The 72,089-nt window shown below is 37.1% G+C and overlaps 2 protein-coding genes across 3 annotated transcripts; one reads left to right on the top strand and one right to left on the bottom strand.

The window, feature by feature from the left end:
- Positions 1-17,221: 17,221 nt before the first annotated feature.
- LOC109006004 lies at positions 17,222-46,568 on the bottom strand. 2 transcript variants are annotated; one of them, XM_018985143.2, is made up of 11 exons: positions 46,199-46,568; positions 46,008-46,051; positions 44,385-44,465; positions 40,446-40,553; positions 28,493-28,584; positions 28,025-28,099; positions 27,880-27,949; positions 27,177-27,278; positions 19,079-19,187; positions 18,799-18,861; positions 17,243-17,553 (listed from the first exon to the last, which is right to left on the bottom strand). In XM_018985143.2, exons 1-11 carry the CDS (start codon positions 46,425-46,427, stop codon positions 17,453-17,455), a joined length of 1,074 nt encoding a protein of 357 aa, XP_018840688.1. In that variant the 5' UTR covers positions 46,428-46,568; the 3' UTR covers positions 17,243-17,452. The 2 variants fall into 2 exon arrangements, with proteins under 2 accessions (XP_035540791.1, XP_018840688.1); XM_035684898.1 differs by having other exon boundaries at positions 17,222-17,553; positions 27,880-28,099; positions 46,199-46,468.
- A 13,186-nt stretch (positions 46,569-59,754) lies between these two features.
- LOC109005749 (protein FAR1-RELATED SEQUENCE 4-like) lies at positions 59,755-60,867 on the top strand. The gene is made up of 2 exons (XM_018984798.1): positions 59,755-59,956; positions 60,167-60,867. Exons 1-2 carry the CDS (start codon positions 59,755-59,757, stop codon positions 60,865-60,867), a joined length of 903 nt encoding a protein of 300 aa, XP_018840343.1.
- The last annotated feature ends 11,222 nt before the right edge of the window (positions 60,868-72,089 follow it).

The following is a 72,089-nucleotide window of genomic DNA, read 5'->3' as shown; positions in this document are numbered from 1 at the left end:
TCTTACATGCGCATGCCTCTCTTACACCCACCATACCCTTCCGCTTACACATTGTACCTTCTTGGCCGGTCACCACTTGTGGTTTGAGACCCCAAACCCCAAAGGCAATCAAGACGCACATTGCCTCGATTGGCTCTATGCCTATTCGTTTTTGCCCCTTTATTCCCACTTGTCTTGAACAATTTTTAGAAGCAACCATCACACCCTCCATGTAACTTTCTTACACATACATACCTCTCTCTCTTACGCATTGTACCACCTTTGATCAGCTCTCTTTAGTTTGAAATTGAAGCCCCCAAAATCGAGACACTCAATGACCCTCCATCCCATCGGTTTGCAATTTTTTTTTTTTTTTACCCTTGAGCTAGTCCCAATTGCAAGCAACCACCCACACCCTACATGTACCTCTCTTATACACACACACACACACACATTGCTCTTCACCTACACTATTAGAGTTGAGAAAAAATCTAAAAATCTGACTTCGCTCCGACTCTGACAAAACAGATATGAGATAATTATTATAAAATAATATACTTATACTATAATATGTATAGACTAATGATAGTTTAGTATATGTAATATCATAGTATTATTACTATACATAATCAAATATAGAAATAAGTTAGATACTAGTATTTAAGTCTAGTATATTAAGTTAATAACACATATATTAATTTACTAAAGTATAATAACATACAATTAGACACTAGAAATAAGTCTAATGTAATAACATGTAATACTATAGTATAATAATATATAATTAGACACTAAAAATAATATGTAATACTATAGTATGATAACATGTAATTAGACACTATAATATAATTATAATATAAAATTAAGTTAAATATTAGTATGAAATTAAATTAGTAGTAATAATTTAGTTTTAGTTTTTAATTTTTTGGAAAAATTAAAATTTGAAAGTCCACAAAAAATTGTTTTTTTAAAATGGGCTATATGTGAAGCTAAAAAAAAGTCCAAAGCTAAAAATCCAAATCCCACTCCACTTAGACAATTCCAAGTTGGAGTCGGAGTCTGATTAGAGCTTACACAAGTCAGAGTCGGAATCAAAGTTCAGATTTGAACTCCGACTAAGTTGGTACTCACCCCTATACACCATGTACCACCCAAAACCAACGCCATTAGATTTAGACTTGAACCTCAAACTAGTCCATCGGGTGCAAGGGTTTCACCCAAATCGACTGCCTCCATTCACTACACAACATGACTCCATCCACAAGCAATGCTATCCATGAATGAGTACCCCCATGACCTGCCTTGATCTCCCATGTCAACCCCCAAAAGTTTCCCCACAATCAAACAAACCGCCCACTCCCATCCCTACCCAATCGGCTAAGTCAAAGCACCCAACTACCATATTTTTTGCGCACTTCAATAGACAACCCTCACATCACCTCCATGTCATGCCACGATTCGTCCAAGATACCCCTCCCCTTACTCCCTTCTTGTTTCCCATGTAAATTGAGCCCTTATGCACTTGCACACAAGTTCACACATCTCACTTAGCATTTTGAGCAAACCAATAGTGAGAGAAGCAAGGAAAAGCTAGGCATTTCCTCTTGGTGATTGGCTGCTTGGTAAGATCATTCTCCTCAACATCGCCTCTCCTATTTTGTGTTACTCTAAGTTAGGGACTTGATGGATCGGGCGTTTGAATATTTTACTAAAGATTAAACGGTAGAATCCTAATGGTGTTGGAGTTGATGGATTCGTCTAGCATGTCTTGCTTGACTAGGAGTTTCGTTTTGAAATGCCACAAAGTCTTAGGTTTATTTTTTATGATTTCTGTTTTCAGTGAAGATAGTGACATGTATGACGTATCAACCATTGGTTTGAGTTTGTATCAGAAGTGTTTTAATTCAAAATATTGCATGCACTAGTTAGGGTTAGTAAAACTGAAAACTAACATGAGTTCCTTTGGAGGATTTGATACTGTAGAGTTATAATGTCTTGGTTTGGTGAATGGATCTTGAAAACCCTTGTTAGTAGGAGTTAGATCTATGTATAGAGTTTTGTTTTGAGCCATTAAATAGGGTTTGAGTTGAGTCTTTAATGAATCTTACAAACGTATGATCTTTATGCAAGCTTTGAGGTTCTTGCCTAGTGCTTGTTTTAATCGTGAAGTTGGTTATGATATGTTTTAAAATAATGCTATGACCTAGCTAAGGCATAACTATCATGTGTATGGATGAGCTATTTCAAGAAAGTTGCATGCTACATAAGGATTTGGTCATATTATTCTAGACTAGAGAACACGCATGTTTCCTTTTAAGGTTTTGAGTGTGATCTGAATCCTAACTCTTGGATATCATGAAATTGTTGCTTGATGTTGTGTAGTATCATCTAGAAATAAGTTATTCACATGTTAGAAGTATAGATGTATGATTCTTTGATGTCCTTAATGTCAATTTGCAAGTGAAAAGCAAAAAACACCATGTTAGGGTTTCAAATTGTGTAATTGTGTTTGTGATTATGTTAATTGCATCATGTGATGAATATATGACCTTTATGAATGCAAATTTAATGTCTTTACATTATAATAAGTTGGGATTAGGATATGTTTAGGTGTTAAATTTCAGGTTTAAGCCTTTAATAGTATGTAACTGAGACAAAAAATCACACTAAGTGAGATTTGAAGTTTAGGGGTCTTGGCCATGAGAGGTTTCTCATAGTGGATGAGTTATGCCTTAAATATAAGTTCATAAATGGATTTAGAATAGAAAATACATGAGGTTTGTGAAGTTTGGGGCTCATTTTCAATTATTGAAAGTTTAGAGGCCTATTTACAAATTTCTAAGAGTTGAGGAAAATTTTGCAAATAGTGCAATAAAAGCAATAAATTCTGATTTTTCTTGGTTAAATGAGATATTAGAATATTAGAATATCTCTCATTTCAGCCCGCTCTACTTATATACGCAAGTATTTCTTTAAGTTAGCTTTTAACTTACTCTCAGTGCCTGATAAATGCTAGATAGTAAACTTCATGCAAGTGAATCGTGTTTTATCTATTTTCTTGTAATATTTGCAATGATTATGTTGCGCCTTGATGTCACATGTCATAAGCATGAGTACCTATGACAAAGCACTAACATGTTTCGTAAAGCATGCAAGTCTATCACGTTTATTTTGAGTCAACCATGAAATGTTAAGTTTAATCATGACTCCAAATATTAGGATGAGAGATTATCCTAGTGGAACTCTCTTGCCACTCTGGAGTGAATAAAATGGAGTAGAATCCCCTGTATTGATGAAGAACAGTCAAGAGACTTCAAATGGGATCAAAAGGTTTCTAGAGGGAAGTCAAAAAGACATCTAATGCTGGTGGGTGTCGCCCATGACTCGTGGCAAAGAATTACCATGAGGTAAGACTCCAATGACATACTCACAATTGGTGGACAGACCTTTGTTATGATGCAGTAACCAGCAAAAGCACATGGCTTATGGGGAACCGTGGAGCTTCCATTATTTGTGAAAGCAAGATTAAGAATGAATGAAATTTGTTTATGAAAGCAAGCATGTTATGATGTATGAAAACTTTGATGTCGAAAAATTATGTTTTGTAAAACAAGTCCATGCCAGTCATGCATACATGTCATGTTTATTATGACACATGCTTTATAAACTTATGGTAACTTAGACGTATAACTTGCTGGGATTGAAAAATCTCTATGTAGTAGTTCTAACTATTATTTCCATTATTCCCACCTAGAAAGATAGAAGCCATGACTGGTCCACATGGAGCACATCATCCCCAATTGGACGAGGTCAAATAGGGTGGGAACGAGCTTGGAGGAGCTCCTGGAGATTATAATCTAGTTTCTAAATGTCATTCTGACATTGATAGGCGAGTTGTGCAAGTGGCTAGGTGCATAAGGATTATGTGATGTCTGTAATTAAGGAGTTCTTATTCCAGTGTTGTGTCTCTTTTGTGTAAAAGACATGTGGTAAACTTGTCTAAATATTAATATTATCAAAGTTAATTCAATGCGGTTATTATATATTACTAGAAGCATACGAGGTGCATTGCATACTATCTATCATGAATGGGAGTACATAACTTTTTGTTGCATGTCTCGACAGTTCGATCACCTTCAAATCCCAAGCGAAAGTTGGGGTGCCATACAAACTAACACCCACACATTATGAAAAATGGTTTCCATCAATTCAAAATCCACAACATTATGAAAACAGTTTCCATAAAGTCTATACCATTATCATTCCAAACAAACACCTGCTCACCAACATTTGTAACATTATGAAGCAATCATGTCCAGGTGCCTCGACCAGCTACTCTTACACACTCAATTATCAAGTATTACATGAAACAACACAAACACATTTGACCCACATACAGCCACAAACACACTCAATTATCAATTATGTCCCCATGATGGAAAATTATGCAGTATGTAAAACGATAGAAATTTAGTAAATTGGGAACCATGTTTGCAAGTAACACTCAATAGAAAGGAACAAATTTGTATCTATGGTTACAAATCATAGATTGAAATGGGAGAACATAGAACATATGGGCTTAGTTGGTAGGAACGTGTCTTCGGACCTGTTGCGGCTGACGTATGGGTGTTACAGCGTTTATGGGCAAAGTTGGGGACAACGATGCAAGGTTTGCAGAGATTTGTAGTGGTGGGTTTCCTCGGTTTGGGCATTTTGAATTTATAGGCGGCTTTCCTCCACAACAGACAAACCGATGACCCCCATTAGAGATTGCAAGAATTCCCACAAACCCATGCGAAGCCACTGTTCTTGCAAAGGGTAAAGGAATCAAGCAAGAATGGCCTGTAACACCCACTCTCCAATAAAGACATTTTATAAATTTTTTTTTGGGAGCAAGTGTGCTACTACTAAAATTGAACTTAAGAACTTTTCTTTTTTAATAATGCGCCAGATGCAAAAGATTCTATAAATAAAATGAAACTTAATAAATACTTAAAATCCAAAATAGAGTCTGCGGAAGCACTTATTAAAGAAAATATGAAAGTCTCATGTGCTTATCAAAATAATTTATTTAAACTTTAAACCATAGAAATAATCATAGCATAATCTGTCTAGGCCTCTGCCTCGCCTCCCGGGGTCAAGTCCTGTCCTGCAGTTTCGTCCTCATAAATTTCATCACCTGGGATAGTTTAAAAAACATAAAAAGCAAACTAAAATGAGTAATCAGCAACACATCATACAGTAAACATAATAAACATAAGGTTTTTTAAAAAAATGTGCATATTCTTAAATACATATATAAATAACATAAACATGAACATTAAATTATATTTCACTTATCATAGGCTGTTACCCACAGTTGACCCCTGTGAGTTAGGGTTAGTGAATCTAAGTAGATTCCGATTCATCCCGTGGTCGCAGATTGTGGAATCCATACATAAGGAAGACATACTGGGTGCACTACCAGCATGCACGACCTGGCAATGCAATATGCCCATAACATAGGTACCGTCTTCATATCATAACATAGGCCGTTATATATCTTATCATAATCATACTTACATACTTGTCATTTCATAGATTTCAAAAGAAATCGCATACATACTTGTTCATATCATAGATTTCAAAAAAAATCACATACATACTTGTCATATCATATCATAGATTTCAAATGAAACTACATTCTTTCATAAATGTCGTGATACATGTTTCCTCACATAAATTCATGACTTTTCATAAATAATGTTATGCATAACTCTCACATAAAATCATGCATGACTTTCCATAACTATTTTAATGCATAAAGTATCACATAAGATCATCAATTTTCATAAACCTTCACATAAAATCATGACTCTCATAAATCTTTTGATGCATAACTCCTTTCATAAAATCATGAGTTTTCATAAATAATTTAATGCATAATTCTTCATGTAAAATCATGGATTTTCATAATTTTATCATGTCTTGGGTACGTAAAAAGGGGCTTCCAATGCAGGGCGTACATGCATAATATTTTTATAAAAAACATGTCGTTTACCATACATACGTGTAAGGGTATGATCATGCTACTTACCTTATAGCGCTAATTCACTATTTTCGGCACGTAATCGATCGCCTAGAAAAATAAATATGTAATTTGCATAAATTTCTAATTAAACCCATGACTTTATTTAAAAACCTAAACTACTAAAATAGTCTATAATTCCTAAACCTAGATTCTTCCTAACACTAAAATATTCTCACCTGTTAATCCTAAATAGGCATGGGTATTTTTGGGAAAACAACATAATGAGCATGGGCATTTTGGGAAAACAATATAAAGGGGCAAGGGCATTTTGGGAAAGTTCAATATAAAACACAAAATAAAAGGAAGAAAATAGTTTACAGAAGAAGACTAGCTTGTGCGATGCTCACCAAGAGAGAGGCTGAGTGCAACGAAGGGTCACGGTGGCAGGCTGGTTTCACGGTGGCTAGGAGTGGTCAGCGTGCTGCTTGGCTTCTCTGGGCAGGGTGGTGCGACGCCAAGAGAATGAGGGAGGGAATTCTGTTAAGCCGAAAACAACCGAGAGAGAGAGGAGGGTGGCGACGGTCGTGGGCTTACTGGGATGGAGTGGGTGCCACGGGGTTGAGCTGTCGGCAGTTTCTGGCACCGTGGGTGGTTTCATCTTCCTTGAGGTGGCGTGAAGGAACTGTTGCAAGGTGTGGGCCATGGCTCTTGGTTTGGCCTGCTATGGAGGTGTTGTGGTGGTGTTAGGGGATCTGTCGTGGGGAAGGAATCGTGGCAGTTTTCGGTGGCTCCACTGCGGGTTCAAGGCTGGGCTACGGTGTATGTTGGGTGGTTTTCGTGTGGGATTGATGCGTGGAGGAGCCATGCTCTGTTTCGGTGTGTGAAAACAGGGCGGTTGGTGCTATTTACGTGGGTTGCAGGACGTCTCTATTTTCCGTGTGCTGATTGCTACGTGTAGGAAGGATCATGGCTCTTGGTGCACTATCGTGTGTGTGTTGTGCGGTGTCCTCGTGGTTGAGCTACGGTGAGGGTTGGTTGTGTGTTTGTTGCGACTGGTTGGTTTCATGATGGTTACGACTGGTGGTTTCATGGCTTCTACATGGGATGTGGACTGACCAGGTGCTGCGGCATGGTCTTCATGGGGTTGGGGAGCAAACGTGGTATTGTTGAATAGACGTGAGATGGCTCTCGGTGTAGTTTGTGGAAGATGGACGTGGGTTGTGCAGTTTCTATGTGCATGAGAGAAAAAACATGTGTATATATAGAGGTGATGATAAAACCCTAGAGAAAGGAAAGGGAGAGACGTGCATGTCATGGAGTTTATAGAGGAAATCAGTTAGGGGATTTATTACGAAGAGGGATCGAGAAAACCAATAGTGTTTGGAGTCTAACACTAAGGAGTTTGGAGTATAATAATAATGATAATAATAATAATAACAATAATAATAATGATGGAGCCTCAATTTAAAAAAAATAAAAATATATATATATATATCCGATAAATTCTCTAATGGGCTTTAACTCGTTTATTGAGTTTAAAATTATTCGTAATTTATCCCCAAAAAAAATATAGGATCGGGTTGTTACATGGCACGACTGAACTTGTTTGCAAGGTAAAGCCGAAGATTCGCATGACAAACAAACAAATTACACCAAGTGCAGGTGGCCTTGTCGATGATGGACGCTCTCAAATACTTTATGGGGAACTGAAACCTCATCAGGGGTAGCTTCCCTTTTCGCATGCAGGGTGAGTTTTACACCAAAACCACAATTCAAAAGACCTCTTACTGAGAATCTAAACAAGACTGACCGACATTGTCCTTGAAGGGAATGGTCAGCATTGTCATTGGAGGGGTTCAGGTCAGCTCGACATTGACACGTATGAGGTTGAGGTAGGGAATGGGAAGTACGTGATGTGTTTTTCAACGTTGTGGAATGGAGGAGCTGGAACAGAATGCCATGTATTCACCACTGACGAAGGGCAATTTTCTTGCTCAGCTTTGCATTGTTGGTCTAAGAGAAGTCAGTGTATGGTCTTCTCAATGGATAGTTTTGAGATAAAGTAGAAACTGCCTAACGAGAGCATCTCTGCTTAAACACATTTGAATAGGTGAGTTGCTTTTTAACCATACCAAAGCATTTGAGATGGTTTTTGTTTCGTCTCAACACCCAAAAGAGACCTTACTCTCTCCTCGCATTCTGTGAAAGGAATTGAGAACCAAACCCCATATACCTTAGTGATAAGAGAACACTAGATGCGACTTTTTTATTTATTTATTTAAATCTTATTTTCCCTACTAATTATATTTTAATTTATAGATACATCTATTTTTAAATTTTGATCTTGGACTAGGAACATAATATGTGAGAATCATATAAAATGTTGTAGACTTATTATAGTTGTCATCTACGAGCCATCCATTTTGAAATCAAGTCAAATTTAGGGACCAGATGAGGGTTGAAGACATTTTCCATTTGGATTCTTAGAAAGATAGATAAGAAAATCGTTGTCATCTTGCATGGTGAGTGCTCCACTCCACGTACAAAACCATTGTGAAATGGAGGGTGGCTGCTTAATGAATCCACCCAACTATCCAAATGTAAAAGCCCTCTAAACCTTCCTGTACCAAAATCTTCCCCAAAAAAATCCAGAGACTTGCCACTCGCAGCACGTTTGGTGCTTCAGCTACGCTTTGGAATTGAGCTACCCAAGCAGACCAGCCCTTCCCGAGAAGAGCCAAAAGCGAAGGAGTTTCAGTAAGTAAGAATAAGATTAATGATTTGTGAAACATACTATTGACAACATTAATCCGCCTAGCAAGAAAGAAGACTCTAGTTTCATCTCTGAATTACTTGATCAAGACGGTGCAATCGATTGAAGACAAAAAATCAGCAACAATATTCGCCTCTCTAAACACCAATTTAAATTGAACACCAAGCTCTCTAACCAGACATTTCGCTTCCTCCCAAAAATCCCACAGATACCGATAATTACACGCACCTGAAACAAATCATCCCACTACAACACTCGAATCCAACTCTACCACAAAATCCCTAAACCCAAGTTGCTTACACATTCGAAGGCCATCAATTACAACTCGACATTCCACAATAGTATTTGTGGCTTGCCCATAGCAATGAGCAAACCCACCCAAAACACGACCAACATCATCCCTAACAACTCCACCTCCGTCGGACATCCCAAGATTACCACAAGAACCCCTGTCAACATTTAGCTTTACCATCCCTGCCTCCGGCAACGCCCACAAAATAAATCTAGGCGTTCTACTCATCAAAGGCACCACAGGATAATTTAAATCTACTAACACCTCACCATCATGGGGACCTATTTTTTTCAACTTCCTCACTCGGCCAAAGGATTCTAAAATAAAACCTTTTACTATTCGAATAACAATCTTCCAATCAAAACTCAACCCCTCCATAAGAGCCACACAGCGAGATCTCCAAAAAGCCCAAGAAATAAAAATAGGAATAACACCACGTAGCCACCGCATTTGTGAAGACTGAGAGGCATGACACCACCATAAATTCATTAACCCAACCCAAACCCGTGTATCAGGTAAATGAATTCCGAAAATTGCTGCAAAATAATTCCAAACCTTCCTTGGCCCCTCGTCCTCACATAGAATATGATCCACAGACTCAACTTGGGAAGATAGACAACAATTGCATTTCAAAACCTTTGGGATACCAAGTTTCTTAATTACCTCATCCACCAGAATAGCACTACGACGTGCACGCCAACAAAAGAAAGACATCTTTTTAGGTACCGAAGTTTGCCACAATCATTTCTTCCAAAGACAAATATTACCATGAATTCTCACAATATTCCTAGCTGATTTAGTATTAAAAACACCATCTATAGAGTGTTTCCATACCAAAACATCCTGTCCCTCATGAATGCGAACTTGTGAAGTCAATATTTTGTTCACAGTTTCCTCATCCACCATCTGACGTAGCATCTGAGTATTACAATCTGCCCCTTCAAATATTTCTCAGATCAGCAATCCTCTATCCCCCACCACCAATTGCCGATCAGCTATAGTCCCATCGCCCAGCCAGTTATCAAACCAAAAACTCATAGAGCCATCACATACCAACCATCTTGAATTATTTAATATGAAGGAAGAGCCTAAATGACCCCACACCAAAACCGAGACCCCCTTGGACATGCAACCACCGAACTAATATGAGAGCTACTCACATATTTAGTCCGAAAAAAATCTGACCAAAGGGACCCACCCTTCAATAATTTTCACGCAAACTTCATAAATAATGAACTTTCTATCTCGGACAAATCACGAATACCAAGTCCCCCCTCCTCTATTGGGAAACAGATATTCCGCCATGAGATCCATTTACGCTTTTTAGAATCATCACTAGAGCCCCAAAGGAAATTAGAAAAAATTGTTTTCAGCTTTCCAAAAATTCCTTTAGGCAGATTCATCACCGACAATAAATGAATGGGTATACTACTAAGAACATGCTTGATAAGAATAATTTTACCACCAAAGGATAACAATTTACTCTTCCAACCGGCCAACTTTTTTTGCACCCGCACCAACAAAGGCTCAAACAATCTCATATTCATACGCCCAACATGTAATGGGATACCCAAATATGTACAAGGCCATGCCCCCTCTATAAAACCCAACATCTGCTTCAATTCCTCTTTCCGACCCCATGGGATGTTAGACAAGAAAAAAATAGAGGACTTTGGTGGACTTACTAACTGACCCGAGATCTCTTCATATTTATGAATCACCTCCCTCAAGTTTTGAATATAAACTTTCCCCCCATTAGAAAAAAATCAGCAAGCATTAAAATATTTAACTTGGCCATGTGAAAAAGCTTTATGTATCATTCTTGAGAGAAGTTCCTCTGACAAAATAAATAGATACTGCGATAATGGATCGCCTTGACGAAGTCCACGTGAAGGCTTGAAGAAACCTTTACAACGACCATTTAACACAACTGAAAAAACCGGAGAGGAAATTGTATTAAAAATTAGAGAGCACCACTTTTCTGAGAAACCCAACCTCTGCATCACCTCCAACAAAAATCTCCAATTTACATGGTCATATGTCTTTGCCATATCAATCTTCAGGATGACGTTACCACCTCTAGTTTTAAGATTCTTGCCATGAACAAGCTCTTGAGCCAGAGCCATATTTTCAAAAATGTTACGCCCATGAATAAATGCAGCTTGTTCTGGTGAAATAATACCCCCAAGCACTTGAGCTAAATGAGAAGCCATGATTTTATAGGCCACCGAATATAAACTTATTGGACAAAATTGCCCAAACTTAGTAGGAGCATCCACCTTAGGAATCAACACAAGATTAGTAGCCCCAAAGAAAGTAGTTAATGGAATCCCCTCAAAAAATTCCTTGGCCATGTCCAGAATATCATGTTTCACCACCTCCCAAGCTAGTATGAAAAAACTTGCCGAGAAACCATCCGGACCTGGACTCCCATCCTGTGGAATAGAATACAATGCATTTCTTACTTCTTCCAAAGATGGCGGGGCACATAAAGCTTCATTGTCCTGATTCAAAATCACCAGCAATAATAAGCTTAAATAAAGCCTCCTCGTCCAAAGTGACACCCAACGTTGACAAGAGTTCCTGAAAGAAATTGACTGCTTCATCATGAATTGCTTCAGCCGACTCCAAGACCTGCCCATTACTCAAAGTCATATGATCCACAATCAAACTCTTCTTTTTAACATGCATAGACACATGAAAAAAAGTTGTATTTGAATCCCCTTCCTTCAACCATTTAATACACGATTTTTGACAACCCAAAATCTCTTCTCTATGAAGCCATTGAATATGATTTTGTTTACAACTCAGAAGCTCCCTTTCCCGTTCCTAGGATTAATCAACAGCAAGCATATCTTCAATTTCCACCATCCTCTTTTCTACATTGGACAATTCCAATTCAACCCTCCCAAAAATATCCATGTTCCATTTCCGAAGCATCTTTTTTAAAATCTTGAGTTTTCTACTAACTCTTACCATAGGAGAGCCCTCCACATTTTGATTCCAAGCCTCCCGAACCAACGGTAGAAACCCCTCATGAGTTCCTCACATATGTTGAAATCTGAAATATTTAACACCACCTCTTCTCTCCCTCTTCAATTGAAGTAGCATAGGACAATGATTGGACGATGTCCGCGGTAAATACTCCATTCGGGCCTCCTCCAAAAAATTCATGAACCATGACAAAACCAAAATACAATCCAACTTTGCCCAAATCCGTCAGCCTCCAAGCCTCCCATTACACCAAGAAAATTTATTCCCATCAGAGGGAAGATCAATCAACCCGCAATTGTAAGGCCTAGTGATGTGAGGCCTGGTCCCGTGAACAAGGCCTAGCCTTTCTTCATCAACTTCCTTAGCTTCCTTCCCGATTGTTTCTCCCCCTCTTTCTCTTTCGGTCTTCTTTGTTTTTCATTTCCAGTCGTCTCTCACTCACCCATTACCCATCTTTCCCTCCCCCGATTCTTCTCTTCCCTTCATCGGTTTCTGTTTTGGTGAGTCCGAGTTTCATGCCCGATTGCTTCCCCATTTTCCTTTTTCCTCTGCTCTATTGTTACCGAAAAATATTCCTCTGATTTCCATTCTCTCTAAACAACAGGTTTTCTTCCCCTCAAATCTTGTGTTTCTCTCTTCAGACTCGTTTCTTCTATCCCTCTCGCGCAGTGTTCTTCGTCTTCAGGTATCTCTCCCTTTCTCTCTCAAGTTGACGTCTTCCCTCTTTTTAGTTTTATTTTCCTTTCTCCTCTGCTTCATGCGTTGCCTACGTTGGTTTTCCAGGTGGAGTTGTTGCGATTTTTCCCTCACTAATTTTCCCTTTAGACGCTCACTCACTCTCGTTTCTCTCTTGTTCTCTCCCGTCTGTGAAGTAGATAACCTCAGTGCCAAGGGGTTGATGCCGAGCCCTGTCGAACGAAGGTAAGACCCTCTCTTTATTTCAGCAACGCCACACACACTCTGATTTTGTTCTCCCTTTTCCTAGTCCACTCTCACTCATCTTTTTCTAGTTAATTCTCGGTGCTGCATTTTCAGGTGGAAAAGAAAAGTTAGACTTGTTGCCGAGAGTCCCTCACGTCAGTAAGTTTTCTCTTTTCTCTTTCCCGCTCTAAGAAGAATGAATTGTGATTTGTGGTTTTATGCTTTGGAAATAAATAGTAGTGAATCTCGTTGGGTGCCGATTAACATTTAGAAGTGTTCGATTTTCTCTTTTTGTGGAGTTGAGAATGGAGAAAAATGCTTGAGGTGTAGTGCTATTTGGGTTGAGTTGTTGGTGGTTGCTTGGAGTTATGGGCTGCTGAAATGAGTTTGATTTATTGATTATCTGAGTTGACGATGGTTTTGGTGGGTGTATAGGCCAATATTGAAGTTGGTATATGGTATGTTGGGTTGAAATGTGGGCTGTCCAGATTATTATTTGGATGTGTGAGTGAATTATTTGGCTGATATATGGTTTAGAATTTGGGTCTTAATTTTTAGATTGAAATTGTGTTGTTGGTCTTTAATACTTAGTTTATATATTTCATTTTATGAATAGGTGACAAGACTGATAGGAGTCATTTTCAAGGCATAGATAATACGCTGCAAGAGTTAGTTTAGCAGAGTTCCTATGCTAGATTTGCATAAAAGAAATGAACTGAGGTTGGTTTGTAAAAATGTGCATGTTGTTTTAAAAAGAAAATGTGAAAAACAACCTCAGTATATGTTTTGCATTCACTCATGAGATATGTATGAAAGAGAAAAGAAATGCTTTTGACATGAACAATGTAGACATGAGCAATATTTGACATGTTTCTAAAATATGCAAAAGAGCGAATATGATATCATTGAGATTTTTATACATGTGATTTGAAATAATTTGGATTTGTTTTTTATCAAGTGGAAATGATATGAATATGTGTGGCACATGTTTTGATATGATATGTATATGAAAAACCTTTGGCATACTTATCTGTTTTGATTTTGATTCTGAATATGGTTTTGATATGATGATACTGGTTCATGTGATATGGTTGGTACTAACATGATATGATATGAGTGCACCCACTTTGAAAACAAAGTGGTCTTTTATGTGTTCTTTTCTATGTGCACACTCGGGGCTCCGAGATTGAAAAATTGGAAGTTTCACAATATGATACTGCCTAGTTTGACCACCTGGGATAGCACAACCCTACCACGGGGGTTAAACATGGTATATGATATGATACGATATAATATGATAAGATGAAAATGTTCAGTTATGTTATGCCAAAGTATTCTTGAATATGAAAATGGTTTATGAATATGAAAAGAATGAAATGTCGCTCTGATTTTTCTGATAATACTTTTTGAGATGTGAATATGAAAATAAAATGTTTTGCTTCTGCATACCAAACTTTCTAAAAATGGCTCATGTTTACACATTAGTATAGGTTTTCTGCTTGCTGAGTTGTTGATAACTCACCCCTTATCTTCATTATTTTTCAAATGATATTGATGACTCAGCTGGGGGTCGGGAATAGAAATTGAAGCTTGACTAGATATGAATAGAAGGTTGAGTACCTAAGGGTACCATTGTTAGAAGAAGGGTTTGACTTGAGTGTTTGAAGTTCTTTATGTTATTTAGATTTATTGAGACTTAAGATATATCAGTTTATTACGTTAAGATTTAATTATGCTTTGGTTTAGTAGGACTTATGGTTTTATCAGTTTGGTATGTTATCACTACCGGGAGATTGTGGACCCCTTGATTTATTATTATTGCAGTAAAGACTTTGTGGAGTTTGTAATGTGTTTAGATATGAGATTGATTTTGCCTATGAAGTCTTTGGAGATTTTTAGATGTGTTGGGAGACATGTTTATAAGTGATATGTAGTAATTCTCCAACCCACCCGAGTATGGGATGTTACAGCAATTATGAATACAGTTATTAAAATCCATTTTAGCACGGGAAGCACGTAAAAGACCTCCCACTTTTTCATCATCCCTTCAAACAATATTAAAATCTCCCCAACAAAAGTAGACCAACTACCCGCATCCAAAGAACGAATTTGATCCCACAATTCTAGTCTTTTCACTCAAAAACAGCTTGCATAGACAGTGGTAACCAGAACTCGGACATTCCCACAAACAAACCACCCAGATAGTGCTTGATCCGACATAGCCACACACCCAAACTCCAGCTCATCATTCCAGAACAACCAAATTTTACCACCTACATCAGCGTCATTTATAAAATTAGGCCGATGCATCCACCTAGCCCATCGCCTACATTTATTAGCAACAAGAAAAGGTTCTAACAATGTCACCACGAATGGACGACTTTTATTCAAAATACGTCGTAGCCTACCCTTCGACCAAAGAATACCCCTAATATTCCAAATCAAAATCTGCTTAATAAATTAAAATTGTTTCCGGGACCGAGTTTTCCTTTCCAAGATTATCAACGGACTTTTCTTCTTCACTCCTCTTTGACGCTTCAACAGCACATTCAACTCTGAGTCAGAATCAAATCACTTATTTGTTAATTCCTCCAATTCATCCTCAAGCTCTCCCTCAGACAATGATCGGCTCAGTTTGAACTCCCCATCCCCTGTATCACCCAAACGACTAAGTTCAAACTCCAAGGCTTCATCTACCACTTTGAGCAAAGTCCTAGGTGAAACACTCTTCTCAGACACATGGTCACCCTCAACCTCATAATCAGAATTTTCCTCCGAAAGCTCAAACCAACTACACACTAATTTGTTAGGAGAAACCAATGTACCAGTCCCTACCAGATCAACCAAAGGCTTCTCAACATTCACTTTCTGTGTCTCTGTAGGAGGAAAAGAATGCAGCGGAGAAGAAACATCACCTTCGCCCCTTATCTCCAACTGAGCCTTCTAAAAAATCTTACCCTTAGCATCCACAAACATCACCTCTAGCCTCTCTGAGTGTGCCTGACTCTGCCTCTTCTTGATAATTGCCAACAATTCAGCTCTTCGAGCAGCAAAATAAATTCCCATATTGTCTTGCACCACCGGGTTCTTGATCCCAACAGCCTTCCACACTTTCTTAGCAGCATCATCTCCTTCCTTCTTCCGTGTTCCACCCACAAGACTCTGTTGCACCAGGTTTTTACCTCGCCTACAATTACTCGCCTGGTGACCTTGCTTACGACATATATCACAAAATAGAGGAACCGATTCATATATAATAACCTCATGGAAATGACTATTAGGGAGACTCGGAGAACCCAACCAAAAAGAATGTCTCAATGGTTTGGAAACGTCCATCTCAACACAAATCCTCGTTGCCTCTTTCCAAGAAACACAAGCCGTCGCATTATCTCGTTTCAAGAATCTACCAAAACCTCCACCAATGCTTCTCAACATCGAAATATGAAAGAAATTCGACGGGAGGCCTAGAAGTGTTAACCAAACGGGAACAAGCGGAGAATCCTCCTCCTCAACAAAATCCGGAGACCAATGGAAAATTCGATATGGAACACCCGTGATTTCTGCATTACCTCGAGCCATGATCCCAACAAAATCCTCTTCATTTGTGATTTGCACAAGAATATTACGAGGATTTCGCAATTGTCCCCCAACCGGCATTGACTTCAATCCCCATCTGTTTTTTATGAACCCACGAAGATGATCCAGCGATGACCTTCGACTCAGGAACTTTAAGACCACTACAAATCGAAATGGCTCAGTCAATTGATTGATTTCCACTTTAGAGAACAAAAAGAACATCTCCCCTTCACAAAATCTAGGCTCCTTCAATGGTATATCTACCGCGGTAAAACCTGAGGTCTCTCCACCACTAAATCCACAAAAGTCCTCCCTCTCGATGCCCCTGAATTACCGTCTAGATTGCCCACCATCATCGTCGTCAGATGTTGGTTAGAACCCGATGCAAAACCACCATGGCCTACCCACGACGCAGAAGGCCGGGCGGTTGGGGCCTTAGAAATGCCCAAAGTTGCGACCTAATTAGCCCCCCCCCCCCCCCCCCCCCAAAAAAAAAAGCCGAGAGAAAATTATTCAGTGCCATGTCAGCTTTTTTCAATTAATCTCTCGGTAGAAGGTCAGTCTTGCTAAGCAGTAAATAGTTCCTTAATTAAACTATGTTTCTAGACCCTGCATGCGGTTGAGTTTCACCAATCTGGTTTCTTTATGTTAGAAAGACATGTTTCAATAAACAGGATTTAACCTTTGGTTTCATCCGGACCCAACCCACTAAACACACATAAATTACACACATAAATTACATACATACATGGCAGGTTTTTATACCTTTGAATTCTCTTCAGCTATCGTGGCCATAATCAAAATAATGTCCAGTTCTTATCCCAGTGAGGGTTTGGGCGAATAGACAATAAGATTACAGTATACAATCCCATATACAACCAAACGGATTTGAAACTTATAAAGTGCGTTATGCGTACACCTCTATCTTACTGGACTTCTTCTGCAGGAAGGTCTCCAGAGTTGAATTTTTCTCCTGGTAATCTTTAAATTCAAGTCTCCTTCCATGAGCTGCAATCGATTCAATCTCTTAGATCGACCATCAAAAGTGGCATCAGTGTGATCAACAAGAAAATAAGTACATGACGACAGGTAAACCCAGTTCAGTAATTGTAGATAAATGAAAACAAGAAGTCTTTTCAAATGCTTATCTGCTTCGCCAATGAAGTCAAAAAGTGTGCATACAACTTGAGCAGCAGCACTAATATAAAAACTCTTTGATACCAAGCCATTTTATCATACATATGTACTAAGCCATTGAGCCGGGAACTGGGGGCAGTCCAACACCCAAATTCTTGGTTCAATGGTTCAACTAGCCATTTTGAGTACCCTGCTCTGGGTGTCAAATATATAGATAGGATAGAAAAAATAAATAAAATATAAAATAAAAAGCAAATAAGGATAAGGAACAAAAAGCAAAGATAATACAGATAAATATATTCCAACACTCTTGGTCAACTAGACCTCAGATGCTAGAAAGATGGTTGGACTGGCCTATATTATTTGAAGAACAACTCTATGCGGTGGAAGGCCTTACCATTTAAAAATGAATAAATTCGATTGTTTTAGCTTTATGGTTATTGCCTATTTGACCTTTTTTTCAACATTTCGGTGTATCCATCTTTGGGGAGAATACCATTATGAATAATTGGACTGCCCAAAATGGTGGTCTAAGATTAAGGTACGTTTGGGTAGTGAGAAGTGTTGAGAATGTTTGTGAATAGTAGTGAAAAAGTAATGAAAAAAAGTAATAATAAAATATTGAATAGTAGTAAAAAGTAGGTGAAAAGTAATGAATAGTAGAAAAGTAGGTAAAAAGTAATAATAAAGTAAAGAATAGTAGTGAGAGTACTTGAGGTACTCTCACCATTTACTCATCTCTTCATAACTAAAGAGTGGTAGGCAGGCAACTATCATGCAAACTTTCATGTCTATGGAAATTACTCAGAAATGTGCTAACAAGCCACAATGTTTGATATGTTGGACTTGGACATATTCATTGCAGGTGCTTCAATTCAGGGTGAGGTAGCGACCCAAAAATCAAGGTTCTCACCAACACAACAGAAAATAAAAGAATAAATAAATAAATAAATGGAAAATGTGCTAACAAACAAGTTTTATTTAACCGTATCTTACTTCAAGATAAGTTTTTGATCAAATGGTTGGGACCATTTGGCGTGGTCATTAGGACTGTATAGACTTCCTTAGTATATACTTGATAATGGCATATTTGCACAAATGACAAGAAATACTAACCAGGTAGCAACCACTTGAAGTCCAAGTCTAACAGAAACCGAACATTGCTCAATTGTATGGGAACTGTAGAAAAACAACAATTAAAATTAAATGAATACGCAGTCATCATTGCAGAAAAATTTCATTAGAAGGTTAGGAAGAGAGCAATCGATAATTAGATTCTGCTAAGATGACAATCCCCAAAGCCAACACACCACACCAAATGGTAGATCGTTGCAACAATTTCAGCCTATCCAGTGAATATCTACTTTATTCTTCTGAAAGTATCTTTCACTCCTACCTGAATAAAAGTTGAACTTCTCTGAAAAGTCCAGCCCAGATTCGGTCATAAACAGATGATCCCCAGTGAACAAAATATCGAGGGACGTATAAAATAAGCAGACTGATCCCTGTGTCATAATCACATGACAGATAAAAGAATGAGACCAGTTGAGTGTTTGTTAATGCACCTTCATTATTAAAAGCACAGTTGTGTGATGATTGAATATACAAAAACAATACAAGGAAGACACCAATCTCTCCAGAATATATTGACAAGGCCATCACTAACCATGTCAATGTGAGTAAGCCAAAATTGTGTGTGAATATGATTTGAGGCAATACTGATTGCTAGATAGATATAAGTTTTACATGGGTAGGCAAGGTCAAATCCATGGAAATGTCAAACATAGATGAATAAACAACAGATCCAGATATCCTAAATTAGGGTGGTGTAATTCTGTTAATTGCCGTACTGGGTTAGGTGTACGTGTACTGGATTAGGTGTAAGTGTTCTGCATGCATTGGGTGGACAAAGAATTTGGATTGTTTGAATGAAAACGATTTTCAGTGTGTCAGATCTGAGCTCCCAGGGTGGTGATGATCAATCATATGTATGCATTGGAGGAACTGAAAACTGTCCTTTAAAAAAAACTATGGGCACCAATGCCTTTCAGAAGTGAATGAGAAGGATGGTTTCTCGCATTTCTGATAATTTTGATATTTGAGCGTAAGAAAATCTGGGTCCTAGTCTAGTGGGTGCTTTTGGGTCTCTAAACAAAGAATGTTAAGATTTGGGGGAAGATAATGTTAATTTTGGTTCTACAGATTATAGCCAAGATGAATGTGGTCCAGGGAGAAACTAATATTTTGTCAGGCATTGCTCTACAAATTTAGCTATTTCTCGTTTCATGTTGTTCCACCAATACATTCCTCAATTATCTCTCTACATTTTTGTACCCATTGGGTGTACCGTGTAATGAGAATTAGGGATTTCTTCTAAAATTAGTCCATTTATGTGACGCCCCCAAAGGTCCCTAACCCTGCTTGGGATTGGGCAGAGACTAAAGCACCGAGATATATAACTCAAGGCTACATACCCCCATTCATGATAGATAATATGCAATGCATTTAACATGTTTCTAGCAGTATGCACATTTTTCGGTTTTGCTTGAAGTTATGTTGGTATTTCATGTGCCATGAAGATTCGGTTATTGCATGGTTAAGTGTTTTGGATTCATGTGATATTGTCATGATTTTATGCTTTGATTCATCATTGCCATGATTTTTATCTATTATGCTTCAAGTTTGGAACATGTTAAAGTGAAATTTCTCAATGTTAATATGCCTTTGATGTTTCAGCCAAGTCATGTTCTTCTATGTTCATGAAGGTGTTTTGATATTTCATGTATTGTATGTTATCATGTCATGGTTTGAATATGTTACGCTTGATTATTTCTTGCACGACATTTCATGTGTCACATGTCAAGTGTAAGGAGTATGTCTTAAATCACATGTCATATGCATTTGGGAAAAAGAATTTTCAAAGAAAAGTGTCTGCAAATGTTTTATCACGACCCCAAGTGCTAGGGCAGAGGAATGTCCTAGTAAAACTCATCTGTCCACTCTGGGGTGCTTAAGAATAGAGTGGTAACCCATGGGTCGACAAAGAACCGTCGACGTGTCTTGAATGGATCTTTTTGAAAAAGATTCCGGAGCGAGGTAGCGCCTAATGCTGGTGGATGCATATGATTAAGGCAAGTAACCCGACGAAGTACTGTCGAGTTAACATGATTTGTTATGAATATGACATATTCGCCACAGTGTACGAAATGTTGGTGATGCGGTAACTAACAGGAACACTCGGTGCATAGGGGAGCCGTGTTGTATTCACCATGTGTTTATATGAACAAGGCAATGAGCTCACATGATGTGATTTACACGATATGAATCACTTGATATGAATCTCGTGATATGATATGATATGGCATGTTATGATTAATATCAACGTGAAAAAGATGTCAAAGATGTTTTTCTGAAAATGTTTGTTTCTGTTACAAGTCTTTTGAAAAAAGTCAAGTGCATAAGTCAAGTTTTGATCAAGTCATATGTCAAGCAAATGTCCAAGTACGCATTTCATGATTTGTCATTTGTATGCTTGTGTTAACTACTGTATCTTGCGTGCTTGCTTGCTTACTGACATTTCTCGAAATCTCATTGTGGTAGTTTCCATTACCATTTCCCTCTCGGAATGGTAGAAGTTATGACAGGTTTAGAGGACCAACCCGATGATGAAGCGCTAGAGGACGGCATTCCCAATGGACAAGGAAGTGCCGAACAGTGACGAGAGCTCCTCAGAGCCCTCGATTTTGGATAGGATAGAGAATGCCGACCAGCTTATCACCAAGGCATTGCGGCTCATTAATGAGTTGAAGAGATTGAGGAACCGAGACAAGGATCTTTTTTTGAGAAAAGGAAGAAGCCCAGCCAATGATAGGACTCTGGTGTTAGGGAATCTGTTTTGACATTTTGGAGATCTTATGTTTTGAAATGGTCCCCTTTTGTTTTGGCAGAAAAAAAAATTAGTACTCTATATTTTGGGTGACAATGATATCATTATGATGCATGTTTTGGAAATGACAATGTTGGGTATTATGATTAGTGTCGGTACCATGTGCTAACGCAGTTGCTCATAGCATTGCTTAGATTACACGAACCTTTATATTCCGCTGCGATTTTATTGCATATAGCTAGTATGTGCATTGCATCTTATCTGTCATGTATGAAGGGTGTGTAACCTTGTGTTGTATGTCCTATGCTTCAGTCACCGTCAAATCTCAAACAAGGCTGGGTGCGTTGCCACATTGATGATGTAGCATCTTGGCAAATTGCCTAATTAGCGGACCGAGATGGTCTACCACGTAGATCCACATAATAGTCCACTGAGTGGTTAGTGCAACTACAAAGAGTGCACTTACAAGGTTCACTACCACAAGTGCGATTACCTTTGGCATCACGTCCCCCACGTGCACCTCTATCACCCTGGCCTCCACGCCCACCAGAAGCAACATAGGAGGCAACCAAAGTGGATCTGTCATTAATCTTATCAAAAGACAACTAAGATCCTTGTCCAGATAAGGTGGCAAATTAATGTCTGGAGAACACATTAGGAATTGAGGGATGTTGTGGACTTGCCAAAATTTGAAAGAACACAAACTCATTCAGGTTTTAAGCCAACAAGAAATTGAACAACATTGAACTCTTCACGTTGTTGTTGCATACGTGAAACATCAGAAGTGATAGGTTGATACATTGAGTTCACATATGCTCATCACTTGTGAATAAGGGGTTGTTTGGATACAATAAGACTCTCAATTCATCTCATCTCAACTAATCATTACAACTTTCCCAAACTCACACACAAAATACAATAAACAATTCAATTTTTTCAAATTCCAAAACAAAAATAATATTAAAAAAAATATTATAACAATATTTTATTCAACTTTCATCTCATCTCATATCAACTCACTATCCAAACCTCCCCTAATACTCTTCTAGGCCCAAAATACCATGTTCCAATCCAAAGAATTACTTACACAACTCATAAATACGGGTTATGTTCCTAGAAGCCAAATACATCTATTTGAGATGCCTCCATACCTCTTGAGCGGTGTCAAGATGTATCAAACTAGTACAAATATTATGCTTAATACTGGTCAACATCAAGGACAAGATTTGAGTATCTTCTTGTTCCCATTCAGCAAATGTAGAATTAGTTGAGTTAGGCATTGGATCAATCAAGTGGGTACGAAGACCCTTGCCTTTCAAAAACATTTCAATAGATTTTGACCACAGCATATAATTTTTTCCATTCAACTTTACCGAGGTCATCGACATATTAAAGTTTGGTGCAAGAGAAAGTGACTCAAATTTAGTTACCATTAGGAGTGTAAAATTAACCGAGAAACCAGAAAACCAGCCCGAACCGGTGGAACTAGTTCCCTTAGTTCCAAAACCGGCCGGTACCAGTCCGATTCAGGTTCCATGCTTTTTAGGACCGGACCGGTTCACTATATTATATATTTTAAATTAATTTTTTTAATATTATATATAATATTTTTTTATATTATATATAATTTATATATATTTATATATATAATAATATAAATTATAATTATATATAAGATAATGTTATTATAATTTATAACATGAAATTTTAATCTTAAACATGAAAATTTATTTGATCATATGTTTTAAACATAAAATATATAAATTAATAACATTTTATGGCCTAATCAATTGTCAACATATTCTTTTTGATAAATACATAATACATTAGTAATACTAATATACATTAGTATATTAATTACATTTCGCTTTAATTAATTAGTATACATTAGTATAATAATGTATATAAGTATATTAATTACATTTATGCCCTAATACTAATACGATTAAAACCAGAAAAGCGGATCGAACTGGGCCAATAAAACTGGAGGTACTGGTGTGTAATCGGTTTTAAAAAATGTAAAACCGGTGCATACCAGTTCGGTCCTAATTTTTGTCCAAAACCGGACTGGACCGGTTACAACCCTAGTTACCATGAATGCAAAAAGAAAAAATATCACAATTCAACTTGGGGATAGAAAATCCACACAAAATATGAAATATAGATGAAAAAAGAGAGACAATCTGGAAAATTAGAAACTCAGCTTTAAGTACTCAAAGCTTGTATTAGGTCGAAACCAGCCTGTACCGGGTTTGAGCCGGGTATTACTAGTACCGGCTTCAAACTAACCTTAAACACAGATTAGGTTATCCTAAACAAGGATAAGTGAAGCTAGGTTTACCATATTCTTGTTACCAAACAAGTGTCATTCTGGATAGGAAAAAACTCAAGTTAGGGGTATTCACACTTAAGGATTGGATAGCTTAGACCTGCAACCAAACACTTTGAGACTTAGCCATTACCGGATACAAACTACCCTTCTGGCAACCTATGACAACAGGAAACTCGCTGGGATGCACAGAGAACGACGACAAGCTCAACTCTGGTGCCCAGTATCGGAGACAACACCGAAAACCATTAGAGTGCACAGACAATGACGGTGAACTCAAATTCGGTAGCCAAACCACTGCACTAACCACCTCTACATCACTAACCGCCATTAGCTGAACCACTGCACCACTAACGCCGTCACACAACCACACCGACTACTCAATGCTCTAATACCATGTAGTCAAACATAGAGAAAATACTTGTTATTATTCATTGATGTTCAACAATATATATATTAAATACAATTGACAATTATACCCTCACAAGTTACACTAATTACAACCATGTCATCTAACATGATGAAACTAAAAACCTGTCCAATCTAGACCACATATAATTAGTGGACCACGTGCATGCTCCACCCATGAGGGGAATATCCACCAAACTGAACTCGAAAATAAACTCCGAGAATTCCATCGTTGCTGGTTGCAGCCTACTTTCTCTTGAGCATTCATTCACTTGGGAATCTAATAACATTAAAGTCACCACCTATACATCAAGGTAGTTCCCACCAGCTATGAACTCCCGTTATTTCTTTTCATAATAATCCTCTATTGTTGTCCAAGTTTGGCCCATAAACACCAGCAAATGCCCACAAAAAGTTGTCTTCCACATTCTTAAAGGAACATGCCACCATGTATTCCCTTATGAATTCCTCCATTTCTCCACCACCCTTCTTGGAATAAATTTCAGCTTTGTTTCTTGTAAGCACACAATGTCCATCTTCCACTTGCGAAGTAACTTTTTTATCCAAAGACACTTATTGGCCTCATTTAGTCCTCAGACATTACAAGAAACAATTTTGGGCTTCATAAAGAAGGTGCTAGCCCCTTCCCTTTGGATCTTTCCCTTTGGATCTTTCTCGACTTGAGCTGCCTTCATAGTTAACATAGTCTCTTTAGTTCCCTCTGTTTTTCAGATCCTGATTTCTTGATCTGAGCATGACCAACTTCAATGGCAGTAAGCAAAGCCATGAATTGTTCCTCAAAAAACCCAATCAGAAGCTATAAACTAACCTGGTAACATACAGTTTAGAGGTAATGGGCTCCCAGACCATGTCGATCTTGTCCCTAGTTGCCCACTAGCATCCCCATCTCCCCCTCCGCAAATATATTACTACAATCCCATTCAGGGAAGGCCTACAATAAAATTAGCATCTGTGAGGGCCCAACATCAGCACTGTAGGCAAATCTTGCATTGGGTAGATCTTTGGCCACGTCCACCTACTATACATCCTTCGCCGGAGGGGATACCATCGAAGAGTCCAGAGCAACCACATCCCTGCTACTCGTTGGGCCACGTCTAACTACTAGGCAGATTTCTGGCGTTGTCTGGTTGTGGTGTTCAGGGAATCCGACCCTCGGTGGTGAGGAAAAGTTCGCGTTAAAGAGTCAACTGTCGTCACCTCCCCACCATCATTGCTACTTGTCGGCATTGTTTGGCTATGGTTTGCCGGAAAAAACAACCCTCGATGGTGAGGAAACATCTGAGACCTTTTCAGAGACATCTGTTGTCGCCTCCCCCACCATTGGCGTCGCCCTTTGATCCACCATTGAGGATTCCTCGGCCGGTCGCAGAACAAACAGAACCTTTGTCGACAAGGTTGCCAGACTCCCACTAATGGAGGGGCCCAGAACACCACCCTCTCTGATTCTCCACACGGGTTGAGTCCCAGGCGTTGCCTTGCCTGTGTTATGCCCCATGGGTTGAGGCCCCAAAGAGTGGCCCCACTTGTCTCCTTAATGTTTGCCCATCTACAAAATTGGGTCCAACTACCCCCGAGCATAGCCCCACTTTGAGCTAACCAACTGCTGTGGACTTATAGGTCCACTTGTCTCCAGGCCCTGCCTTTCTACTATTAAACTCCAAGCCTAGGCTCGTGCCATTTGTTTCATCAGCACACCGTAATAAAAAGTCAACCTTCTCCTAGAGTGCCTTTAATTGAAGCTTCACATCCAACAGTGTACAATGTACGCTTTCCTCTGCCAAACCGACAGCAGGCCTGCCACCGCCACCCTTCCACTGAGCACTGACTGTACCTGCAGTAAGAGGAGCTTTGTTGGTCCCATGCGCATTACCTGGTCTTGCAGTGGCTCCTCTCCGAGCTGCCATAGCACTGTTGTTCCACCCCTATTCCACTCACGAGATTGCAACGGCTTCCTTAACAGTACTAAAGCCTCCCCTATGAACGTATTTGCGGCATAGGCGCCGCCACCGAAGGCCTCATATATACCCCTCCTCTATTATGACTTTAGCCTCTCCCTTCATTTGCAAACTCCCGCAATGCCTTTGCCATCCTCCTCCATCCATTACCCTCCATCTCTTCAAGTATGAAAATAAAACTACGCTTGCTACCACGTTTGTATTCCACTAATGCCAAGTAACAACCACAAGCATTTGAACATTGCTACACTAGAAGCTGCGATGTCCTTCCCTTACCATGGTGTGAAAGTCTTTTTTTCCCCTTCAGACAATCCTCCAACGATTTAGCAAACCACAGCACCATGGACAACCCCATCCTCAGCTCATTCACCACCGTCCAGCTTCTCTCAATTATTAGCAAGATGCTTTCATCCTTTGATAATGAAAAAAATTAAGATTCTATCACTAAATGTTTTGAGAACCCCATTCTATCACACAGTCACACCTAACAAACACAACACTTAACCGTAACCTCGCCGTTACAAACCACCAAGCATCATCGGAGAGAAAAAATGTCACTTTTCCACATCTGAGTTTTGGTTGTATAGAGAGAAAAAAAAATCTAGAGGAACCTTGCATTAAATATACTTTAGGGAAAGACTCAGAGTATGGATAATTTCAGAAGCACAATTTAATTATAGTTGATTGATGTTGGATATGAAAATCTCCGATCATTTACTTCTTCATTGTGATGTTGCTCAGGAATTGAGGACAATATTTAAAGCTTTTAAGTGGGTACTGGAATTGAAGCTTCTTTCTCTTTCTAGGTGTTTCTCTTTACTTCCAGTTGCACCCATTCTCTGCTGATTAACATATTACTTATCAAAGAAAACATAGAACAGATCCAGAAACCTACTTCTGTGTGGCCTGGAGTGTGTATGAGTTGGATGTCCTCGAAAAGGCTCCAGGGGCCACTCCCCTCTAGCTTTATCTCTACATTTGCAGTAGAATCATCAACCTGGCAAGATCAGGATATAATGGTAAGTTAAGTCGCACTTCTTTTTTATCGGTAAACATTAATTTTATTGATAATCATAATAGGCAAGAGCCCAAGTCTGCATGACATATACAAGAGCGTCACTATACATGATAATCTAGTGATAAATTGCAATTGTTTTATGAAGAAAACAGATCAGAAGCAAGACTTCCTCTTAACTTTTCTAGCATGATTACCAAGCATCCTAACATTCAAATGTTCAATAAGTACTTTAGACCAATTGACAATCAGTATTATTGATTTATGTACCCAATCAGCCTATGGCTGCTTAAAAGGTACATTTTTGTCCCACTTTTTTTCTGTAATATTTACACCCATTTATATTCCAAATTCCTAACACTTTTTGTGAGGTGAGGGTAGCTCCTAGACTCAAGTTATTCCAAAGCGGGAAAAGGGGGAAAAAACATAATGTTGATAGCCCAAAATCATTGATCTTGTCTGGATGTTTTTTTAATATAAGCATCTTTGTGAAGGATTCAGTATAACTTACTTCGTGAAGGCAGAAAAAAGTCGTATAAATAAATGAAAGGGAAAGATCAACAGGTTAAAAAGTGAAAAGCACCTCTAGAGAGTGCAGAATTCTATCACACTTTAGTCGCTTTGACCACCTCTCATGATCTGCTATGTCATCCCTGTGCACCATAAGATATATTGATATCATTTGGAAACACTTTATATAAAGTTTTACACTTGTGTTGAGTAAGTACTCGTGGGTCAGAAACATGTAACGTGCCCCACCCAGCTTCTCAATATTACTTGCAAGTCTCTCAGTAAATCTTGGGCTGCAAAACAACAAAACAGAGACTCAGCCACAATAAGTTACCACCTAATATGACTAATGTAACATATATATGTATATAGGGGAAACTACACTTCTTGCCCGGAAACTACCACCTGTTAATGGTCTAATCTTAACCGACACTGCAAATTGAAAAATATAGGTAGTTTAGGATGCAAATTCAAAATTCAAACTTTAGGTAGTCTGGGGTGCAATGTGAAAAGGGGATGGTAGTTTGCAGGTGAAAAGTGTAATTACGCCATATTTATACACCCACCCACCCACACATTACATATATATAAAATTCTTACCCCATAGATAAAAAATTCTGATTAGTTTCCATAAGAATTAATCTTATGATTAGATTATCTCACTTATATGCAAAATGATAACATACCTGTCTATAAGTATATTTCCTTCAGGATGAACAATCAAATAAGAAGCTGCCCCATGTGATTTCGGAGAATGATAACCACAGTGATAAACACCCTGGAAACATTAGACAAGCTCTCAAAGTTTGAAACGGCATACGCATTTGCAATAGCGGGAAAGAAACAGGAAAAACTACAAAAGAAGAAATATAAAGCAGATGAAGGATAAAAGTATCATTTAATCAAGGTAATGATAGTGATATCTTAAACCAGCAAATTTAGCATGAGAAAACACTTCCCTGAAAGGTTCCCTACCAAATTCCTGGTGTGAAAGACTTGTCTCAACTCTCTGAAAACAAACCAATTAGTAGCACAGAAAACAAGGAAAACAATGATGATCTGAGGCATTTGGAGGATTTTTTAAGTTGCATGAACTCTCTGAACAACAAGTATTGTTCGATAAGTATTCTCAAGAAAATTTGACTCGTTCTTGAAAACAATTTCCAAGAAAATAACAGCCAAACATATAAGTTGTTTAAAACATTAGAAGTATGATCCAAATCTCCCCCCTCAACACAGCTTCCAAATGGGTAGATACCCTGCCTGCAAGAGGAGTCTCCGCTTAATCATCTATTTTTTTCCAAAGTTGTCTTTTATAAAACAATTCTCTACCAAAAACATCTCCCAAAACATACTAATCTCAAGAGCTACAGTAAAAAGCACCTCCAAAACATTTTTAAATGCTAGAACCAAATAACCCCCAAAACATCAACACACTTCTTGAATATTGCTAATGAAAGAATCCTTTCGAGCGATACAAGATTGGGAAATCGATGCTTTCAGTAAGATTTTTAATCTATCATATTGCACTGCAATGAGAAGAGGTGAAGACAAGATTTGTTGGGCTCCGTCCAAGAGAGGACAAGTCAATGCCTGTTCTTCTATAACATTATCAGTCCTCATGTCAACAATCCATTTCCATGGAAGAGTATTTGGCGGAAAATGGTTCCATGAGAGCCACCATTGGACAGTTTTTGCTTGGACAGCTACCCTTGGGAAGATTCACACAGCAGATAATTTAAGAAAGAGATGCTGTCATGATAGATTGGTGTTGTACACAAAAGATAAGTGGGGAGCCCGTTGATCATCTTCTTCTTCATTGTGATATTGCTAGCGCACTATGGAGTGATTTCTTCAAGGTAGCGGAATTGGCTTGGGTCATGCCTAGAAGAATCGCAGAGCATTTTTATTCTCGAAGAAGACTAGGCAGCAGACCATAGATTGCGGAAATATGGGAGATTCCCTATTTGCCTCATTTACAATATTTGGAATCAGAAAAGTGATAGAATATTCGAGGACCATGAGCGGACAATGCAGGAGCTTAAGAATCTTTATTTTCCTTTTGATTGTATCTATTGACGTTAATGGACTCAACGCGCATGAACTTTTGGTATCTCTTTTGCCTTCTAGAATACTCCCTGTGTACTTCAATTGCATCTTTTGCGCTCATTAGTAAAGATTTATTACCTAAAAAGAGTAATACTATTCATCATCCCAATTCTTATCATCCTCTCATCATCCCATGATGTGGCATTAGATGATTGGAGACTATTTATTATATTTCACTTGGGAACCTATCTCTAATGCCACATCATTAGATGATGAGAAAATAGATGAATAGATTTTTTCTTCTAGTTATGGTAAACATTTTAAATTTCTAGTCAAGGTCATTGTATAGAAAATCAAAATACCCCTAAATTTAACCCTATATGGTTATTGTAAGGAATAAAATATAACAGGCCTATGGTATTTCCTAAGCCCAATCCAATGGGGGGAACTCATTGGGAGGGAAGAATGAGAAGAGAGAGGGAAAGGACAAAAGGATGAGGGAGGGCAGAGTGTCAGGAGGGAAAATGGGTGATGTGACATAAAGCAAAGGGGGCAAGAGATAAAAGGCACGGACACATACGACTTTAGGGACTTTTTCCAGGCTTCTTTGTGACTTACCCTTTTTCAACCTCACCCCAGAGACTCCAACAAGAGGATGAAAACCAAAGGTTAGAACTCAAATCTTCATTGTACAGTGAGGACGAGAGACCATGAGAGATTGTAAACAAGCATATTATAGTGGATCCTCCCCTCCCCAAACCCCCTTGGATGTAGGCCCAATGCCAAACCACGTAAATCTGTGTCTCCCTCTATTTATTTTATTTGCATTTATTTACTGTTTATTGTGATGTATGTACGCACGGATACTATACAGTTGCACCGGACCATCGCCGGGGGCTCCACACAACACCAATCAAGGCCCAGAACAACCTCAGTAGAGCCAGAAATGGATACTTCTCCCCTTTGGACTGTTGCGCTATTTTTAGGCATTAACAATTATGTTTGATGCACATCATTTTGTCTAGTAGGGTTGGTACATCTAGAAGCCAATGCAAGAAGGATCCTCAAGAAGGTATTTCACTTGGACATTCCTTGATCATGAAGTGAACGTGATAAACGACTGCCTTGGTGTGGCTTGTAAGTTTACCTGTGAGAAAGGGATTCCCTTTTGCATTTTGAAGGTTGCCTAGGACACAATTGAACATTCCCACAACTTTTGTTTTTGATAGGTAAAATAAAAAACACTCCCAAAACTTGTATTTGACTTTAACTGCTTAGAGACTTCCAGTGAAAGATGCATTTTGCTAACCATTCAATTCTAGCAATTACCAAGAAGTCTTTTCACCAAAACATTAACCTCAAAGATGAGTATTCTGTTGAAAGACTAAACAGGCCTAATCGCCCAAGGCCAAGGCACAATTAAGCCCATACTCCACAATGACTAGTCCAGGTTGCAATTGGAGCCCCATAGAATTATTATAGCAAGAATTTTCTCTCCCCAATGTCGGATCCCATTCACCACATTCTTGTAATTAATCCAAAGTTGTAACAACCCGATCCTAAGTTTAGGTCATAATATAAGTTTTATGTATTTTTTTCATATAGCTATAAATATTCTATTATTATCATTATTATTGTTATTATTATCATATTTTACATTTATTAATTTTAATAATTTCTATTATGATTTTATTTGAATTTAGTAGAGTTTTGTTTTATTATTAATAATTATTATTAGATTTTTATCAGATTTTAGTTTTAGTTTGAATTTAGTCTTACTTCATTCTATCTCCAACGAAGCCTCTTTTTTAAACACATTAAACCTCCAAACCATACGCCTCTCAGTTGAAGATAAATTTCTCCACTCCGCACGTCTCCACTCCCATGCTCTTTCACGTCTCTTTTCCTCTAGGTTTCCTCTTGTTTCATCATATATATATGTATATATATATATATGTATACGCGGCAGCTCTACTGCATGAAGAAACCTCACGCCGCAAACCGAGAACTATTTTCAAGCCTCTGCCCAGCCGCACTCAGCCCCCTGCCCAGAATTTACCGCCACTGCACTGTGACCTTCGGACCAAGAGAAAACTCTACCCAGCCACGCAATACCATAGCATCAGCGCTGCTCCTCCCCTTGCAGCAACACCACCATCACCCACGTTCCTCCGCGGCGACTCCATGCTGCTCAGAACACATCGACCTCCACCAACCCGTCGCACCACTCCATCCCGGGAACCAGTAGCGTCGCACCTCCCTGCCAGAGAACACAGCCATGTCGCCGACCACTATAGGACGTCGGAGCACCACCCGCGGTGCTAGAAACTACCAGCCAGCCCAACCCCGTCGAGCCCACTCCTTTCCGATAACCCACGACCGTTGCCACCTCCTCTCTCTCTCGGCAGCGTTTCAGCGTGACAGAGCACCCTCTCTCCGACTCACGTTCTCTCTCTCTTGGCGTCTCACCACCCTGCCCGGGCAACGCAGTCGTGCCGTCGACCACTTCCGGCCGCCCAGAATTGCCGTATCGCGCCGCTGCCCTCGGTGAGTTTTGACTCTGTCACTCGTTCCTCTTCCGAACCTCTGTTCTCTCCTCTAATGTTACATGCGTTTTAAGTGTTCAGGTGTTAATTGATAATATTACATATATGCCCTTTTATTTCTATTTATCAAGTATCTTGAATGATTGTTTTAAGTATAATTACATTTGTAACTTTTACAAATTTTAGTGATCTTTAAATAAGCTTGTATTTTAAATTGAGCTTGTTCTTATATTATTTCAACAATTATTTTTGTAATTTTATTAGGCTTAATATTAATATTTTTAAGGTTGAAGTTTTCATTAAATAAATATATTAGTCATGAGCTCATTTTTATAAGAAAATAGTTAAAGAATTTGAAAAGTACTTTAAATTAGATTTAATCTTATTTTATTCCAACAACAGTTTTAGTAATTTTTATTGAGCTTAATATTTTTAAAGGTTAGTTTTAATTAAATAAATATATTAGCTAAAGGTTCATTTTATAAGAAAGTGTTTAAAGAATTTGAATTATATTTCAAAGTATATTTTTGAGAATAATATTTTAGTTAATATTTCCTATGTCAATTTCGTAGGATTTTAATAAAATTAACATGTTAAGAATATTTAAATGATATTAATATTTATTAGATTTCTTATAAGATTTAATAATTATGTTGAGAAAAACTTAGTTTAAGAATTTAAGTTTTATGAATTATTTTAAAATAGCTCGAGTATTTCTACTAAATTATAAATTAGTATTTTAAGTAATTTAAATACTAGGATTTATTGATTATAGTGTTAAACAAAAGATTTGTTTGACTATCTTTTAGATTGTGAATTTAATTAGATAAGATATTAGTACTTATTCGTTTCCAAACAGATTTAGTGATAGTTATTATTGTATATAGGTCTCGAGTTACGAAGTGATATTCAGGAAGAAGCACAACGAGGTAAGTAATTTGATCATAAATTAAGATCATCACAGTTAGCTTATATGTATGTATTATTCAAGCCAGTTCATTGACAGCCATTATTTATGAACTGCTCATGTCATGTGCAAGCATGTCATCCAGCATAGCATACGATCATGTCATTCCGCAATCATGTTTAAATTCAGAAATTATGATTATGTATGTAATATGTCATGCATCTCATGTGTATAAGACACGTAAGCCATCTTAAATTCAAGTGTAAGATAAGTTCAGATCAGTTAATAAGATGGCCATTCAGATGCATGGTACTGATGCAGTTTAGTTTCAGGGTGGTGTGCAAGCCACGAACTCAGTCGTGGTCCACCATAGTATGCTAGAATACTATCAGTGGTTCCCCTTGCTGCAGTGGGATGTGGGTAACAGATTTCTCTTTGACTGAATAATTCATCCTCTCCCATCTCATTCATTAAATAGTCAAAATAGATTACATCCAATTAGCCATTCGAAAACTGACTTCCTATCCTATAGGGATTCAAATATTGGATAAGATTTGTTTCCCATACTTATCTACATAATCTAAATATTCAAATTACAAATCATATAAATCCTATACAGCTGTCCAAATATATCTATACCAGAAAATACATAGATAACATAGGAATTAATTCAAATAAATATAATGCACTAATATCCCCCCTCAAATTGATGCCGGTGTATCTACTAGCATCAATTTGCTAACTAGGAATTGATGCCGCTGTCTTGTCATCGCTTTCGTGAATATATCAGCTACTTGAAGATCCGTAGAGATATGAGGAAGAATAATCGACATAGCCTCATAGGCTTGACGAATATAGTGACAATCGACTTCAATATGTTTGGTACGCTCATGAAATACTGGATTGGCAGCAATTTGAATGGCACTAGTGTTGTCACCATGAAGAGGAGTTGGCCGATCTTGTGAAAAACCAATCTCTTGAAGGATGCCCCGCAACCACATCACCTCAGAGCATGCTGCTGACATAGCTCTACATTCAGCTTCAGTAGAGGATTTAGAAACACACTCTTGCTTTTTGCATTTCCAGGAGATGAGTGAATCTCCAAGAAAAATACACCACCCAGTTGTAGAACGCCTAGAATCTGGGCAACCAGCCCAATCGGCATCACTATAAGCCATAAGTTGTAGAGAAGTGCCAGCAGGAAAAAATAACCCACGATTAGGGGTCCCAATCAAGTATCTAATAATACGACGAACAGCCACTAAATGCAAGTGCCTAGGAGTGTCCATAAATTTACTGACAATATGGACCGCATATGAGATATCCGGACGTGTGATAGTGAGATAGATTAAACTTCCAACAAGCTTTCTATATAATGTAGGATCAGAAAGTAAATCACCCTCATCCTTCCGATACTTCACATTGACTTCCATAGGAGTATCAACTGAAGTAGTCTCCCCCAACCCAGCCAACTGAACAAGGTCCTGGGTGTATTTATGTTGATTAATAAATAACCCATGTGGCTGATTGTGAACTTCCAACCCCAAGAAATAAGTCAATAGTCCCAAATCTTTCATATGAAAGACCCTATGAAGATGCATCTGAACCTTTTGAATAAATTCAATATCGGATCCAGTAATAATGATATCATCCACATAGACCAACAGAAAAACAAAGCCAAAATCACTCTTATGAAGGAACAAAGAAGCATCATACGCACTCTGAGTGAATTGAAACTCAAGTAAGGTATTGCGAAACTTCTCAAACCAAGCTCTGGGAGCTTGTTTTAGACCATACAATGACCTTTTCAGCTTACAAACATCATTAGCTGAGGAAAGGGGCATACCAGAAGGAAGTTTCATGTAAATTGTCTCTTTTAAATCACCATGAAGAAAAGCATTCTTCACATCCATCTGATGCAATTTCCAAGACTGAGAAGCGGAAATAGCAAGAAGGAGACGAACAGTCGTCATCTTAGCAACAGGAGCAAACGTCTCGTCATAATCAATCCCATATTCTTGTCTATTTCCCAAAGCTACCAAACGAGCTTTATATCTCTCAAGGGACCCATCTGATCTAAGCTTCACAGAATACACCCACTTACTACCAATAGGTGTCACAGAAGAAGGGCAAGACACAATATCCCAAGTGTCATTGACCGCTAGTGCATCCATTTCTACTTGCATGGCATCCCTCCAACACTCATGTTCCATAGCCTGCTTATAAGAGGAGGGAATAGCAATAGAAGAAAGTGTAGCTGACATAGAAGAATGAGATGAAAAACCATACCGATCCGGGGGTTTGGAGACTCTAGAAGTATGCCGGCGTGGTGGTGGATCATAAGATGTGTCAAGTGATTGATCAGGAGGCACGGGCGGATGCTCAGGAGGGGCAGAAAGAGCGGTCAGATCTTCTGGATGAGATGGTTTGCGCCTGGTGTAAACACAACCAAGTTTAAACCGAGCGGAAGCTAGTGTAGAAGTTGTATCTTTATCTGAGAAATTTGGCAACACACAGAAACTAGGAGGAATAGGGTCTATATGAGTATGAAAAAATTGTTGTTTGTCAAAGAACACCACATTGCGAGAAACTCTAATGCGTTTAGCTTGAGGATCATAACAAACAAAACCCTTCTGAAAAGAATTATACCCTAAAAAAGCACATTTGACTGATTGAGCAGAAAGTTTGTGTCTTTCGTGAGATGGAAGATGCACAAAACAAACACAACCAAAAGAGTGCAACTGAGAATAGTCTGGAGAGTGCCCAAATAGCAAAGAATAAGGAGAAACATTGTCTAATACTGGAGTAGGTAATCTATTAATTAAATATACAGCAGTAGACAAAGTTTCACACCAAAAACGAGAGGGCACACCCGAATCAATTAGGAGAGCCCGGACCATATCAAGAAGATGACGATTCTTTCTTTCAGCTACTCCATTTTGTTGTGGAGTATATGGACAAGAACGTTGAGAAATAATTCCTTGATCTTGAAGAAATATTTGAAACTCAGTAGATATATATTCTCCTCCTGAATCAGAGCGAAGAACCTTAATAGAGGTAGAGAATTGATTAGCAAGATAAGCCAAGAAACGCTTGAATACCGAAAATACTTCATTCTTAGTGCGAAGAAAGTAAATCCATGTAAAACGAGTATAATCATCAATAAACGTCACAAAATATTTATAACGATCATGAGATTCTATCGGGGCAATACCCCACCAATCACTATGAATAACATCAAAGGCACGAGTGGCATGAGATCCTTTTGAAGGAAAAGGCAAAACTTTACTCTTAGCTAACTTGCATGTATCACAATCAAAATTTAATTGAGCAAGAGAATAGAGATCTTTATTTCCTATTAAACCAGAAGATGACAACTTATGAAGTATGTGAGAATTGGGATGGCCCAACCGCCTATGCCAATCCTTCACACTCAAAATACCAACATTACAAGAAAACGAAGATAAAGACTTTGACTCAACAGATTTGGAATCTAAACATAAAGGAAACAGCCGACCCTCTTTAGGACCCCTCGCGATCATCTTCCCGGTCACCTGATCCTGTACAAGACAACCAGAAGAAGTGAATGACACTCTACAATTTCTGTCAACTAATTGTCCAATAGAAATCAGATTGGTATTTAATGAAGGAGACACCAAAACATTATTTAAGGAATGAGAAATGTCACCTACGGCAGTGATAGGTAGGGAACTACCATCTGCCGTGTGAATTTGAAGAGGACCAGCATACCGTGAGACATTAACAAGAGAGTTAGAGGTACTTGTCATATGATTGGTGGCACCGGAATCAAAATACCAAGGTTTAGAGGCAGATTTGGTTTTACCTGAAATACCAAAAGCTGAAAGAGCTGAGATTATCATTTGTTGGACCATTTCTGGTGTAATAGGAATGGAATTTTGAGAAGTGGAAGCTGGAACATGAGAGGAAGGGACCAAGGTAGAACTGGCAGCACTAGTAGCCTCAGCAGCAGCTGAATAGGCAGTTGCTTGGCGACGTGGCGGACGTATTGGGCAATCCTTGATAATATGTCCTTGCTTCTTGCAATAGTTGCAAGTTTTCTTAGAACAATTTGCAGCAAGATGCCCATAACCTTTGCAACTATAGCATTGAGTAGTGCTGAAATCCCTCCCTTTGATTTTTCCTTGAGCTGCATATGCCACAGGAGCTGAAGTAGTTTGTTCCATGGCTGTTTGAGTCATCAATCTTTGCTCCTCTCGAAATATCTCTCCCAAACACATATCAAGTGGAGGCACCGGATCTCGGTTCATCAGATTAGCACGAATAAATTCAAATTCCGGCCTTAGTTTCATAAGAAACTGTGCCCGCATACTTGCTTCATGAACAGCTTGAATATCGGCCAAACTTGTTGCTGGAATTGAAGTGTATACAATATCTGTATACTCAGCCCACAAGTTGCAAAAACCAGAATAAAACTCCTCCACAGAGAGAGCTCCTTGAGAGAAATTCGACATCTCTAGTTCAAGGTGAAATCTCCTTGCTGCATTATTCTGAGTGTACAGCCGCTTGAGATGATTCCACATATCACGAGCATTCTTGAATGAGCGTAAATTCAAGATAATGTGAGGATCAACAGATCCTAGAATCCAAGACATGACTCGGGCATCCTTGCTTTCCCAAGAAGCCCGCTGAACTTTGTCTTCTGGTGCCACACTACTCCCATCAATATGACCCCAAAGTTCCTTTCCTTTCACCAAAATTTGAAACTGAAAAGACCATGCAGCATAATTCTTACCATTGAATCGAACCAGAAGGGAATCTCTAATTTCAGAAGACATGATAGACAAGAAACCCTAGATGTAACAATCCTCACCAAGGACCAAACTGCTGCAGAAAACGTCGATAGTCTGAGAAGTGAGCACCCTCACACAGTACAACGTATCGCAGCCCAGAAAACAGTCACAGAAGGTGCCGATGACCTCAGAAATCCACAGTACACTCTGAAACAGAGTGCCGATAATCACCGAAACAGAGAAAATTGTTTTTTTTTTTTTTTTCCCGAAACAGAAGCCAAAGATCGACGCAGACAGCGCCGATAATGCACAAGGAACACTACGAGGTTGTTGAAAGTCACAAGAAACCCCAACCTTCAACTCAGACAATGCCGATAGTCACGCGGGAGGTCAAGAACAAACAAGGAAGGCACCGAGAAGCACACGGAAGACCAAACACGAACTCAGCCAGCGCCGAGAATGGATAACCCACAAAGAAATCCCCCGAGAAAGGAAAAAAATTCGTAGAAAAAAATTATGAACCTGCTCTTGATACCATAACAGATTTCTCTTTGACTGAATAATTCATCCTCTCCCATCTCATTCATTAAATAGTCAAAATAGATTACATCCAATTAGCCATTCGAAAACTGACTTCCTATCCTATAGGGATTCAAATATTGGATAAGATTTGTTTCCCATACTTATCTACATAATCTAAATATTCAAATTACAAATCATATAAATCCTATACAGCTGTCCAAATATATCTATACCAGAAAATACATAGATAACATAGGAATTAATTCAAATAAATATAATCCACTAATAGTGGGGCCGGTGGATAACCTTGCACACAGGGTTAAGTGTGTTGGCCAGTCAGATAAATCAGTTAAATCAGTCAGATCAGTCAGTTAATTTAGATAAATCAGTCATACATAGCATAAGCATTAGCATGAACAGTCATGAATTTTAAGTTCAGCATGAAAGTTCTTATGAAAATCTTATGTTTATTACGTTTACGTTGTGATAGATTTCTTACTGAGTCATCGACTCATTTTAGTTTATTTTCATGTTTTTAACCACCCAGGTGAAAATGATGATTACGAGCAGGCAAGCCAGGAGTAGAAGGAGCATTTTATTTTTTTTAGTTCAGACTTTCTAGAATAAAACTACTTTTATGACAAATTTTAGTCAGATCATTCTTTTAATGTTTTTAGAAAACATTTTTATTAGACAGTTTTTCTACAAAATAAATCATATTTTCAGTTATTAAATATGAGATCTCTTGTCAGGGTTTATTTTATGAAAAACACGTGACACACCTAACCTACGGGAAGGGAGTGTTACAAAGGTATCACAACTTTGCCCCCTTAGATCCCTAGCACTCTCGTTAGGTCATTCTATCATAGGTATCACAGCTCAAGTCCCATAATTTTAGTTAGAATTGGCTAGAATACCATTTGAGATGACCCAACAAAGGCCATCCTGCATCTGTGATCAAAGCCATACTCCAAAAGGATTAGTCAAGGTTACAATAGGAGCCCCTCAGAATCATTATGAAGGACAAGAACTTCGCTGTCCAAAGTAATGTGAGATCTCATTCACCAACTTCCTATACTTAATCGAGGGTATCACAACAGCCATATGGTAATTGGTAACATTACAAATCATAAGGAAAGAATTTCATAGAACATACACAATAGGAAAACAAAAAATTCGTATAGTAGCAATTAAGAAGCTATTTTCCAACAAGTTGCCACAAGTGCAGCCTTTACGATTTTCAATCAAACAAATATAATATATCATTATTTTCCCTTTCTAGATGACACTAAACAGCCATTTTTCCCGCTAATGCCTATGTAGGAAAGGGACATCACTATTAATGCACTTTAAAGAGTCCAATGCCCCAAATGTAGGAATCTCAGCCGCCAATAAATTTTTAATCTAGCAGTCATAATTCCAAAATGAAATAATACTACACCTATAGCTTATGACTTTTCACATCTCTTGCAAGATGGAAACCAAATGTAGTGTCATCAGTAGGCCTTTTTCTATTTTGGCAATCGCCAAACTTATCTCATGCTAGTATATTGTGTTCATGAAAAGACAAACTATCATATTTTCAATTCATATGGTTGTTACAAATCAAATATGAGACCTACCCAGTGGTCCCAGCCCCACCCTAGCATGTACTCCAATACAAGGCCTATGGGCAAGAAACATGCATTTTATACATATACACATGAAATGCATATCAGTTTCTATTATAAAAACAAACAATGGAAAAACTTGATACTTCTAGAATGCCTACTCTTTAACACATAAATGTTGTGAGCTAATAACTTAAAATAAAAAAAGAAATGGTAAACAAAAATGTAATTACCGGAACTCTCTGCTCATCTATTGGAAGCGGAAATGTTTTCTGCACATGTAGAATATCAGGAGGAGGTTTCTCTGTACGGATTGAGCTTGTTGGACATGAAATCAAGGCCTGAAAGTAGCCAATTTAATACGAACAGTTAGATTTAGTCTTGCCATTATGGAAGAAACTGAATTCTAAATCCTTTACAAAAAAGAAAAAGAACTTCGTATGCCCAGATGTTCTTTCATTTCATTTAAAGTAACTAATCATATCTTCATCTAAACCGACTACATATCAATGAATTCATCTAGAGATGGAAACATCATTGTGGTCCCCTTTGAAGAGCTACAAGAGGAAAGGAATATCTGGGTCTAATGTTCGGGCCTGAATTTGGCATGGTTTGGATGATGGAGAGCTCTCTTAGGACCTTGTTAGCTACTCTAATCTGAATCAAACCTATTTTTCTTGTTCTTTAGGAAGTCACATGGCTGTAAGGCATAACAGACAGAAAATAGTAGATACTTCCACTAGTGGAGTAGAAGTGACGACCCTTTATGAAGGTTGAGTTAATGCTGGTTCAGGTTTACTTTAGTGTTAATAATGTAAGAGTAAAGTGGTATTTTTCCAGATTTGCTAAAATGAGATATACCATAGACCATGAATCTTATTTTATGTATGCTTTTCTATTTATGTTCTAGCAGTTTCTATGGGGTATGAATCTTATTTCCAGATTTGTATTTGGAAAGATGTAGCTTTGTATTCTTCCTGTGTACTTGGCAGTTGGGCTTATGCCTATTTCTTTTGGGAATAAAATCATTTATTGCTTATAAAAAAAATGTTTCTATGGGGTTTGATGGTTCATTTTCTATAGGAAAAGGATTGTGAACAACATATCTCAAGGCTTTTATATAATCTGTCAAAAATAAGAAAAGAGCTCTTAAGCCACCAACGTCAATGTTTTTTCATACCTAATTAACACCAAACCTCTGTACATCAAATCTCAACCAGGATTTCCTAGGGCAATCAGACAATGGTGCTAAACTCCTAAAGATCCTGCATCGCATGGACACAACACCACTTGAAGCAGGAATTCATTTTGAAAACCAAAAGCACTTGAACATTTACAGAAGATAAATGGGTAAAAAATGATACTCTTCCTCTGCACTCAACCAAATACTGACTTGAACCTCCTATCATGAAAGCAACATATAACCATAATTCCAATCCGGTATCTGATGAAACCCCACGCCCACCTTCCTTGCATTCAAAGATAATAATATGTGCATATCAAAGAATGATATTACCCACTTTTTCTTTGCCAGGCAGTGCTAGAGAACTCTTTATTCCTTCCTCCCGTGAAATGGCTTCCATCTCAAGGCTTCCAACCATTTTAAATCCCTTTCCCCATTGATCATCCTTATCCCCTCCAAATGACCATACTATTTGTTTGAACTTCCACATCACAAAAGACCACCTCTAGATGTCCCCCAACATCCATTTGTAATGAATGAGAAGAAAAATAAAATAGGTAGACACCATTTTGCATTCATCTGTTGTTCTTCCAAAAGCAAATGCATACAGGTTCCAAGTCATTACGAACTCATCTACAAATACTCAACTCGACACAATTAAGCTTAATTACAACTCCATTTCATCCACATTGTTTATTCTATGGGTCAGATCCTCCTATATCATTTCAGCATTTTGTATTATAGATCTGATGATACTTTAATTTTCAATGCGACTAATCAGGATCATCTTCATTCTTTGAGAGCCCTCTTGTTATGTTTTGAAGGTTTTTCAGGTCTTAGAGTTAAATTATCTAAGTCAGAAATGGTTCCTATGGATTCTGTTTTGGGTATTTTGGATTTGGCTAATATCTTGGGTTGCCAGGTCTCATCGTTACCTATGAGATATCTTGGTCTTCTTTTGGGAGCTCCTCACAAATCTTTGATAATATGGGGATGGTGTGATTGAGAAGATTGAGAGGAGGCTAACTGGTTGGAAAATGATTTATTTTTCTAAAGGGGGAAGAATACATTGATCAGGAGTACGTTGTCTAATCTTCCAATGTATTTCCTATCTCTTTTTCCGTTCCCTGCAGAGGTGGCCAGTAGAATTAAGAGGATTTTTCGGAATTTTCTGTGGGGAAATATTTAAGAGGAAAGAAATTTTCATTTGGTAAGCTAGAATAAGTTTTGTTCACTAGTTTGTTGTGGAGAATTGGGGTTTGAAATTTGAGGCTTTTCAACAAAGCTCTTCTTGGGAAATGGTTATGCGGTATCATCTTGAGCGGGATGCGTTATGAAGCAATATTATTGATGTTAAATATCGAAGGGTTTGGGGGAGTTGGTGTTCTGAAGAAGTTAGAGGAGTGTATGGAGTGGATTTGTGGAAGTCTATTCGGATTGGTTGGGGAGAATTTGTTAGTAATATTAAATTCAAGGTGGGTGGGGAACTAGGATTCGTTTTTGACATTATACTTGGTGCGTGAATATAGCTCTTAAGAATGTTTTTCCTTCCCTCTTTAGGATTGCAAGAGATCAATAAGCTGCAATGGCTAATTCTTTTATTTTTGTTAAACAACACTCAATGGAATGTTAATTTTATTAGCAATGTGTATGATTGGGAAGTGAATGTCGTTTCTGATTTTTTGGGAAGGTTATATGATATGAAGATTGTTTAGGGAAGGGAGGATAGTTTGTTGTAGATTCACGCTGGAAATTTCAGATTCTTGGTTAGCTCCTTTCATAAGGCGTTGACTAGTCATTGTGTTAATAACTTTCTTTGGAAGTGCATTTGGAGATCTAAGGTGCCTAGTAAGGTTGCATTCTTCTACTGGCTGGCGTCCCTTGGAAAAATTTTGATCGTGGATTGATGCTTCATGTGCAAGAAAGTTGGTGAATATGTTGATCAGTTATTTCTTCATTGCAAGGTGGCTAAGACTTTTGGGGATGAGATTTTTGCTAGGACGGGTATTGCTTGGGTGATGCCTAAGCGGGTGGTGCATCTCTTAGCTTGTTGGCAAGGTTTTAAGGTGAGTCATCATACTGTTGTTGTTTAAAAGATGATCCATGTGATACTCCATATGATAAGTATATAGGTAGGTGGTGTATGAGATCTCACATTAATTGAGAAGGAGAAGTTATTACTCTTTATAATATTTCAATGGGGCTCCAATTGTATCATTGACTAATCTTTTTGGAGCATAGGTCAAGTGGTTTGGGTCTTTCATTGAGGCGTTACAAATGGTATTAGAGTCTATCCCAACCTAGGACTTGAGTCGTGCCACTTACGATAAACTGGCCCGATGAGTACATCAGGAATTTAAGGGGGGGAGATTGTGATACCCCATATGATAAGAATAAGGGTAAATGGTGTATGATATCTTACATTGCTCGGGAATGAAAAGTTCTTGCTCTTTAGAATGTTCTAATAGGGCTCCAATTGTATCATTGATTAGTCTTTTTGCAGTATAGGCCAAGTGGTTTGGGCCTTCCAATGGGGCGTTACCATCCCTTTATGTTTGATGTGGTGGTTATGGTTGGAAAGAAATGGGCAGTGCTTTGAAGATGGAGAACATTCGATGGGAGAACATAGAGAGTTTTTCTTTAGTACTTTGTGATTTTGGGCGAAGACTCTTGTTTTGAATGGAGACAATATTCATGATTTTCTTTTAGTCCATTCTAGTTCCTAGCTTGTATTTAGATGTTTTATCTTGTATACTTCCTATGTACTTAGACTATACCTATTTACTTGTTAATAAAATTTTCTTATTACTTAAAAAAATAGCAAATTTGTGTGTTTTCCCATAAAAGAACTCTATTTAAAGCAAATTTTCCATAAAACCCTTACTTCTCAACAATAGGTTTCAAATCTCAAATATTTACAAGAAAAAAGCGCCAAATAGCATGCAGACAGGAAGAAAGGCAATGGGAAACAGAAAAATGAGATAAGAACCTGTAGAGCTTTTAGTCGTTCCTCTTCACATAATGGTTGTTTAAGAACTGCAGACTGTTCATCAACTCGTGCAAAAGTTTGCTGTGAAGATCAGGAAATTCAAGGCCATTATCAGAAGCATACATCCTTATTTTTGCTCAATTATCATAAACTCTATTAATAAAGAAGCTCCATCATGAAGAAGAGAATGAACGAGCCAGGAAAAAAAGAGATTACTAAGGAACTTTCAGGATTAAAAAAGTGTGTGCAAATATGTACAGCATAAAGGTTCTGAATATTCCACTATGGTTATCAGGAGAACGGATAAAAAAGATGTTCCGTGTCAGTTGTTAAAAACATTCAATTCTTCCCATCATCTTCAGCCACGGGAACTTAGTAAGCATCTTTAGACACTGGTGACTATAGTACCAAAACTTACTGATAATGGGAGGATCGTGGCCCAGGGTGGACTGGCCATAGTTTTGAGTCTTGACACCTTTCTTGTGGATCATGCTGTGGCCATTGGATAATGGGAATAACAAAGAAAAAATTGTAAACTGAGTAGGAAATGTCTATACATAATTTATTACTTTTTTTTCCAACTCTTTTTGTTGCATTCACCTGCAACAACAAACAAACACCAGCATTTTGGTGCAATTTTCTTTCTTTCCTTGGTCTTTCATTCCCTCATATCTTTACTAGCTTATCCAACTGCAATAAATTACGTCTTTCATTCCCTCATGTCTTTCATTCCCTCTATTTTATCAACCTGAATATGTTCCAATTACGAGGGTAGTATTTCTTATCAGGGCATCAGATCCAAGTTTTATGGATTCCTTCTTTGTAATCAAGGTTAACCCCAAAGCCATAATGCATCAAAATTAGGAGGCTGTAACGATTTTTTTTTTTTTTATTCCTTCGTCTCAAACTTCATGAAATGCTTTTTTTTTTAAGCAAAATGTTTGATAAATATACTTTTCTTTTGATAGGTAAATGTTTTGTAAGATGTTCAGGAAATGTGATTTCACTCAAACATAATATCCAGTTGTCCCGACTGTTGTGCATCAGGAACCCCTCAAGGCAATACCTCATCCAGTAGCTTCTTGGCGGGAGGAAATCAGGACACAAAATACAAGATTACAGGAGTGAGGAACAAGGAATTGAAGGCACGGCATGTTGTGTAGCAAGCATTTGCTACCAAACTTAAAATTTGGATCCATGTCGAAGACAGATTTCTGGAAATATATATTCTCTAGGGTTCATATAAGATGCTCTGATCGTAACCTAAACTGGTAGTTTTTGGGTTAACCTATTGCTCTGGAACAACTCGGTGGCTTTATGCCCGACATAGATTGTACTAATTACGGGTAAGATCAGGAAGGCAATCTAGATGAGTCAGCCTATAATGCAGAGATCCAACCCTGCCCTTGAACCCAAGTCCAAAATTAGGTTCCACTAAGCTTGGAGTCGAAACCGTTGTAGCCAGTAGATCGTGTAAAAAAAAGCCTCCTATGACCTTGAACCCAGCTAGTTCTATACTGACCTTCATTTATCTCACGGCACGAAATACAAAATCAATGAACCAACAACCATATGTGAAAGTTTTGGCACACAACGTATCAATGGAAAATTTTGAGTGATTACCGGAGCCATCCATCGACAAGCATCGCAGTCTATGCATGTGTGGTCTGCAAAAGCATTCAAAAAAGGAAAAAAATCGTACAATTTACCAACCAAATAATAAACAGCAAATAGCTTATAAAAAAAATTACGTTAATATACATGCAAACAGAGCATTCACTAATTCCCTCAAACGGGATTGTTCCCTTTCTTACCAACAAAGAACTCTCCGTCTACGTTCTGAGGCCGTCGCTGTTTACGAGAAACAGTGGAGGCTGATGCTTGAGCTTGAGAACTTCGAATTGCTTTCAGAAACGGAATTCTATTCGCCGATGACTTCGTATCGAACTTGAACCCCATACGAACTGGTACTGATGATAACGATACCATCGAAGAAGAACAAGGTGGGATCCCTGTGCTTCTCGGTCTCACAGCCATTGCCATTTCAACGTTATCCTTCTCCTATTCCGGACTCCCTCCAGATTTTCCGTTAAATAGCAAGTACGCAGAGATACGGAAAAGGACAGTTGGGGCAGTGACGGAGCTGCGGGGCCCGCCGAGCTTGTCTTTGATTTCTAAGAACATCCTCATCTATCACTATTATCTCTAAATTATAAGAAAAATTAAAAAAAAAAAAAACTCAAAAACCTCCTCCCATCCTATTTCCTATTTTAGAATTTTGATTTAGGAAATGAACAGTAGTTTCCTAAATATAGGGAACCACTATCCTAAATCATTTTTTATTAATATTTTATTCAAATACATAAAATAAATTCTTTTTTCAATCAATTACATTTTCTCTTATACTCATATTTATTATACTTTTAAATAATATTTTTAAAAATAATTTAAATAATTACTAAAATATAAAAATAATAATTTTAAAAATATTATTAAACCCTCAAAAAAATAATTTAAATTTTTGTTTAAAATATTCACTATAATAATAGTTCAAAACATAAGAAAAAATATTAAGTAGTTAAGTTTGAAAATAGAAGTGAGAGAAAAAAGTAATAAAGAAATAATAGAAGAATATTATTTTAATAGAATAGAAAAAAGATAGAGAATGAGATGTAGAAGGTTTTTTAAAAATGAGTAAAATTTAAAATAAAATTATAGGAAGTGTCCTTTTTAACTAAAATTTAGAGAAAAATTTAAGAAATCGGATATGAATGCTCTAAACTGTGCAAGCCGAAGGCCCGATGTCTCTAGCATTTTCCTTTCCTGTCCCAATTTCGGGACCCTCCTGATTTTCTATCAAAAGGAAAGTGATATGAAACCACCATATCCCAATCTATTTACAATTTTATATTAAATAATTATTTTTTTATATATATATTTTATCCGGTTGTTAGGATATTTTCGAATTAAAATTAAAAAATATAATTTTTTAATATAAAATTGTAGTCAAGTTATAAAGCAGCTGCTATTAACTTGTCAACAGCAAGCATGAAGAGATACGAAAAGTGGCATTCGATTCGGGCAGCCCGAGGCGGGTGATTCTTTGACTCTAAAGCATCCTCCTAGCAAAGTTTTAGTTCTTATCTGTAAATATAGAGGAGATTAAATGAGATAAGAATTAAAAATTAAATAAAATATTATTATAATATATATTTTTAATATTATTTTTATTTTAAAATTTAAAAAAATAAAATTATTTATTTTATTTTATATAAAAATTTAAAAAATTTATAATAATTAAATAAAATAAGATAAATATTTTATGAAAATGAAAGACGCCTTAAGCAAGTTTAGCTTATAGCCACTTTTTAATTTTTGCAAATCATTTAAAATTTAAATTAAATATTAAATTAGTAATTTATTTTTTATAATAATAAAATAATAATCTTTTTTTATCTACTTATTTAAATATTTTTATTTTATTTTCATAATTTCTAACAATCTACAGATTAAGTTGTGTTTGGATATTAAAGTATTCTCAGATATTATATAAATAGTAGTGAAAAATTAATAAAAAAATAATTATACAATATTAAATAGTAATAAATAATAGTAAAAAGTAGATGAAAAGTAATAATAAAATCATGAATATTATTCTAAGTATTCTCATAATACTATTTATTATTTTATTATTACTTTTTTACCTACTTTTTATTATTATTCATTATTATTCACTATTATTTACAGAATATCTGAGATCACCTCACTACTTAAACGCAACTAAGAAAACATAAAATTCATCTATCAACCTAAATTAATTTCATTTTTAAATATAAAATATTAAAATATATACAAAATATATTCACAAAGGAGAGAGAAATAATATAAAATTCATTTGACTAAGTTACTGTAGCTCAACATATTTCTTAAGTTGTTGTAACTCACAATCAAATTAATGTATACCAATGTATAATTCGATGTGGGAGTTTTAAGGGGCATATTAGCTAAATTTTAGTTAAAGTTAGAGTAAGTCTAAGCCAACGAGGATACTCTCAACCGATTGTGTGCAAAAGGTAAAGTTAAGAGTGTAATCGATCCGGTTTGGCTATATTTTTAAACAAAATTTGGAATCGAACCGGTATGAACTAGTTTTGCATTTTCAAGAATCGATTTCGCACTAGTTACTTCTCTAAACTAGTATTTTCGATTTTACCGATTCGGTCCGGTTTTCAAGTTTTAATATACTATATTATATGTTATATAATAGTATATTATACTATATAATACTATAGTGAAAATATATTGTAGTATATTATAATATATATTATAATTGTATTATAGACTATAATGATATATTAGATTATAGACTATAATGATTTATTATAATATATAATTGGTATCAGAGTCATTCTGGTATCTAATTGTTGCACATTATTCTTCTTTTTCTATCTTGTTTTGATCATCTTCTACCGGGTGCGGGAGTTTCTGCACTAGGTGGTTCAGTGTCGTGTTTGTGTTGCTTTAAGACCCTTATAAGTCCCTTTTTAGCCGGGGTAGGCGTCCAGGGCATACTGGGTTAACAAGTAACCAGTCAAGGTAAAGTTCGCAGCCTCTTTGAGATGCAACCTTCCTTGTAGATTAGGATCAAAACCTGTTAGGATGAGGAGGAGTAATTCCTCAATTAGTTCCAGGACGACTTTGCCTCCTGATATTGTGAATGAAGATGATTGCTCTTATGGAGAAGAGTTATGTCCTGATCTAGGGTCGTGGAAGATCCCAGATATTAAACCAACTGATATTTACAAAACCACTTGGTTAAAAAATACTTTTTTGAATACTTTGAATGTTCGCACAGTCGAACAAACCTATAGTATATCTAAATCCCAAGAAAAATGCTATCTCCTTAATGAGGAAGATATTAAAAAATACATAAATGAGGGATTTAAATATATTCACATAGGTTCTGTGCAAATTGCTGCCAAACCTTTAACAAGGTTAGGCATCAATGCCTCTGTTCTTTTTTGTTTAAGAGATGGCAGATTCCTCGGTTTTGAGGATAGCATTCTCGGAATGGTCCAGTCTTCTCTGTCAGAAGGACCAGTCCATTTTGATTGTTTTCCAAATATTACGCTGGCTTTGACTGACAAACATATTTTGAAATGTTTGATTTTAAACATATTAACTTCTGGATATCATATGATTGAAGGAAGCAAACCTCTTGCTTTGATTTTCAGGGTTTATTATCGTCTTTTAAAAACAAATTTAGATCCAAAAGCCATTGCAAAACCTTCTGGAAAGCATACTCTTCTGATCCAGAGTAGTTCTTCAGATGTGGATATTAAAATTCCGAAAAGGATTTATTGGGATGAGATTTCTCTTCCTAATGAATGGATTTTGGAACAAGAAATGCCCTTGCCTCCAAGAAATATTGCTCCGGGTGCTGATGTTGACATCATCCAGCAATACCTAAATGGAGATGTTAAAATTTCTTTTGATAAATCTGAAACCTCCAGTAGTAGAAGAAGAAATTCTTTTGCTGGTTCCAGATCTAGTTTTGTTGGCCCTGTTCAGAACAATCCAAGAAAGGATATTAATTTCCATCAATTTCTTGAAGATTCTGTACGAACAGCCCAACCCATTATTAAACCTGCTTTAAAAATGAAAGGAATTTCTACTTCCTCTCAAGTCACTTCTGCTTTTTATTCAGCAAAAGGAGAAACTGGTTCTTGACAAAACCAGAACATAAATGAAGAAGCAGACAAAGAAGATACGTCTTCTATGTCTCCAACTGCTTCAGATATGCAAGCCCCTGTTGCACCTGTTTTTCCACCTGTTCATCACAGTTTAAATGTTTTGAGCAAACCTTTTGAAATTGATTTACCTGCTTTATTAAAAGATTTTACTTCTACTGAAAACAAACAAAGGCGAAAAGCCTATATTGCAAAATTTTCAGACTTAGAAAAACAACGTGTCAAATGCAAATGGAAGGAAGAAATGAATAGGCTCCAGCAGCATATTTCTCTTCTGGATTTTGCAGAAAATACTTATATTTCAAAAAACACGTTAAATGTTGTTAAAAATGAATTTGTCAAAGAAGAAGGAAGGACTGTGATCCAATCCAGTCATCCTCCTTTGGAGACTGTTGTTATTCCTTTTAAAGGGTCAGAAGTAATTGCTTCACCTTTCAAAATATCTGATCCAGAAAAGATCCAGAAAAAGACAAGATTCTGAAAGAAGAAAAAAAAGATTATTTCTCAAAATAATTTTGCGAATCTTGCCCTTCATACGATCGGAGAACAATTGGATCGGATTGAAGAAAAGGTTGAGAAGCCTGTTTTTACTTCTCCTCCTGTTTTTAAAAATGATTATCCTTTGGTCTTCTCTAAAGATCAGCCAAAGAAAAAGATTGAAAAACCTTTGATTAGTTTACCCGAAGATAGGCCAAAAATCGATTTCAAAAATCCTCAGGCCAAAACTTTGGATAAGATTGATCAAATGCTAGCTGATCTAAAGAAAGGACAACCTTCTACTAGTACTCTTAACAGTAATGGTGATGGATTTGTTCTTGAAAAAACCTCAGAAGAATCTTCTTGCGAAGAATCCTCTGAAGACAAGGATATTGATTTAATTGAAAAGAATTTTCAAAACCTGGAAATTGCCAGATTCTCTTCAAAAGGACCCAAGCCTATGAGTCTGACGAAGAATTGGTACTCCAGGCCTACACCCCCTGATTTACAGTTTGAAGAAAAAGTTTTTCAAAACCAATCTTCTTACTCTGCTGACAAAGTTTACGAATGGAATATTGATGGATTCTCTGAACAAGAAATCATCAATACCATGAGTAAGATGTCAATGGTTGCTAATGCTTATATCAACAATAACATTAGACAACCAGATATTATTATGATTTTAACTCAAGGTTTTACCGGAGTTTTAAGAAATTGGTGGGATAAGTATCTTACCAATGACGCTAGGGAAACCATCCAACATGCAGTAAAATGCAATAAGGAAGGTTTACCTATTTTTGATGAGACTATTAGGATGGCTCAGCCTGATAGTATCAACACTTTGATTCTTATTATTTTAAAATATTTTATTGGAACACCATCTAACATAACTAGTCGTGTGAGCGACCAGTTGAATAATCTCAGATGTCATCAGATGTCAGATTATAGATGGTATCAAGATGTTTTTATTTCTCGAGTAATGCTTCGTGACGATAGTCAAAAGCCTTACTGGAAGGAGAAATTTATTGATGGATTACCTCGACTATTTGCTTATAAAGTCAAGGAAGAACTTACTGGTGCTGATGGATTACTTAACTATGAAGAATACACCTATGGTGATATCTTCAGTGTTGTTAAGAAACTTAGCATTAGTATGTGTCATGATCAAAGAATGCTTCGTGAACAGATGAGAAATAGTAAGAAGGCCAAATACGAAATGGGCACATTCTGTGAACAATTCGGTCTTCCTAGTATTGCTCCATCTAAAAGAAAGCATAAAACTACTAAACCTCATGGTGGTTTCAGGAGAAAACCCCGTGACGAATTTTATAAGAAAACTTATAAAAAACCTTTATCCAAATCTTTTCCAAAGAAAAAGAATTTTAAAGATTACAAAGAAACTTCTTCCGGAAAATGTTTTAAATGTGGCAAGACTGGGCATTTTGCTGACAAATGTCCCAAGAAAGCCAAAGCTTTTAAAAAGAAGCTTAGCCAGATGGATATCAATCCCAATGATAGAGAAGAACTGTTTCGACTCCTAGAAACAGATTCGTCTTCATCATCGGAGATTCTTGAATATAGCTCTAGTGATTCAGAATATCACTCTGAAGCTACTATCCCTGATCCCTCTGACTTAAAGCTAGGTTGCAATTATAATTCTACTTGTTGTAAACCTCCTAGTAAGGCAATCAATGTCCTAACTAAGGATGAAGAACAAGAGAATCTTTTGCTAACCATGATTTCTCAAATTACTAACCCTGAACTTAAAGAAGACTATCTTCTAAAGCTAAAGAAGGTAATGCTCCGTAAGGATCCTAAACCTTCTAATCAAAGGGTTAATTTTCAAGAAATCTTGGAAAGATTTTCAAAGAAAAAACCCAAGGATATTTCTGTTTCTGATTTACAATTTGAAATAAATTCTGTCAAAAAAGAAATTGTAAATCTCAGATCTGAAATAAATAACCTCAAATCTGAGAATGAAGTTTTAAGACAAGAATTTTTACTAATCAAGATTGACAAACAACTTGATCAAGACATTCCTTCTGATAATGAGCAAACTGAGGCTGGTTCTAGTCAACAGGATTCACCTGCTGACAACCAGATTTGTTTAATCCATCATACTATTCCTCCTAAATGGTTTTCACGAGTTAATATTATTATTGCTCATAATTTTCAATTTTCTGTTGTTGCTATGATTGATTCCGGATCAGACTTGAATTGCATTCAAGAAGGACTCATTCCTAGCAAATATTTTGAAAAATCAACTGAAAGATTATTCTCGGCAAATGGCTCAAAGATGACCATTAATTATGAGCTCAATAATGCTCATGTTTGCCAGGATAATATTTGTTTTCGGATTCCCTCTGTTTTAGTCAAAAACATGTCCGATAAAGTGATTTTGGGAATCCCTTTTATCTCTTCTTTATATCATTTCATGACTGAGAAAGACGGTATCACTACCGACCCTTTTGGTCAGAAAGTAAAATTTCATTTTGCTTCTCGTTTTGAAATTGATTCGGATAAGAGCAAGAAATCTTTGTTTTTAGCAAAACAAAAACATTTGAATTTCCTCCAACAGGAGATCAAGTACAAAAAGGTTTCTGAACAATTATCCAATTCCATTTTGATTTCAAAAATTAATGATTTTAACAAACGTTTAATAACAGATGTTTGTTCTGATTTACCCAATGTTTTTTGGTATAGGAAGAAACACATAGTTTCTCTCCCATACATTAAAGGGTTTAATGAAGCCAATATTCCAACAAAAGCTAATTCTATTCAGATGAATAGCAAAACGCTGGAATATTGCCAAAAGGAGATAAAAGATCTTCAGAATAAAGGCATTATCAGGGATAGCAAGTCACCATGGTCTTGTCCTGCTTTTTACGTCCAGAAAAATGCAGAACTAGAACGTGGTACCCCTCGTCTAGTTATCAATTACAAACCATTGAACAAAGTCTTAGAGTGGATTAGGTACCCTATTCCCAATAAGCAAGACTTAATTCATAGGTTAAGTGATGCTGTGGTCTTTTCCAAGTTTGACCTTAAGTCCGGTTTTTGGCAAATCCAAATAGCCGAGTCAGATAGGTATAAGACTGCTTTTGTTACCCCTTTTGGTCATTTCGAATGGAACGTCATGCCTTTCGGCCTCAAAAACGCTCCCAGTGAATTCCAGAATATCATGAATGACATTTTCAATTCATTCTCTACTTTCACCATCGTCTACATCGATGATGTTCTTGTTTTTTCCAAATCTATTGATGAACATTGGAAACACTTGCAAACGTTTCTTGACATCATTAGATTCAATGGTCTTGTTGTTTCGGCAACAAAAATCAAATTGTTTCAAACCAAGATTAGATTCCTTGGTTATGACATCTCTGAAGGCAAAATCAGGCCAATCCAAAGAGCCATCGAATTTGCTGACAAATTTCCTGATGTCATTCTTGATAAAAAACAATTGCAGAGGTTCTTAGGATCTCTCAATTATGTTGCTGATTTCTATAAGGATATGAGGAAACAATGTCGTCCTTTGTTTAAACGACTTCTTTCCAATCCTCCTCCTTGGACAGAAATCCATACAAATTTAGTAAGGAAAATTAAGGCACATGTCAAAACTCTTCCGTGCCTTGGTATCCCTACTTCTGACTCATTCAAAATCGTGCAGACTGATGCCTCAGACATTGGTTATGGTGGCATTCTGAAACAATGTGTTTCACCAGGTTCATCCGAACAAATTGTTCGCTTTCATTCTGGAACCTGGAACCCTGCACAAGAAAAATATAGTACTATTAAAAAAGAAATTTTGGCTATAGTACTATGTATATCTAAATTTCAATCTGACCTTTTAAATCAAAAGTTTTTTGTCAGAATTGACTGTATGTCTGCAAAATTTGTTCTAGAAAAAGATGTTAAAAACATTGCATCAAAACATATTTTTGCACGATGGCAAGCTATTTTAAGTGTTTTTGATTTTGATATTGAATATATCAAAGGCACACAAAATTCAATCCCTGACTTTCTCACCCGTGAATTTTTGCAGAAACCACACCATGGCCAGCAAAAAGAAAACCCAAGAGAGAGAAAAAAAGGTGAATCCACCACCTCCAATACCCAGTATAAACCTCATCAAGAATGAGACTGGATCTGCTACCTCTAGTGCTGTTTCTACAGCATTAGACATTGCTAACAGGTTCCAGCCACTTGGCAAACCTGTCCAACCACAGACTTTTTCGTCTGCGGTAACTACTACTTTTGACCCAGATGCCAAAGCAATTGAGTCAAAACCCATCCCTATTACTCCTCAATTTTTCCTCCCAAAAGGAAAAGCTGAGTACTTGAAGAAGCCATTTTCTTCGTATCTGTTTCATATTGAGCCCAATAGCACAATATATACAGATGCTTTTAAAATCTCTTCTTCCCATTTTCCTCCTCTTTTTCACTGGATTCCTGAAGATTTCTCAAAAAATCTCCAGTTTTATTCCAGTATTTTAATTCAAACAAATTCTTTGGTTATCAAACCTATTCCTGACAAGGTTGATGCCAATAAATTGATCTACCACAGTGCCTATTTTCATCGAGTCATTACTCAAGCAGAATGGGGACCCTCCCCATCTTCTACTAAACGACTTAACCTAATAGACACTCCTGTTTCTTATTTTGATTATATTGATGCTTGGAAGCGCTTCATGTTCTTCCAAACTCCTGCTATGGACCATTCATGGTTCTTTTGTTTTGATAAACATTTTAAAGGAAATTTTCCTCTTTGGTTCATCCAATGGTGGAACCAATTTGGATATATTCCTGAAAATCTTCCTGATGAGCTCTTAAAAGCTTATCAACATTTTTCTACTAAAATTGGTCCAACCCTGGATCAACATTCCAAAAAATTTCACCATACTTTGCTTTTCTGTAAGAAGTACCACTTCCCGTGGATCTTCAAATGGAACTATGAAAGAAATGGTGATGTAATGACACGAGTTTATTTCACAAAATGGTGGGATAAATTCGCCCATAACCAAAAAATTGTTGATTTACTGATCAAGGATTTTCCCCAGTCTGCTCCCAACCTGCAGAATATTAAGGAATTCCCACAGATCATGGCTGGACCATCCAAAGGACCTGAATACCCACTACTACTTCAGGCCCCTGCTTCTCCAACAAAATCCGGGGGGGTAAAGGATAAGGACAAAGAAAGTTCATCCAGCAGATCCTCTAAGTCCAAGAAGACAACATATTTACTCTTCGACAGACTTAATAAAAAGGATTTAATCAACATATTAAAAGAATCATTGTCAAAGTCTCAAAACAAATCTGGAGATGACTCAGACTCTGCATCAGAGGCTTCGTACAGCAATTTCTTCGGTAATTCCGGATTTATCGGGATCGACACAGATGAAGAATAAATTGCTAAATACTACTTAACAGAAGGTCCCACTTCTGTCAACTACTACTTGAGTTCAAAGAAGACCGGATCCACCAGTCTCCTTTAAGCTTTGTCATTTTGTGCCGAAAGCAACTCAGCCGCCAGACACAATGATGACACCCGTGGTTAAACAGTACCAACACTGTTCACTCACGGATTTACTTTTTGCTTTTACTTTCCCGTGCTTCAACAGTAGTTGACAGCTGTGAGTCACGGATCTTATATAAACAGGGACTCCTTCATCTATAAAAGGAGAACCTCATTTCATTTCTAGGCAGAGACAATTTTAGCGAAAACCATATTGTAAGCTATTCCATACTCTCTGCCTATTACTCTTACTACCCAAGAGCAAATTCTGCTCTACCTTGTGACATAAACTTTGTAATCTTTCTTAAAGTTTATGAATATGTTTATTTCCATATTATCTGTTTTAATTTCTTTATTTTGCATCGCACCCATGTATATGGTCGGTTTTACCGCCTGCCTATAATTGTGCATAATTTATCTGCTTTGCTTTATTCTTCCATTATATATTATAATATATTATAATATATAGTGATATAGTATTAGTATAACTATTAATGCAATAGATTATAGTGATATCAGATTTTAAATTTTAATATTATATTAATTAGTAATTTATCATATAATACAAAACTATTTTATATATAATTATATATTATATATAAAAATTATATACAATATAAAAAATTATAATATATATATATATATAAACCAGTCCTGTTTTGTCCAATCCGGTTTTAGAAAAAGAAAAATCATAACCAGACCGATTTTGATCGGTTTTAAGAAAAATAAAACCGGTACCAGACCAAACCATACTCGATACCGGATCGAACCCAACAATTCGGTCCCGTCCTCACCAATTTTTTTTTACACCCCTAGGTAAAGCCAAGTCTCCCAACACTTAGAGCATTAGCATTGCCAAGTCTAAAATTTGGTTAAAAATTGAAGTTTTAGCTAAAACCAAAACTATTGAAAAAGCTAATCCACGTTAGACTATTTATCCTCAAGTCAAAATAATAATATAATATTATATATTTTAATAATAATATTTTTAAATATTTTTTTTATATTTTACAAATACACTTCATATATAAATTAAAATTTAATTTTTACTTAAAATTATTATTTTTCAACTATTTTTTTCTCAATCTAATTATCCAACATAATATAACATTGTTTTCAATAAAATATATTTTTAATTGGTAAAATATAACTTTAACTTTCTATTTACAGTAGCTCATAGTCTTAAATAAATTTAGCTAGCCAATGCAGGTGAGTTTGAACAAAATTTAGTTATATTTTAGACATTTAGCTAGTTAAATTTCAGTGCTCTTGCACTCAAGAAAAATAAAAATAAAAATTCCCAACACTTACCCAGAGTTGAACACACGAGTACTGTGCATTGTCTTATCTATTTCTATTTATTTGCCTTCTCTTACGAGGAAAAGCTTCAAGCTTCAAACCGGTCTTGGCGTGATTTTCTATTTTACACCCTCTAATAGAAGTTCAACACGTATCGTCCTTTTTATTTTTACTGTAGAGTCTTGCATTTCGCTGCCCTTTTTATCACTAGCCTTTTTCGTTTTCCTCTTGTATGACCCCTATCTCTTCCTTCCTCTGCTTTAATAATTAAAATATCAGTTCTTCTATACATAATCTCTACATGTAAACAATGTGCAGTTGGCTGACGCCAGTTGATATTAAAAACAAAACAAAATGAAAACAAGAGAAAGCGGACTTGAAACCTATTTCATTCTTCCGTTTCTTGCTTCTGCTCCTCTACATGCGAGACCAAAGACGATTGAGCCATTTGCCAAGCTTTCTTCGTCGATTGAAACCCATCTTTAGATTGAAACCCAGTTCGCACCATTTGTACCTCGATCCAACTTGATCCAACTGCGTTGGGTACCGAAATGTAAGGTCGGTCAGGTTGGGCTGGGTCAAGCCCGAGCGTTGTTTGGGCCAGCTTGGTGGGGCTTAGTTTGGGTCAGCTTCATGGGCCAGCATCTCAGGTCATATCCTTGGGCCAGCATCTCGGGTCACGGACGTGGGTCAGTTTCGTTTCATGGGTTAGCTTTCGTGGGTCATCTTCGTCCCATACTGTCACCACCACTACATGATTCAATCTGCAATTTTATCATTTGATTAAATGTTTTGGTCACTGATAAACAATCAAGCATGTTGGGATTTAATTGGTTTGTTTCTTCCACAGCATGTTCTGATTTAGATTAAATATTGTTAACAAAAACGCTTGCTGCATAGAGTTAACTGCATAGAAGAACTATATTGTTAAATACAAAATTTTTGCATTGCATAGAGTTAGATATGTAGAAATTTATTGACTAAAAATATTAATTTTTTGATTATTTAATAATTATTATGGTTTAGTTATTGTTAAATATATAAAATGTTTGGAGTAGATCATCAAATGATCTTTTTATTTTCCTATGCATACAAAAGAATTAATACATTACCCAATAATATTCAAAATATTGAAGATTGATGTTGGTAAAGTTTGATCAATGTGGTCCTTTAAAAAAAGTCATGCTTGCCTTTGAATATATTGCATGGGTTGGTTAGCTAGGGAGTGCCAATTGATCAACAATGATGTTGGGTGAAAGATGATAATTTTTTTTCCTCGTGTACTTTAGTTCAATTCTACAAAACAGCCAATGGATGATTATAATTGAGAACCATGCAACCAAAATCATCAACAGTTCAAACTTGAAAAAGAGTGTTGAACTTAATTTCTAGGCTACCTTCTTTTAGCCTCTTAATTAATTCAATGGATGATCGATCGGATATATATAATTTCAAGTAGATCGATGTGACAGGATGATATCCACGAATTAGTTGTTTTCCAACTTGCATAATTAGTTGTCATTAATTCACAAACAAATGCATCAATCATGTATGGCGTGTGTAAATCTTATTTGATGATAATAAAATTAGGATAAGTTTTTTTTTAGTAGATGAAGTATGTACAATATTAGTCTTCACTCTTGGTCGATTGAAATAATTTTCCTGAAAACTTATCAAAGGCTGACCTTGGATATTGAACAACTTGTACAGGGCATGGGAAAATGAGAAGAACACCCATCTCCGCTAACACCATCTAGCTCTAATTCCTCAAGTTCAGTATGTTATTTCATAATTAAAAAAGTTATTGCAACTCAATGTTTAACATCCTAATTATTATTATTATTATTATTATGTTAGGATATCCCTCAAACTGGTCTACTAAACTATCCAAATTACATGCACGGTTACTTTAAACCAGTGTCTGCATAGTTACCAGCTTTCCTGCCATATCCAGATGGAAACAAAAATCCAAGCACCATTAAGGTGATTTTTCAACTTCCTTCTTGTCTTTTAGTTATAAGTTAATTAGTTTTGAAGCATTTTAAATGTTTTTATTTTTTTGTTTTAAGCAAAACATTGGTTACCCATTTCAATATGGGATGGGACCTCCGAGGCCATTTATCGCTACAAGTTCCACAACGAGCGCAAGAGTTGGTCAAGAAGATAGATCCGTTTGTCTAGAAACTGAAGCGCCATGTACTTCTCCTAGAGTAGATAAAGAAATTCTGTTAGATAGACCAGATGAACAGAAAACTGACGATGGCACTACTAGTACACCACAAGTAATGCCATCATCGGATGTGATAATATCATTGAGGAGCCAAAGTCGGGGATGGAGTTCAATTCGTTTGAAGATTTGTTGAGCTATTATAAACATTATGTTAAAAAATGCGGATTTGGGGTGATGACACAAAGGAGTGAGAGGTCAGAGAATCAAAGTGTCAGATATGTCACCCTTGGTTGTTTACAGAGAGGGAAGGCCCGAAATAAGAATTCCAATGTCGCCAACCCATGTCAGACGGGAAAAATGGACTGTAAGGCAAGAATTAATGTCTTAAAAGTCAAGGGAAAGATGCGGTTGACAACAGTCCATAATACACATAATCATGGCTTTAACCCAATGAAATCCCGCTTTTTTCGATGTAACAGATAAGTGAGTAAGACAGTTAAAAGAGTCATAAACACAAACGACTTAGCTGGCATCCGACTGAATAAGAGTTACAGATCTCTTGTCGTTGGCGTAGGTGGCTTCGAGAACCTCACATTTTTTGAAAAGGATTGTCGCAATTACATCGACAAAGCACGATATCTACGACTTGGTGCTGTTGGTGCTGGAGCACTTCGAGATTATTTTATGAGGATGCAATACAAGAATAACGGGTTTTTTGTGTTGATGGATTTAGACGATGACGGAAGGTTAAAGAATGTTTTTTGGGCAGATCCACGTAGTCGGGTAGCCTACCAGTATTTTGGTGATGTGGTCACATTCGACACCACATACCTGACGAATAGGTATAGGATGCCCTTTGCACTGTTTGTTGGTGTAAATCACCATGGGCAGTCGATTCTTTTGGGAGCTGGGTTGATTTCCAGAGAGGACACGGAGACCTTTACGTGGCTGTTCCAAACCTGGTCGCAGTGTATGGACGGTATAGCTCCAAAGGCTATTATTATTGATCAAAACATAGCAATGAAAAATGTAATTACTATTATCTTTCCTGAAACTCGACATAGATTATGTATGTTGCATATATTAAAGAAAGTCCCTGAGAAGTTTGAGTCATATGCTACCTACAGAAATGGGCTGAAAACTCAACTGATGAAATGTGTGTACGACACACAAACAATTGAGGAGTTTGAGGAATGTTGGGATGGGTTTATTAACACATACGACTTACATGAGAATACGTGGTTGAAGAGTTTATATGCGGAGCGTGAGCATTGAGTATTGGTATTCCCTCGAGAGCACTTTTAGGCTGGAATGAGTACAACCCAGCACAGTGAGAGTATGAATGCTTTTTTTTACGGTTATGTTCATTCAAAGACAAACTTGAAGGAGTTTGTCGACCAGTTTGACAATGTGATGAGGAATAAAATTGAGAATGAAAATCATGCGGATTCCAGTCATTTAGCCAAACCACTCCCTGTGTATCTAGATCCCCAATGGAAAATAAATTCTAAGAGATGTACACTAATGCTGAATTTAGGGAAGTTCAGCAGCAAGTAATAGGTGAGATCGATTTGGATCCATCTCTACTTACATCGGATGGTGTATTGAAGAGTTATTTGGTAGAAGATGAAGTTCACATTGAGGAGTTCAGTAAACTGGTTAAATATTCAGTGGACTTTAATGAGGAAGACTGCAATGCTAAGTGTTCATGTAGGTTATTTCAGATGAGGAGGATATTATGTAGGCATATTTTGGCCATATTTAAAGCTAACGGTATAAAATCATTGCCAGATAGGTACATTCTAGACCAATGGAGAAAAGACATCAATCGAAGATACACGTTAAACCCCAGTAGCTATGATGAAGGGGGATCAGAGGCCGAATTGTAATAGATATTCAATTCTGTTGAATATGTGTTATGGGATGATAACTTATGCGAAAAATTCTAACGGGCAATTTGAAGATGCAAAGAAGAAGATACATGAGATGACTAGATGTTATCGCGAGCAGACACGCAACTTATCTTTGACCCAAACAGGTTCTTACTGGACGAACTTTATTGTCTATTAAAATGGTTTACTTCTTCAATAGGTACTTAATTTCTATAATTATATGTGTCTTATTTACTAGTTCATTGCCAATAACAGGTTCAAATGTTGATTTTGAGACACTGGACATAACTGTAGTTGGTAGTTGACAACAAGTTAAGAGGCCACTTATTGTCAGAGGGAAAGGAAGACCCCTATCTTTGAGGAGAGCATCCAGGATGGAGACTGAGTTGCAGAAGGTTAAAGCCAAAAAGAAGAAAGCACCCAAAGTCAGAGGGAAACTCAAACAGGTGCATGTTTTAACATTGAGAGAATTAAAAACAAATATGTTCATGTGTAATTATTTTTATTGCCAATAGTTAGAGCATTGAGTATTTTTACTTGTTACTTTATTATATGATGTCTTAGCGCGATGAAGGAGATACACCAGACATGGGCACACACAGGAATTTATTTGGACCATCAGAAGTAGATATCACAAATCCTGATCTAGACAACTCATATTTTGATAGTAGTGGAACCCAGCACCGAAAAACATTGATTGGTAGCCAAGAAAGTGTAACATTTCTAAACTTTGCACAATTTAATTGTCATATTTACATGGATTAATATTTGCATATTAATCCATAACAGATTTTTTTGGGTTGGATGGCGCACAACCAGATCTCCTTGGGTTGTGATGGATCACAATCGGTGCAGAAAGGATGAAGACCCCATTTTTCCTAGGATTCCCAAGTTTTAAGGTTTTGTAATTATTTTTGTAAGAAGAAAGGTTGGGTTGGGTTATAGTTTTTGTAATTATTTTTGTGGGAATTAAGCAGGTTTTGTAATTATTTTTGTAAGAAGAAAGCTTGGGTTGGGTTATAGGTTTTGTAATTTTGTGGGAAGCAAGATTGGCAAGTTTTAAGAATTTATAATTAATTTTGTAAGAAGCGAACTTGGTGGTTATAGTTTTTGTAATTATTTTTGTAAGAAGAAGAAGTATTGTTGGTGAAGGTATTTATAAGAAGAGGTCTTTCCAATTAATTTTGGAAGAAGACAGATTTTGTATGGCTATTTTATATTCCTAGTGAAGGTATTTATAAGAAGAAGTTTTTCATCACATTTATTTTGGAAGGAGGCAGATTTTGCATGTCCATTTCATTTCATATTCCTAGTGATGCAATTATGCAGGAGTATTGAGGAATGTGTGGTTTGAGTAGTCGCAATTATGCATTGCCAGGAGTATAATTGGTTGGATGGATTTAGACGGTAAAGCCTGAACTGCACTACACGTTTTATGTTGATGCAATCCATCGAGAACCTCACATTTTTGTTCTTCCAGCAGTGGAATGAGTGCATTACAATTCAGCCTGAAATATTACAATAAACTTGCATGTGCCCTTTACAATACGATAAAAAAAAAAACATAAGATATCCAAAACTTCAAGGCCATTTTTCTTGGTATAAGTGACATGAATCTACATTATTGATCAAGTAAACAAATAACTTGTGCAACAATTAAAGAACTAAATAATTATACATTCAGACTAAATTACAAATCAACATTCAGATCACTTAATTATACAAAATATCTCTATTTTGTTTATAGAAATTGAATCTACATTTAGACTAAACTACAAATCAATTCTCTAAATAACTTATAACACTTAATTATAGCATGCGTGAACGACTTAGGACAGCTTCTCTCTCAAGAAGCACCAACTCTCTCTTACGAAGCTCAATCTCCATCTTCTCGACATCACTAAGTCTCTTCTCGAGCTCTTTCTCATTTCTTAAGAGTTCATTTTGTCTTTCTTACACATCCGGCTCTATGTATTGATTACAAGTAATAGCCCAGTTGAAATACTTGCAGTTTGGTAATCCCTCATATTTTGCACACATATAAAAAATGTTAGATGAACAACACCAATCAAAATATTAAACATGTTACATTACAAGTCATGTATTTACTCATTGTGTTAAACTTTGAACACCCAAAAAAGGGGCATCTTGAATTTCTTTTAGTAATTGAGTATCTCAATGTAGCTTCAACCCCACAAAAGCACAATGGTTGACCCAAAGTACGTTTCGCAAAGGATGAAGAAGACAGTAATGATGATGACATTCTAACATGAACCACTTCTAGGAAAGGCACACATATCAAAAGCATAAAATCATTCATTTGAGAGTAGCAAAACTGAGAGGGGTACTCTGCTTTTAAGCATCATGGCAGACAAATCTAATATCAAAATTTGATCGAAGCAAGGGAGAACAAACAATCAATGAGTAAGTTGCACTAAAAATGTTAAACAAGCTTGATTAGCCTTGAATATAAAACTGTATTGAATGCCACAGTTTTATCACTGCACGTATACCACAGGCACATCCCATTCACTAGGAAAAACTCCTCAGCAAAATAGTTGAAAAGTAAAACAACAGCAAAAGAACACCAAAAAAAAAGTAATGCATAATACAATTATGTCACTACATATTTCGAAAATGCAAGTGCAAGTGCAATAATTTATCACAGGATTGAAATGTGATCAATTATGTCACTACATATTTCGAAAATGCAAGTGCAATAATGTAATGCTTATGTTATGGTTGTCAATGTTAAATGGGTTGGGTTATGGTTGTCAATGTTACAATCCAAACTCAATTCTTGAAGATAAATAACCCTAGCATGAAACATATACAACTACCATTTTTTTCCCACAAATATAGGTCCACTCTACAACATGAGTATGTAAACAAATAATAATAATAATCAACCAACGGCACCAACCAATCCTTTTTTTTTCACAAATACAGGTATACTCATTATGCAGTTCAAGCAAAGTTGTAACAAAATAATCAACCTACGGCACCAACCAATCCATTTTTTCTTTTCACAAATATAGGTCTACCCTATAACATGAGTATGAAACTTGAAACAAAATAATCAACTTACGGCACCAAACAATCCATTTTTTTTTCACAAATACATGCCTACTTTACAACATGAGTATGAAACTTGTAACCAAATAATCAACCTACGACACCAAATAATACGAGATTACCGTCTTCTAGGATAGAACAGGGGCAACTGATTGGCTGCTTCCTTGATCACCGTCTTCTAGGATTAGGGTTTTGGGATGAAGGGAAAGAGGCTTTCTTTTGGTTAGGTTTAGGGTTTTTGGGATGAAGGAAAATGCAGAGAGGGAGGGAAATGGAAGGGAAATGTAGAGAGGGAGGGAAATGGAAGGGAGTAAAACCTTCGAGGGAGAACACAGAGAGGGGTCGTCTTCGAGGGAGAATATAGAGAGGGAGGGATTTGGAGAGGAACTGAAAATTGAAGGAGGGAGAAATCGAAGGAGGTAGGGCAGATGTTCTGCTTCGATCGAAACGGTGCATTTTTGGTTTGGCCACGTCATATCCGTTTGCACAACGACTGCACCAAGCGACTGCAGTAAGCATTTTTGTTAAAATATATAGGGTTATTATCTTTTTATATTAATTTTTTTAATTTTTAATTTTATTTAATAATTAAAGAAGTGAATATTAATAAAATTATATTTTTTTTAATTTTTTTAATATTTAATTACTAAAAAAATATAAAAAAATAAATACACTTTAAATAATAAAAAAATAATAACCCTATCTACCTTCTCATTTTCTCTCCTCTTGTCATGCAACTCTCCTCTCCCAAAAAGTTGAAGCTCTCTCTCAACAGATCCCCTTTCCTCCTATCTCTCTCTCCTCTCCTCTTATCTCCTTTCATGCCAACATCCTAAACCTCTCTCTCCTCTCCTCTGTCGAGAGATTGGGAATCCATCTCTGTCGATTTGGAATGAACACATCTCCCTCAACTCGATCTGGAACCCACTTGATTTTAGCAAGTATCTATAAGTGGTTTATTTGTTTACCAGAATCTGACAAAATCTTTATTCTGCATATATGATCTGGGTTTGTTTGTATTGTGACTACGTACCTTTCATCCGGGTTGTGCTAGAATTTTCTTTTTGTGTAGAGAGTTTTTGGGGATTTGTAACACACTTGATTAGTAGTGTTTGGTTAACTAGAAAATAAGAGAGAAAATGTAAAGAAAATGGTTAGATTCGAGGTTGATCTAGCCTTGTAACACACTTAATTAGTAGTGTTTGGTTAATTAGAAAATAAGAGAGAAAATGTAAAGAAAATGGTCAGATTCGAGGTTGACCTAGCCTCCAATAGAAGAGAAGTTGAGATCAAAATAGAAACAATTGTATTCAGATTCTCCATGCTTACAATTACGTCCTAAACCACTTCAAATACTCCCCTCTACTGACTTGTGGGCCCTAGGCCAACTTAACAAGACTCTAACAATAAAGACAACTCAGTCAAGGCTAACAACATTAAATGGGCCACGGCTCGACTCACGACCATCTTGAAAATAAAAGAAATGGCCACAAGCCAATACATCTAACAGGAACAACCAAAGCCCACAATAACTTCACTCCACCATTGTTCATGTACGGGAGTGTGACATGATTTTATTGGTCTTAGCTAATGTGGTAAACAGGTAAAGCAGTGCAATGCTTTCAGGCTATAATCGTTGGAGAGGGAGATAGTTGAGACGCGAGAGAGAGAATGAATCTTCTAGGCTAAAAATTAGGGGTGTGCAAAATTCTGAAAATTCTGACTCAGTCCGACTTCCGCTTCGACGCCGACTCTGACGGAGTCGGAGTTGTCGAAATTGGGAGTCAGAATTTGGAGTAGCTCCGAATAACTATTCGAAGTCGGAGTCAGAGTCGAAGCTCCTGGTAGCTCCGATTCCGACTCCAAAATTTTTTTTAAAAACCCAGCTGTAAAACGACGTCGTTTTACAGCTGGGTTTTTTTTAAAAAAATTGAACGACACCGTTCCACTTAATATGGAACGGCGTCATTTCATATTAAAAAGGCCCTCCAAAATGCCCGACTCGCCCAGGTCCCCCCTTATTCTTCCTTCTTCTGCTTACTTCTTCCTTCTTCCTTCTTCCTTCTCCCTTCTCTCTCGCGTCTCACTGAACCAGTGAAGCCGTCTCGCGCCTGACGTCTCGTGTCTTTCTTGCCAGCGTGCCGCCGTTCGTCATTGCTTCTCCTTGCCGCCGTTCCCCGTTGCTCCGAACGTTCAGCTTCCACCTACGGTGAGAGTAAGGTTATGAGCCCTAAATTTAATTCAAGCACGTCTCTTATGAATTGGAGCCAGCAGTTGTGATTCTTGTGTATTGGTTGTATTGAATATAGTCCCAACAAATCACGGCGCTCAAAACCCTCAATTTTACATTGTATTGAACACTTGCGCTCGAGCAAGGTGTCGAGCGCAAGTCGAGCGCACGTTGTATTGAACATTGGCTCGAGCGATATGTCGAGCGGAAGTCGAGCGAACCTCTCTGGAAGAGTTCTGCTCGAGCGCCACGTCGAGCGCACATCGAGCGAACCTCTCTGGATGGGTTTTGCTCGAGCGCTACATCGAGCGCACGTCGAGCGAACCTCTCTGGATGGGTTATGCCTGAGCGCCACTTCGAGCACACGTCAAGCGAACCTCTCTAGATGGCTCTGGATGGGTTCTGCTCGATTGCCACTTCGAGCGCACGTCGAGTGAACCTCTCTGGATGGGTTCTGCTCGAGGGCCACTTCGAGCGCACGTCGAGCGAACCTCTCTGGATGGGTTCTGCTCGAGCGCCACGTCGAGCGAACCTCTCTGGATGGGTTCCGCTCGAGCGCACGTCGAGCAAACCTTTCTGGATGCCTGGATGGGTTCCGCTGAGTCAAGCGCACGTCAACCGAAGCTCGATGTAATAATACATCGATACAATAATACATTATGATACAATAATACATGTCCTATACAATAATACAATAGCCTAGTTTATTTTTAAACTAATTTTTTGCTTCTAATTTAATTTTTTCAGCTTCATAATTCATTGATTGTGATATGGATCCTAGACATAGTAGAGATGATCGTCCACAAGGGGATGTGGCAGATGCCAATGCTACAACTCCTACATCGGTGGCTACTTCCACCCCTAGAGCCACATCTAGGGCAGCTACTTCTAGAGCAGCTATATCTTGTGCAGCTACATCTTGTGCGAGTAGTCGACTCCCACTCCCAGTTGATATAGAGGATGAGGATATGTTCAACGAAGAGGAGGAGATGCCCATTGAGCAAGATCAACCACCACGGCCTTCTAAAAAGAGGTCGTGGACATGGGAGCATTTCACCAAAATTCCTGATGATATTGCGAACCCGGTAGCAAGATGTCATTACTGTGGATCATTTTGTGGATGCCATTCGAAGAAGTAAGGTACCAGTGTGTTAATAGCACATCTAAATGGTTGCCAACGATATAAGATAGCGAAGGGATTGCAAGCCACTGATCAGACCAACCTCAGTTACCAAATTTCTACAGCCACTGATGGTACACAGACTAAAAAATTGGTCATTCCTCAATACAGTGAGAAGAGGTTGAGGGACATGCTTGCAGAGACGATAATTACTGATGAGATGCCATTTACCACAGTCGAGAAAAGAGGCTTTCGAAAGTTTCTAAATTTTGTTGAGCCACGATTTCCCATTTCATCACGGTATACAGTAATGCGAGATTGTATGAAGAGGCATGCGAAGGACAAGGAGGAGATGAGGAAGATGTTTATTACCACTGGCCAGAGAGTGTCGTTTACAACTAACACATGGACTTCTATACAGAACGTATGTTACATGTGTATCACAGCACACTACATTGACAGTGAATGGATTTTGCATAAAAAAATTATTGGTTTTAAAGAAATTGTGGATCATAAAGGTGCATCCATTAGGGCGAAGATGGATGATTGTTTAAAGGACTGGAGAATTCGAAAAGTGCTGTGTATTATAGTTGACAATGCCAGTGCGAATGAAACAGCAATTGATTGGTTTAAGCGGAACACGACGGTAAGAGATGATGTCATTTGGGCCCACGAGTTTATTCACGTTTGATGTTGTGCTCATATCATTAACCTCTCAGTTGTTGAGGGATTAAAAGAGGTTGATGATTCCATAACCCGAGTCTGCAACATTGTACGATATGTGAGGGGTTCCCCTCAAAGGCTTGCCAAGTTTAAGGCAATAGCAGAAGATCTGAAGATTGAATGTTCTAGTATGCTGTGCTTGGACATTCCAACTCGATGGAATTCTACATACATGATGTTGGATGTGGCACAAAAGTACCAAAAAGCATTCGAGCGGTTGGAGGTCGAGGATGGGGGCCTGAGGTATGCTTTGTTGGAGCCAGCAGGACAGGGGCTCAGTGCGCCGAACGCACATGATTGGACCAGTGTTAGTTATTTTGTTGAATTTTTAAGAACTTTTTATGAGATAACCATGCGGCTATCTGGATCCAAATATACGACTGTGAACTCATTTTTCAGCGAGCTCTCGGAGCTTCACTTCCAGTTGGAAAATAGTTGTACTGACTCTGCTAAATTGTTATCTGCTATGGCTACGAGGATGAAGATGAAATATGATAAATATTGGGGGAATATTGAGAAGATAAATAGATTTCTATTTGTGGCTGTGATCCTTGACCCCCGAGTTAAGTTCGCTATGCTAGAATTTTGGGTAAATTCCGTCCTCGGGCAGTGAAGGCTGCAGAGTTTATTAGATTGCTAAGAAGTGATGTTGATGACTTATATAATCACTATAGTACTAGGGCTCGTCCTTCATCCGCAGCTAGTAGCTCCTCACATTCGAGGCCGACAGGATCGACAGTTTCCTCAGGCGATACTGACCCATCTGTAGGGGTTAGAGGCCATTGTATTATACGGCAGTATCATCAACTCATGTCAACAAGGAATATTATGCATTGTACATCTGAGGTTGAACGCTATTTTATGCAAGCTGTCGAGGCACCTAGTGATGTATTTCAGTTATTAACTTGGTGGAAAGTTAATTCCATCAAGTATCCAGTCCTTTCTCGTGTGGCCCGAGATGTGCTAGCCATTCCTGTCACTACGGTTGCCTCAGAGTCGGCATTTAACTGGAGGTCGCGTGTTGGATGCTTATCGGAGTTCATTGTCACCGTCAACCGTGGATGCCCTCGTTTGCACACAGAATTGGATAAGTGAAACGCCCATTGGACTAGATACCGTTGGCGTTGATGCCAAGACCTATAGGCTTGAATTGGGTAAGTTTATATGCTTTTAAATGATGATTTAATTATTTTTAATGTTTCTAACTTCTACTTTTTATGATTTTATAGATCTAATTGTGAACCCTAACATAATTACCGATGATTGAGAGTCTGGAACGGACGCCACTTAAGAATTGAGATGGAGTTGAGAGAACCCCCTTTCTTGGTAAGAATCAAATTATTCTTTTACCGTGTTCAATTTTTTATTATCAATTTTTTTCATCTATTGATTGCAACTTTCTATCTTCATTTCATGCATGACCAATGGAACAAAAAGCATTTGAGTGAAATCTGTGTTTAATTTTCATGTAGTTATATTTCAAGGCTGAGTCATATTGTTATTACGTTATAAATGAGACTGTTATAACTTATGGCTACATCATACATGTTATTTACTTTTTAAACTATTTATATAGTTATATTTATGTAGTTATATCCCGAGCAAAGACGTGGGATAAGTACTCTTTATTCTATAATTTCTATTAGTACTTACCCATCATCTCTCAAACGTTTATAATTTATTATCCAACTGAAATTAATCGAATTATACAAATTCGTACCATCATTATTCTCTATAAAATTTTAAATTTGTGTAATTTTCGACTCATGAGTCATGAGCACTTTTAATGCTAAATTAGTAAATTTCAGGCGGACATAAAACAAATTAAAGATATAATCAAAATTCAGTAACAAAATCAGAAGGAATATTTAAATTATTGAAAACTCTTGAATAAACCAAATATTTGTAGATGGTTCACTTTTAAAAAAATATATATGTTGCTCACTATCTGAAACGAAATTGAACAACAAAATTTAAATAATAAAAAAAAAGAACAGAAAACAACAACTAGAAATTTATTTCTGAACGGAGTTCGGAAATTTAATTCGGAGTCGGAGCTCCGACATCCGTTTGAAACTCCCTCCGACTACCATTCGGAGTTCCGATCGGATGTCGGAGCTCCAACCTCCGTTCGGAGTTCCGATCAGAGGTCGGAGCTCCGAACTCCGATCAGAATCGGACTCCGACTCAGTTCGGAGTCGGAGTCGGAGGGGCAATTCGGCTCTGACTTTTGTCGGAGTCGGAGGTCGGAAACGACAACTCCGACTCCGTCGCAGTCGGAGCCCACCCCTACTAAAAATGAATGCTAAAAATTGGATCTTCTTTTAAAAAGAATAGGCCGTTTGGATTTAGAAAATATTTTATCTCATCTCATTATTATAATTTTTTTAAATTTTTATATAAAATATAATAAATAATTCAATTTTTTCAAATCTCAATTTAATTTTTTTAAATTTTAAAATAATAATCGTATCAAAAAATAATATTCTAACAATATTTTATTTAATTTATATTTTCTATCTAAAACTATCTCATCTCTCCTCATTTTATCTCAGAATCGAAATGAAACTTAAATTGTTGAAGCCAAAATATAGCCAAAATTTAGATGGTAAAGCGTCAGGATTTACTCAATTGAACTAGGTCATTCAACACACAAATGATTCATTCTGAAACTCAATCAGAGATAACCAGATCCTATAATAGGAAAACATGTTATCAAAACTAATATTATAAATTTAGCCGTACTTCTAAGTAATTAACTCTCCTGCTTTAAAATTCAGATTGCTATTTAGTAGAATAAGATTCAAAGACGACAACATAAAGCATTTTCCTCCAAAGCATTAAACATCCAAAACCTTATATTTCCATCTCATTTCATCCCATCTCACTATTTAAACGAGTCAAATAGGTTCGACTTGAATATTAAGTTAATATGAGATAGATTGAGATGAAATTTAAAAATTAAATAAAATATTATTAGAATATTATTTTTTAATATTACTATTGTTTTGAGATTGAAAAAAAATCAATCATTTATTATATTTTATATTAGAATTTTAAAAAAATATAATAATAAAATAAAACATTTCTTATATCTAAACGGGCTAAATCTTTCAACATGTGTTGTCATGCTCCATTTGACTCTGGTCCAAGGAAAATATTATAATTGGTTAAAGTTGTTCCCTGCACTTAACTTTCAGCAATAACTCATTAGAAACAGGCTAAAGTCTAAGCTGTTTAATGAAATAAACACACAAACAAAACCAGCATAACAATGTCCAGATCAAGCTTTATTTTCAGTAAATTAGCATTTAATCAGTGTCCATAGTTTAGTACCTTTTCATGTACTCGTCGCGCACCGCCCGCCATAACTTATGAGGAAATTCTTTTTCCCTCTAGAAGATCGGGATTGAGCTTTTGATGATGGAAATGGTGTGATTTGTAATATAATACGTGC

The sequence above is a fragment of the Juglans regia genome, chromosome 13 (genome assembly GCF_001411555.2).
Source record: "Juglans regia cultivar Chandler chromosome 13, Walnut 2.0, whole genome shotgun sequence".
Taxonomy (NCBI): domain Eukaryota; kingdom Viridiplantae; phylum Streptophyta; class Magnoliopsida; order Fagales; family Juglandaceae; genus Juglans; species Juglans regia.
The sequence above is the reverse complement of the archived record's forward strand: the minus strand, read 5'-3'. Positions and strand labels throughout refer to the sequence as shown.

What these genes read in the sequence shown, in the direction of transcription:
- LOC109005749 (XM_018984798.1), top strand. Translation starts at nt 59,755, where the DNA reads ATGGAGTTCAATTCGTTTGAAGATTTGTTGAGCTATTATAAACATTAT. An exon ending in TCAGACGGGAAAAATGGACT is followed by an intron (nt 59,957 to 60,166) that starts GTAAGGCAAGAA and finishes TCGTTGGCGTAG; the next exon opens with GTGGCTTCGAGAACCTCACA.
- LOC109006004 (XM_035684898.1), bottom strand. Translation starts at nt 46,427, where the DNA reads ATGGCAATGGCTGTGAGACCGAGAAGCACAGGGATCCCACCTTGTTCT. An exon ending in AACGACTAAAAGCTCTACAG is followed by an intron (nt 40,554 to 44,384) that starts GTTCTTATCTCA and finishes GGCTACTTTCAG; the next exon opens with GCCTTGATTTCATGTCCAAC. An exon ending in GGAAATATACTTATAGACAG is followed by an intron (nt 28,100 to 28,492) that starts GTATGTTATCAT and finishes GTTGTTTTGCAG; the next exon opens with CCCAAGATTTACTGAGAGAC.